This window comes from Sceloporus occidentalis, unplaced genomic scaffold, assembly GCF_023333645.1.
Source record: "Sceloporus occidentalis isolate IW3139 unplaced genomic scaffold, rSceOcc1.0.p SCAF_36, whole genome shotgun sequence".
Taxonomy (NCBI): domain Eukaryota; kingdom Metazoa; phylum Chordata; class Lepidosauria; order Squamata; family Phrynosomatidae; genus Sceloporus; species Sceloporus occidentalis.
In genome coordinates, this window is record NW_028317016.1 from 8,914,227 (window position 1) to 8,986,315 (window position 72,089).

Sequence of the window (72,089 nt, forward strand, 5' to 3'; positions counted from 1 at the left end):
CCTCTGCAATAAAGTCTCTAGTGAAGATGGACATATGGATCCTGCAAAGTCAGTCTCTGGAGTAAGGAACTTTGTTTTAAAATTTACTAGGTTTCCTGGTTAATACACTCACACAGATTATACTTTTTTCAAAGCACACAAAGCTTTCTTCTGACACATGTATTCCCACTAAAAGAAATGTAAACATGGCTGAAGAGCAATACTCCAAAATATATTAATTTGCCCCGGTTTTGGGAATACCTCATACATACTATATATTAATATATTCTGTATACCTTTCTAAATGTGCTGACACAGATAAATAGCCCATTGTGAAGATTCTCTATAGTGACTCACCCTATACTTTTGTAATTCTTTTTCAAGGCAAGAAGGGCTTTCTTTAGATACTAGTATATGATCATATCACATAATTTACTAAAAATACAGTATTCTGTTTCGTTTGTTTTTTTTTAAAAAAAAAAGCTTTTTTTCTGACTTTTGATTTTCTTTTTTACTCATCTGCAAAAGCTAAACAAAAAAAATGCTAAGCAGATTCTAATATTTGTCCTGAGTTTAGAAACACCAAATGTTTTTATGGTGTTTTGCAAGTTATAGGGCAATAAGTACAAGTAGCGTATTGCTATTTTAAAACCTTTTTTTTTTTTATCTGTTCATCCTGTGCCCATGTGCTATTTAGGACATCTTTCAAGCCGGCTAATTCAATTTACCCTGTTAAACCATATATTTTTGAAAACTAGACACCATCTGGCATGGCAATTGTTAACTGTATGTTTTTCTGTGACATGCCTGGCATGTCAGTTGTCGTCAAGGGATTAAAAACGAATCTCCGTATTTCACATTAAAAATGAATTTCCAAAAATATTTTTTTTTTCTGTTTTCAAACAGTTCAAGTTTTACATAATACAATATTTTTAGCCAGCTGCATATTTGTTCTGTTATTTTAGCACAATCTTGACTATCGCAATGCCTGTGGATATACAGTTTGATGTTTGAGCAGGAAAGTCATGCGAAGTATCACAACTATGTTCTTAATAAAATAGTTTTCATATATTATATTTTTTGTGAATCAACTGATGTTTTATATGCAATGTTGGCCACAGACAATGTAGCTTGTATTAGTATTTATACGGGTACCAGATTGTTATAAATGGATTATATAACACCCATTCAGGGTTTTTTTTAGTGGGGTGTAGGTATGTTTGCATTAATACCACAATAACAAGGTTTACAGTGATATATTGTGCAACAACTTTGTAGGCACTTATTTATTTTCCACTGCTGTACAAGTAATTGATTGATATGTACTTTATTTTCTATTACTGATGTATAAGATACCAAGGACAGTGATAAGGTGATGGCATTAACTATCTGATTGGGTATGCATCAGAGACCTAGTGGATATAAGCTTTGTGAACTGTGGGCAAAAGTGAATTTAACACCTGAAGAAGCTGGCAGAAGGCATCGTGCTCGTGAAGTCATCACACTTAGGACTGCCCATACAGTAAACCCACTTAATTGCACTGTGGCTTTCTAGGCTCTGGAAGTTTAGTAAAAAGTAAGTGGAATTAACAGTGGTCAGATCTAACATGCAAGTTTCTCTTTAAGGAGCTGGAAAACACATCCAATTTTTTAAGTGTTTTATGTTTTGGTTTTTTTTTTTTTAAGATCAAAAGGTGGTTTGATTACTTACAGCATTAAATATATTTCTTCAAATTGGTGTTACTACACAAAGGTGTTATTAAACAGTGCAACACTCCTATTATTCACCATTGTAAAATATCATGACTGCCTACAACGTTAGCCTCCATGTCTGCAGATAAAACGAGTCTTTCAAAAAAAAAAAGCTTCTTCAAAGCTAAACTGGCAATAGCACTTTCATCATTTTATTCAAGGCTCAAGAAATAGTATAAATATATCTTGTCCATTAACCATGTGTAAGTCATAATATGTGTCTGAGTGGCAGGTCCAGCATTACCCAATCACTTCCTGTCCTGATATTCTCCTTGTCCTAATACAACGTTTGCCTCAACATCAAAAATCAAGAAAAGTAGGGAGATAACTTAATGGAATAGAATTATGCAGCTCCTCCCATATACACATAAGGAGAATTTGAATACTTTTATAAAGGTTAGTTAAATCTGTAAACACATTACATATGATAGGGGAACAAATGATAAATGAATACGGGAACAAATGATAAATGAAGTCATCTCTTCTAAAAGTAGTAAAGCAGGAAAAGTGTCAAAGAGGAACAGTCTATGAAAAACTATAAAAACTGACACTCGACATGTATAAGCAAGCTCTAAAAACAGTTTTGCACATTCAGACTTTTTAATGCATACCTCCCAAGTTACACTTTTCCTTTTAAGTCCCCCGATCTGTCTTTTCTAAGCACTCAGAATGTTTGGTGGGTATCATTGTATCAGTTTTCTACAGCCCTAAAGGCACTCTAAGTGAGTACTCAAATAACAGATACCAATGGGATATATGGGAAATCCCTACTCTATAGCAACAAGTCTAGTCGCTGCCCTAAAAAAAAATAAAAAAATAAAAAAATAAAAACTTTGAAAAGAAAAACACAACAACCCACATTCTTAAATAAATTTAGAGTTAAAAGTTTATTCATTCAACATCTCACATTACAAATATTTAAAAATTATATGCATACTGGTATAAATAGTCATTTGCAAACTATTTAATAACATTAATATTTCACTAGCACTTCAACAAATGAACTCTTTAAAAAAGGAACTTGTGTTATATAACTTAAGAGTAGAACATACAAAAATATGAACTTAAATGTGAAAATGACTTTTAATAAAAAAATGAATTACCTTTATTTAAAATGCTATAATAAATACTACAACCTCCCCATACACAGTAAAAACTATGTGTAAATTCAGCCAAGTGGTACAATTAACTGACATACTTAAATAACTTGTTTTTTTTCCTTCTGATAAATGAGCAATACATTGGAAAAGAAGAGAACATCAGGGTTAGTAAAAACTAGACATCCACATGTTAATAGCTTCACTTCCAAAAAATATAACAAAAGGAATCTGATGTAAATTATAAAAACTAATTACGCTTTCGAATTTAAAGATATAAAAAATAAAACAGTTGAATACAATATTGTCCCAATTCTTACAATGTTATCAATCACAGTAGCTTTAACCCTTGTATATCTGGAGGCATGTGGTTCTCCATAAGACCCACGCTCTGCCAGGGCTCCAGAGGCTAAAAAGAAGGTAACAAAATAACACCAAATGACTAAAACCTCTTTAATTCCATTTCTTTAAAAAACAATCTCAGTTTTACATTAGTAGAAAGATTGATTTCTGATTATTTTTTTTTCTTTAGAAACACCAGCAAGAAAGGATTACTAGAACAGTAGAAAAAACGACATATTTTAATGCCTGCAATTAAAAACAATGAAGAAATACACTGCAAAGATCTTCCAAACGTCAGAAATAAGTATTGCACATAACTTGAAGTTCAACTCGCCACAATTCATTATCACATTCAAGTTTTAAATCACCTTTAAACAGAAGGCTTAATGCTTCAAAACCAAAAGGAAAAAAAAATACAAACAAAAACAAAAAAAAAGTGGGATTATCAAGTCTTTCCAAAAGCATTGTTTCTAAAATGCTAGTCATTCACTACAAACGTTTAAAGTTGCATTACGCAGAGGTCTGTGTATGGAGAAGTATATATATATATATATACTAGGCCAAAGCATTGGGCAGTGAGGGTTTTCATCACGTTAAAAACAATGAGTAATGCGGCTTCACTTCCACCCTGGGTATGCGATTATTTGAGCGGCTTTGCTGCTGAATATTAAGCTATGCTACTCACTGCCGCGGCGGCCCATTCAGCAGAAAGCGGGTTCAAGGAAATGAACAGGGAATTATTAGTATGAAGAGACTCGAGAAGTGTATGCTATATATCACATGCTTAACCCCAGCTTATTCACTGAAGAGGTTGGTTAACTAGTAGCATACATTATACTAGGAGCCATGAATCCATATACAGGGAAACTAAAAGGAAAGCAGGTTCATGGTATTTTATACTCTGTAAATTGAAGTGTTACCAAGTCTTCTGTAAACACGCTTTTCACACAATAACAACAAGTGTATATTAGTAGAATAACATTTTGTTTTTTTTGTTATATTAGTCATGCATACTAACATTACACGTCTTGAACCAGTTTTTCTGGTTTTATTTCTTGAATATTTCTTTTCAATTAAAACTGAATTCATTTTTTTTTTCTCTCAAAAACTGCAGACATATTTCTGCATTAAAACACCTAACATTAAATTTTTCATTAATATTTAAAATGGCTAAACATTCACCAAAAGAAAATCTGCAAATTTAGTATAATTATGTAAATTCTTTAGAAAAAATGAAACATACGAAGAAGCGGAATACATTTTTTTTTTAATTAGATCTCTAAACTACTTTTTTTTTGTTTTTGTTTTTCCAAGGGACTAAAAGACGAGATTAAATTATCACTTTCATGCGGTTTTTTTTTCTCTCAAGGTTAGATCTTGTACACTGTTAAATGAACTATACACCAAATGTTTGGTGTGGGCTAGGATGTCTGAAGCCGCGCGAGCTTTTGTGTCTCTGCAGATTCTGAATTAGCATTACCAGTGCACGACATCCATCATTCGAAATGTATGCAGAGCACTGAAATGTATAAAAAGCAGAATAAGAAAATAAAAATTTATTAAAATTATTTATCTTAAAAAATGAAGTTATATGAAGATCTCTCCGTAATAAAAGTACAAAAAGCTACTCTTTGCAATATGAAAAATTGAGGTATTGCATAAAGAGATATCCCGCCAGTGAAAAGTGGGCCTAAACGCTCACTGCTGGAAACATAAGATATATAAAATTAGTGCATAACAAGTGTACAATATGTGCATGACAAAAATAAGTTAGCTACAAAAAACACTGTACCGAAATTCAGCAGGTCATGTACAAAGGGAAATAAAAAAAAAAAAAAAATATTCGTCAAAAGCTAGCTTCCAAACAGTGTTTTATTTCTGGAGGGTTAACCTTTTCCCTGCTCCTTTGCTGCAGAGGTTCCTGCAGTACAACGTCAGCCATTGTGATCTATTGTCCTTTGGCAGTGAAAAGGTTAAATCACTGCCACTGTTTATCGGTAGGAATGGCACTCTAGCACACCCGCCAGCCTACAAGCTATTCCAAAGCATAAAAAGCTTAACACAAAACCACAAGTCTGGAGTTTTCATTGACTAGAATTATACAAGAGCACCCACTGCAGATTTTTTTGTTTCGTTTTGACATTGTGGTTTAGGGATTAGTTTTACGAGCAGCTCCCTTTTGTAAATTTCAGTATTTTTCAGCAAATGTCTCCATTTTGCACTGCTTTAAAAAAAAAAAAATAAAAAAAAAAAATCATAACCCGGCAAGAGTGATATAAACTAGCTTTGGGAAACATTCAGCACTGATGGATGATTTGTTTCATGAAAGGCAAATATCTCAAAATATATATTACTTTTGTACGTTGGTAAGGAATTAGGGCTGGAAAAGCAAGACTTTGCATATAGTAACCAGCAACGCTGAAGCAAGTCTTTGATTTCCACAAACCCATTGAGATGATGATACAGAAATGCCATTCGGCGCAACACGGAAGCTACATTCTCGGCTACAGGCAAAAGGCTTAGTCTCTATTCCCATCGCCGATTCTCCTTCTTCTTAGGCCGACATCAACTTCTGGTTAGAGCTGCTGAGAATCTATGTACACCTAAGGCCCTTTTAAGCTTCTTGTCATCGCCCTGTGCATAGTGTTTCAGTTACTATCCAATAGTATGAGCTATTCTGAAAACAAACGGTTTTCTGGAAAAATAATGCATTGCCGCAACTGAGCCCAACGTCACTACAACAACTAAAAAACAGGCACCCTATCACTCTAATAAGAACCTAGAATGCTTTCAACAACGGATAGATATTTACCGACAAAATCTCTAAATTCACATTGCGCAAGCATTCAATATTTGAACAGGATTATACGGAAGAGTCTGTGCTCGGCTTTTGCAGGTCAGGACAATTCTGCAGTGCTTTATGTGTGGACTGAAACACCGAAACGGTAAAGATTACCCACTATCTAAGCCGCTTCAGCGCCATAAGCATTTGCACACTTTTCAAGTCACATTCAAACTCTAGCACATACATTAAAAATATATATATATATATTCTGTACCAAGATAAGATGACACTTTAAATTTAAATGAGACAGCTAGATAATGGAGCTTATGTAAAAAAAAAAAAATATGGCAGCCACTGGAAATACTGCATTAAGGGCAGCACCCTTTGTGTGCAAAGCAGTTGTGGCCGTCTTGACCAACTACCTTACAGTACAAATGTTTTATTTTATCACACCAAGGAACACACTACTGCAGATCACACGGCATCCTCTATTGAGCCAACAGACAATGCAGGTGGGTAAAGTGACTATGCCAAGGAAAGACCTTCATTAGCCCCTTAAAACATCACTGGCTACTGTATATGTTTAATGTTGACTGCAATCCACTGTATCTTCTTGTAGGCAATAAAGGGGTTAAGCATACAAACAGGCCTCTTTCTTACAGTACAGACTCAAGACAGTGTACGCAAAATCATCTTACGCTCGAGGTATCTAAAGTTTTTCAGTGTCAAAATGGAGAGCAAAAGCTGGCACCTGATGAAGTGTTAAGTAAATCTGGTCTATACAGATATATATTAACCATAAAAAAAAATCTATACATTTGTTCTTTTGGAGAGCAAATCCTTGCCTTCTATCACTTATCCTATTTATTTTTGCTTTGGTAGGAGTTTGGGGTTGGAGCTTTGACTTGTTTTAGGATATTCACTTTAATTATTTTTTAAGATTATATAAAAAAATTTTCTTTTTATTTCTGAAAAAATAAATAAGTGCACTCCCCTCAGTAGTAACTTCACGCAGCATTTACATTCTCTTAAAAGCTTAAATGCAAATAGATTACTGTTAAAATACTCAAAAGCTCAAAGGAGATTTTAGCCAGTTCTGTAGATGTCAATTCAAGGATATAAAAAAATATAAATTTAAAAAAACATAGGTAAATATTGGAGGCATTTGCCATTTTATTTTATATTTTGAATTTCCTCCCAATAAGTACATTTGCGTTCTGCAATCTTTTTTTTTTTTTCGTCTTCTTTTTTTTGTTGTTTTTTTTTTTCAGGCAAATGCAAATTCTTCTAATTATGTATAAGAAAGAAAAAACAAAACACACAATAGAAACAATAATAAATAGAAAATTAAAAAAGGAACAAAATAAAAATAAAATCTCCCTAAGTAAAAAATAAGCTGTGTCAAACAGACCAATAGTGTTATTGTGGTTGCATGGTTACATTAACAGTATTATATTTATTTAATAATTTAATAAAAAAAATACTCATTTGCTTTCTCTAGGGCAATAAGATTTCTTATCTTCACCTCTCCTCTGAGTCAAAATAAAAATTTTAAAAAAATTATATATTAATTGTTGCAGTCTCCCTGCTCCCTTGGTTTTCAGTAAGGACAGCATGAAACTTGCATGCATCAGAGTGACATTATGAACAAAAAAGGCGTTCTAATACAGTTCTCAATGACACAAGACTCTACAAAATACCTATGTGTAGGTCATTCTTTCGTTATACTATTGTTAAAATACAGACTACGACAAAGGGACATGCGTTCCTAAGGATGGTAGAAGGGAGGGAGAACAGAAGAGTGCACTTATTTGGATGCTTGCAAGGCGAGCTAAGCAACGGAGCTGCTCAGTTCCAGCGGAATGAAATATGCCTTGGGCGATCTCCTCCCTCCTTCACCAGTGGCTTGTGGAACTCCCGGCCAGCGCGTGAATGGATAGCAGCCCAGCAATATTCACAGTAATACTGCAGACAGGTAACGTTAGCACAGAAGAACGGAGCAAATTTGCCACTGCAACGAGCCCCTTGACATTCGTCACACAGCTGGTCATCCAAGACATATGGCTTCACTTCCACCTGCAAGCACACATTGCGATAGAAAAGTTTGTGTTTATTTGTAACCGACCCTTCAGAGGAAAGAACAAAATGACAAATCCGCTAAGGTTTATCTATTTAACATACTAGACAGTGCAGCTTGTATTATTATTTGTCTAAGAGCAACAGCACATTCAAAAGGCACAACAAAAAGGAGTAACAGGTAGCAGGTTGAAATGCGTGTGTATATTAAGATTCAGTCCATATGATAATTCCTGCAGCATATAAAGCCAGCGGTTCCAAGGACCATAAATGGTGGCAATACAGAGTGTGTAAATGTATACATAATTCAGTATATATAGTAGGGCCCTGCAAATCTCAACCAAATATATAATATACATATACTTAAATATAAAAACACAAATATGTAAACACACAGTCACACATATACACGCTCATCCTTGGTGCGCTCACTTCTATCGATTAGTTTACGACGCGCCATGGGGCTGATCAATGGAGTGAGGCAGCAGCCTGCTAGAGTCGAAAAGTTAAAGACATATTGTCCTAAAACACAGTGAATAAAATTCTAATCTGCAGTAGCGATTCTATTTCAGAAGTTAAATATACAGGTTTATGGACTATAGAGTGTTCTGATGTTTGGCAATAGGTTTTCATCTCCGCAAATCAAGAGAAAAAATACGCCATTACATCACGAGGCAAAGTAGAATAATCCATTACAAATAAAAAGCCACACAGCGACTCACCCGTTTATCTATCTCTCCGTGCTGCAGCTGAACAAAGCGGGCACTGATAGCAGCTATGTAACTCTGTTGATTGGAAAATGCAACACGGCCGGCTCCTTTTGGGTATTTTAGCTCAGGATCCGTGTCTATGCCAGCGTAGCATACTCCTCCATACAGACGATCCATTATCATTGCTAATTCCACTGAAACACAAAGTCAAAATCAATATAGTTCTTAAACTAATATATATATATATATATATATATATATATAAATATATATTCTATTTCTATACAGACGCAGCAGTGTACAATGTGATACATTGCATGCCCGATGGGTGCATTATTTAGCAAACCATACACTTCGCTCTCTTGCCTAAAGAGCAGACCAGGTTAGTTTGCTAATTTTATTTGAAGGATTGCACATTCACTTGGATAAGGACATCGAACCAACTCACTTTTCGTTAGACTATGCATGGGGACTTGTATATGGTTTTACAATAAAAAGAATAATAATGTTCATCAATTCTTTACCAATCCTGGACAAAACAGTATACAAACTATCATGTATTACTAATAGAAATTGAATGTACACAAATTGCTTTTTACGTGAGAACTATACATCACGTAGAATTTACATTTCTAATCTCTTATGACCAGACAACGCAAAAAAGGATGTTACAACCTTGACTCAGGAAGTCTCATTGTTTTATGGCATTCATCAGATCCACCGACTTCATTAATTAATCATGGCGTTTTCTTAATATTTAATGAGGGTATTTTATTTCAAATTTTGAGATCAATGCATGGTGACATACTGCTCTCTTTGACTTCCTTTCCCTACATGCAATCATTTTTGAATGAGAAGAGGAACAGACAATCAATCTACCTAAGCTATTATACCAGCTGCATTCATTAACCAAGTTGATAATTTTCAACAAATCATTATTTTTTAACATTGTTATAGGTTTTTTCATCTTTCTATATTTACTCGCTCCCCCCCCCCACCCCACACATTTACTTATGTACTTAAAAGTATCACATAGGTTATGGTGGGTAAAAGTGATGGAAAACCCTTCCACTTAAAATTAAGGGGATAGTAGAAGTATTATTGTTTTTTCCCTCAGAAATCTCATGGCGCTGCCACAACCACAAGGGATTATGGGTAGGGGCATGCAAATAAGGTCAACAATTATCACCTTTTGCCCCTATATCCACTTAATACATTATAATAATATTATAAGTGGATATAGAGGCAAAAGGTGATTATTGCTGACCTTATTTTTGCTAGGTACTTAAAAGTAGACAGAGCAAACAGGTTAGTAGCATCTTAAGCTCTACGTACATTGTGAATGACACAAAGCAGTAAACATTCTAAATGCATCAGATCAACGGTCTGTAGCCATATAACCGACTGCCCCTGAAGAGTGCTCATAGCTTTTCACCTGCACATTATTTAAGGAGTGATAAAGAACATACCAGCTCGTAGTGGTCGTGGAACCCCTCCTACGAAAATAGTTTTGCGTGGGTCAAGAGGTTGCGAGCCATCCATCACAAAGTCGCTGTCACTGAGGTTCCAGGGACGGATCTGGACCTGTAAAACATGGTAAATTGTATGATTTGCCGACTAAAACTCTCTCCATAGGATAAATGTGTGTGTATACCGGGATAGAAGTCACAATTATTTATATTTTTAATTTTCCAGAGGTTTAACCCTCATCAGTTAAATCACCGCAGCCATACAACTAGTCCTGCATCACAGTGCATGCAAAACATTTTAATAAAATGTGACGATAGCTGGAAGAATGGAATCAGATTAAACAGGGTATGTGTTTTGACTCAAAAGGATTTTATGCCAGTGTATGTTTGCGCATATTTTAAAACCTGAAGGACGCATGTGCAGTGTGCAATTTCTTGATAAATTCATGTAGGAAACATGGAAACATTTCACAGAAATTAAAAAGGAATCTCAGATCCAAAACATTCCTATTTACAAACCCTCAACATGTTTGCCTCCATATGCATTAGTTATTTCTTCTCCTGAATAGCTTACAAGTGAAGCAGCAACACACCCTTTGTTAAAATAATTAAACGTGTTTTTTAAAATACTGAATGGCGTCAAGGAACTCGTGAGCCTCTTGGCATGGATTTATTTGTATGAAGAGGAGACAGTTCTACCTAGTACACGAGAACAGTTATCAGCCAGATACGTAGCGAGGCACCAAGAACGGTTTAAACTAGAATATACTCACAGGCTTGTCTTTAATAGTAGGGCTTGACACACACAAGTAGAGCTTGCCATCCTCTTCGATGCATGCGTCAATCAGAGCCTGAACGGAGCTTTCATCTTGGAAAAGCAAGAATGCATAACCTGGATTTGAAGAAACAGAAGGGCTTCAGAAATACTGCTTTTGGTCTCTGGTTTCATAATATACCAAGTCTGGCTTCATTGGCATTAACTCTGGACTCTGTTAGTTCTTACCTTTTGGGGGGAAATAAGATTTGCTTTCTGCTTTATGTGGCCAATCCACAATAAGAGGACCAAAGCGTCGGAAGCTAGCAGTGATTTCATCTGCAGGATTAAAAAGAAACACCATTTAATGGAACACGTTTACGGTGATACAGGTAATGCGGCGAGTAACACAAGGTACCAGTACAACTGTAGACTCCAACCCTCTTCTTCCCATGCCAGTTTATAGCCCTTTTCGTGTTTGACCACAGAAACACTCTGCAGAACCGATTGGCTATGTTGGTTCAGCCAGCTGCTAGGGGAGAATGCATTGGGAACGCTGCCTACCAATGTGGGTTACACGGTGAAATAGGCCTCACCTAAGAGATCATTAAGACGAATGCTGTTCGTTTCACTGGTGCTAGAAAAATAAATATAATACAAAATAAACCCTAGCTTGTCGTTACACAGGTCTCCCACAGACTATAACTGGAGGGATCAGTGTGGGTTCAGGACACCTACCTCTGCTTGGAAGCAAACAAACAAAAAACTTCCTAGCAGACCGTTTTTGCATTCATAGTTTGCTCACCTTAGCAAGAACTACACGCAATCCCAGACAGTTCCCAGCTATACCCATTAGTCTTGAGCAGCTGGCAGATAATGGGATTTGTAGTCCGACAACACTCCGAGAGCAAAGGCTGCCAAACCCATGACCCAGCCTTCACATCATTTCAGACTTTCCTTCATCATTTCATGCTGCATGCTTACACAACGAACATCAAAAAACACTTCAAGATTCCCATAATATTCCTTCTCTATATAGATTTAAAATGTATCCCGCCAGATATATATATATGTTGCAGCAGAAGCTACTTAATGCATACAGTTTGCATTTTTTTTTGTTCAGGGCAAAGAAGCAAAGATAACAAGCCAAAGGACTGATGGGATCTCCTGCCAACTTTCCATGCTTGTTACAAAAAAGGAAAAAGAATGTTTTAAGTTGCCCCCTTGAATATCGTTGCGCAACTTTGCAGACCTTATTTGCTGAACATGCCCCGATTTGACCGGCAGATGTGGACCAATAACTTATTAGGACACACAAGATTTTTTTTAATTTTTTTTTTTAGAACATATACTTGTTTTGCATGGCCATAAATCTACTTTACAAAAAAAAATCCCCTTTTGCATTCTTGGGTTTGTATGGTTAATCCTTTTCATAGCATAAAGTGCTTGCAGAGAACTGCAGGGATTTCCCAAATAATTAGGGCAAAAAAATTTACAACGAGCTTAAAGTGAGAGTTTGTGGATTTGCACAAGACCCTCTGGGTAGATGAATTCCAAATAAATACATGCTCTATCTATATGAGGATGCATGCTCTATCTATATGAGGATGCATGCTCTATCTATATGAGGATGCATGCTCTATCTATATGAGGATGCATGCTCTATCTATATGAGGATGCATGCTCTATCTATATGAGGATACATGCTCTATATGAGGATACATGCTCTATATGAGGATGCATGCTCTATATGAGGATACATGCTCGCTCTATATGAGGATGCATGCTCTATATGAGGATGCATGCTCTATATGAGGATACATGCTCTATATGAGGATACATGCTCGCTCTATATGAGGATACATGCTCTATATGAGGATACATGCTCTATATGAGGATACATGCTCTATCTATATGAGGATACATGCTCTATATGAGGATACATGCTCTATATGAGGATACATGCTCTATCTATATGAGGATGCATGCTCTATATGAGGATGCATGCTCTATATGAGGATGCATGCTCTATATGAGGATGCATGCTCTATATGAGGATACATGCTCGCTCTATATGAGGATACATGCTCGCTCTATATGAGGATACATGCTCTATATGAGGATACATGCTCTATCTATATGAGGATACATGCTCTATATGAGGATGCATGCTCTATATGAGGATGCATCTACGTGCCTGCAGCATGGGACACAACAGGCCAAAAATTGTTGTGCAAGTACATTATTTGTATGGACGAGATAGCATCAGCTTAGAAGCATATATATATATATATATTGGGAAATGCAAATTAATTTGCTTTTAATATTAAATCCAAAAAAAGTATTACATTTACTGAATGCCTGGTTGAGTAACAAGGTGAAGGGCTGTTTCAAACATCTTCATCTCATGGCTTCCTTGCCGCTGTGTTGGTTTTCTCCCCCAAGAGATGTGTGAATTCCATTAAAGGTAACAAATTGGATTTCGAAATCTCTGGATACATTACAGCCATTCCTAGCTACTGCGTCCAACCTGCTAATCAAGTCCTACAAGCGTAGTCTGTTGATTCAGACAAAGGCCGTTCTGACAATTACTTTCCCTGGGCCGTAGGTGGGGGTAATGTTAGTGATGCTTCACTATGGGGAAAAATGGAATCCGAAAAGAAGAAAGAAAAAAAAGCTCTTTGTGTAATGAACCTAACAACCAGGGAGTGTTTCAGCGCTGCGTCTTCACAACGCACACAGCCAGGATTAAAACATACGTACTGGAGAAAACTCTGGGACTTCAGGCAGCTGTATATTAGCCATTTGCATGTGTTGTAGCTCTCTTACCTTAGCCCTTTAAACTAGACAAACGCCACGAGCCCATATACTGCCCGTGCTAAACAACTGAATCGCTCAAACACTCTTACTAATGAAAGGCTACGGAGAAACGGACTTTGGTTCTTTACGGCAATTCCAGGATATCAACATGAAGCGTTTGCGGCGCTTGAATTTAATATTTCGTTAAAGAGGCAACCATTGATAATGATTACTACACAATATATTTGTTTGTCTTTCTGGGTTATATCATATTTGGAACATTTGAAAAAGAAATGCGAAGGTGGTGTGCAGATCGTTTATCAGAGATATTGCTGAAGCCCACAATATCACTTAGTACTTTCTTCGTAAGTTCTGGCTTTTTCCCAAGTTTTATTTATGTAAACACGCCATAAAACGTTGGTGCAAATGCAATCAGAAAAGTTGTTCAGTGGTAGAATTACACACCTTCATCAATGTCAGGGGGCAGACCTCCGACAAACACTTTGCGTGAATAGCGTTCAACTCGTTCCCCATTTGGATGAGGAAAGCAGTGAGGTGACCCCAAGCCACTGTGCAAAGTCTGGTCATTCCGACCGTCATCCAGGAAACCATCTTCCATTGGGAACAGCGATGACTGACCTATATATAAAAAAAAAAGACATATATATATATATATATATATATATTACTAAAACATACTCCATGCAGGTATTATGCACAATATGATATTTAGATGTACATTTTCATTATGCTTTGCACATGTTTGATGAATAGCCATGTTCCAGGTAAGGTCTCCAACATTACCTTCAGGATTATAAATGCTTTGAGAGCTAAAGATGTATTACACACGGTTTTCAGACTTACTGCTGCTGTGTATTTTTTGTGGTCAAAGTTTATTTTTAACCGTAAAAGGTTAGTTGCGTTAATATAGCTATATACCTATATGACTCCAGTCATTGGAGGGCTACCGGTTAGCTTACCTGCTGGAGACACCTGTTCTAATGTCATTGTACAGCACTACGGAATTTGATGGCGCTATATAAAACAATAAATAATAATAATGTCATGAGGAGTGCAAGCCTTCTATATATTCTTACATGTTGACTGTCAGGGGCGGTGGCTTTACAGGTTAGAAAATGACGGGAAAGAGAATCCGAAGGCCTGCTATATTGCAAAGGCCATATATTGCAGAATAGACAGAAGATGCCAATAGTCCAGCTTCTCCTGTATCTACAATGAGCGGAGATGGACAGTTCGGTGCCTTTTGTACGGCGAAGGTGTCATGTAAAGCAAGAGCCTGACCTGAGAATATTCCCAGGACCCTTTATCGTCTTCACTCCGTAAATGGATGGTTTAACGTCACAGTTCCTGTATTGATATTCCCCGAGTGGCCAAGACTACAGCTTTACATTCATAGTACTTCACTTTACAGAAGGAGCTAGTAGAGCCTGTGGAAATTAATTGCCCATTTGGTTTATTCCTAGCCTGAATAGGACCTGGAAGCGTACATTACTTGTGATTACCGGAGCAGCGTGCACCTAGACATGCCATGAGTTCCGAGTTAGACTAACGCGACAGGAAAAAAAATCAATCCTTTATCAAAAAGACGTTTAATCTTAATGTGAACGTAGCACCAAAGGAAGTGGGGGGGGGGGGGGGGAAGTCCCAAAACAGCAGAAACTCAAGCATTTTCACATGCTCGTCTCCGTTAAGGAGAATGCTCTCACTTGCTATATTTGTATGGTCATATTCCTGAGGTCTTGGGTTTAAATACATAGCCATTAAGAAAGACGTATATAAGCAGACCAGACTATAGAAATAAATACCGTACTGCGCTGCATATAAGCCCAAAACAATATAAAATTAACCTCAGCTGTTCAAATAAGGGCACTTTAATCTCGGGGGAAGAAACCATGAAGCACAGGAGACATAAACCTACACACATCTTTATACACCTGAAGCAAGTATGCCAAGGCGGACAGAGAATATTACAGAATAAATCTGTTCATTATACAACTTCACAGCCAAAGTAAAACTTCCTCTGTGAATGTAAAAGGCACCAAAGAATGTATCGTTGGGCAAGCAGTTCACAATGCAAACCAGAAGTTTGGAGAACAGTTGGCCAACTAACCAAATGTATGAAGCTTCACGGAGTAGCTAAAACAACAAGATCATCTTTAAAAAATGCTCCTATATTATCTGGATTATTCAGAAGCGCACTGGGGCGGGTATTTTCTAATTCACAGAGAAGTTGGTGAATTGAAAATGTTAGACGCCCCTGCAGACTGCCGTTTCTTGAACACCCCAGTCATTGGGAAAGGAAAAAGAAGAAAAATCCAGAATAAGCGCATTGACCTGCAATATTTAATGTATTTATTTAAAGAAGTGTTGAAGTCCAGACCTCACACATCTCTACGTTCACATGCTCCTGCTTAAAACCAGGCATTGCAATCAATCCTAGATCAAGGATATATAGGATACAAGATTTCCCGTTGCAGCCGCTCACTGTGCTGCTCGACTACCTCCCGGTCAAACTTTACAATTAAGTAGATTGATACCTATTTTATTTTATTTTAGTAACTAGTGTTAAAGAATGTAATTCATTGAATGTGTTATGTTATGCCTTATTCAGATTACCAGTAGCAGTATCTAGATCCCAACAACCTTGAAGTCCACCATTGGCAATGCTACCATATAAGTAGCTAAAAAAGGTCATTATTGAACTAAAGCGTATCAAAGCAATAATGTCAAAAGAGCATACATGGTTGTCAGAAATCATACACCATACACCATACCTCGAGGGTACGCATAATCAAAAATATGCATAGCATGCCATAGTTTCTATATAAAACATACATTTCTTTCTTTAGGGTCACCATGAACAATTGCATGCTGTTGATTCTGGTCACCTGTGATGTGGTGCCTCATTATAGACACTTTATACATTATAGATACACGATGGAAAGAAAACAAAGTATTACCTCGCCTTCGCCCATAAGTCCTTGCTGCATGTCAGGGAAAGAAAAGAGCCATTCAGACAATGTTAGGATCAGACAATCAAACAGCAGCATGTGTGCCAGGCACCGCTTATCTACACTGTGTGTACATTACCGCTCAGCAGCCGACACAAGCACCCATCATGCAGTGCAACCCTATACGGATATCACAGGTGTGTGTGTACATATATCACTCAAACAGAGAATATTAGTCAGGGCGCGCTAATAACGCACTCGCAGCTGAATTTATCACATGGAGATGCAGGGCGTTTGTCATACATGCTAACATACTAGTTCATTTAATACTAACTTTACTGCGGAGTGAATACACGTGGTCAGGAAAATATCCGGCAGGTCGCTGCTCGGGAGTACAATGCTTATGTTGGAATACAGGGTTTAGTCCTAGATTATGACCGCATCGACAGTCATTTGTTCTGAAGCGGACGGGCCCACGAGAAAGTATTCTTTCAATGCCATTATATTGCGCAGCGTTGAAGAATAGGTCACCGAGACATAAGAAGTGCGTTGCATCAGTAGGATATACAGAAACAAACGGGTCCCGCTTAGACAAGCATTTACTCTATAAAGGGTACTGAACACACGCTGTCATTATTACTATAAGGAAGCAAAGTAACAGAAGTCACACGTAGCAGACTTGAAGAAGCAATTACAAGCATAAGAACAGTACAGATGCGAGGGAAGTGAAATAAGAAATGATCACAAGACGCTTCAGTTCCTTTTCTCATGGGGGGAGGGGGTACCATTCATACACACAGTCATCCGCGCGCAGCAATTACTCACATTTGGATGAGGTTACTATCAAGCAAGCAGAAGGAATATACCGTATATATGTATTTAAAACCCCAGGGCATGTGTATACCAAGGGGAAAGCCTTCCGGTCTTAGGATCTGCGTGTTTATTTCGCCCCGTTATGTTAACCCCCGCTGTCACTTGGTGTCTGGTCCAGGCTGCGTTTGTAAAAGGTGGGGTGTGGAGAAGGAAGATAACGGAAGGACATTAAACTCATCAGATAACGCTGTTCCCGACACAGCTTGTGCCCCATTTCAGGCTTCGCAAGACAAACTTTTAAAGTAAATATTTCCACAGCAATTCCAATGGCCGGCAAACAAAAAGCAGAAGCTTTTAGTCGTTTTAACCGATTCATTTCGTCACACTAACGGCTGCAAGTGGAACGGTTCCCTTTTTCAGCCATTGAGCTGATTTTTTGAAAGGCTGCAAAGCCACCAAATTGACATATCTACGGTAAATCGGGTATAATCAAAGAAACGCCTAAATTAGAGCTTGTAGTCTGCGATTTTACATATCTTCTGTTGTTGTAATGAAGCATCTCCCACAATGATCGATACAAACATCGGTGAGTTTGGCCTCTCACAGCCGCTATGGCCTACATGAAAAGAAGCAATGGTGAGCCGGGAAGACGTCACCGCCCTCGGCAGCCCCGGTAATTAACGTGTATATGAAAGAACTCGGAGCTCTTCTTCAAAGCGTGAATAAAGTGTCTGATAATTCTTGCCACTCTTGAAGCCAATCAGTTGCAGAAAAGGCCCCGTAGAGATCACTGGGAGCGCTTCCCACGCATGCCAGAGCTGGAGCCGATTGGTGGAGTGTATGTCATGTGTGTGGAGGTGGCTTCACCTGGTTTCTGCACTTGCAAGGGGGATCCCACAAAAATGATAAGGAACCACACACTTATCATATGCAATAAAGTACGTATGATTGCCGGAGTGTGCCCTTAAAACACATAGCGTTATGATAATTAACCACTTTACAGTGTAGCAACCAAATCCAGACCGTAATTAAGAGGACACCGATATATCCCAGTATTTCCAAACACACAAAAATCAGGCTAACAATTCTAAACTATAAGCAAGGCTTTCATGGTTGTGTATTTTTAATTCTACCATCATTAAACAAAAAAAATGGTAGTTTTTAGATTTTCATTCCTCATTCCTGACCAACAGACAATCAAACCGATATCAATATCAAAGACATTGATAGGGAGGGGATGTCAACCATAATATACCAGTAAGACAAAGCACAACTTTGGAGCATACTGGCGAGTTATTATCAGCAGCAGACTCCTGAAAAAGACAGAACACAGCGGATATAGGATACCAGTGCAAGTGAAAGTGGTCTTTAATGTCACGGTACCATGTGCGCTATCATATTCATTCTCGCGGTTATCTATGAATTATACATCGCCAACAGGAGACTGGTAACTGTGTGCGAGGAAACATGTAACGCACATGGATAAAGTTACCGCTCGAAATAAGAGCAGCATTTCACTTGAAGCATACCATGATCGCTAAACAGTGGGCTTAGATGGGACTCGTTCACTTAGTACTCATCAATTACGCGGTCACATTGTTTTAGAAGACGGGGTTAACGCGCTCAGTGACGCTCTCCCAGGGATGACCCCAACTAAACACATTCATATTTGTGGAATTGAAGTAAACTGCTGGCTTTACACATCTGGCAAAAGTCTGCACCCCAAAAAAAGTAGTTTAAAATAATTACAAGGTGCTGGGAATTTAGAAAAGAGTCCCAGAAACCGAACTCTGCTTTTTTTTGGGCCAGCTATTCCGTTTTGGCAGCCATCTGAATGCTGTTTTTGTCCTCTGTCCTAGGACACCACTTGTCTGTGGCAATTAACATTCAGCACATAATGAACGGTTTTGTTGTTCTTTCCAATTTATGGCAAACGTTTGCAAACAGGCGCTCAGTGTAAACCTTTCGGGTCAGAGGCTGGGCAGGACACTACTGAGAAGTGAAAGAGGTGGAAAGGAATAAAAGACCTTCCTAGACAAGCATCCTCTAAAACCCCTTCCTCATAGAAGAAAAACGATTGTATATCGCATCCGCTCATCCACAGAACTGTGACTAAGACTGCCAGTTAACGGGGCTTCTCTGGGATATCGCTGGAAGCAAAGTTTGGTGACATTCACTCCCTGCCTTCCCACCCCAGGCTGACGGGTTAAATAATCAAACACAAAAGAAGGGCTTCCAACACCCAGACAGAATATTGTCTGCTTCTATTGACACGCTTGGGATTAAAGCTGTCGTAGAGTGAACACTGGCTGCACGAGGAATGAGAACATTCATATACACCACGGGGTATTTTATACCTTTAGGATCCAGGGAAACGTTATAGTAGTCACAAGTTTTATATTAAACAGGATTGGTAGCACTTAAGTACCGTAACATTTCCCCGGGTCCTGAAGGTATACAGTACCCCATCGGTGTTCCAAGAAAAGAAACAGGATTGGTGGCACATCTTTTCTTGGAATCATTTATTTACACACATAATGAGTGTAATGGTGACAGTACTCTCTAGATTGTAAACTAGTTTGGACAGGGTCCTCCTCACCTGTTTCGGTTAGCCAAATCGTTATGTTATATACTACTTATGTCCTGTCTAACTATTCTACAGCACCACAGAATATGATGGCCGTATATAATATATATACGATTGTTAACTGGGCTGGCCTGGGCATGATAGGAGTGTGATTGATAGATGGATATATATATATATATATATATATATATTTTATATATTTATTTTGTTATTGAATTTTTCTGTCCAATTTTGGTGTGTTACTTACCAATATATAATTGGTAACAGCAATCACACTCCTATCATGCCCAAGCAGCCAGTACATGCTGGAACCTGGGCATGATAGGAGTGTGATTACAGGCTCCCTATGCCATGCTACCCCACCACACACACTTACACATCTATGCTAGCACACACACACATTCACAAAACATTCATTCCCTTAATCACGCATACTTGCTCATACACCCTCTCCCATCCCCTTACCTGAACTGCAGATCTCTCACTTGCAGACATCTGCAGGGGCCCTGCTGCTTCCCTCTGTGTTGCTCGCATAGTGTGTGCAACCAACGCGCAGGTAACCAACCTGGCCCCTGCGGACGATTATTTTCGGCAGTTTTTTTATTTTATTTTGGCATTTTACCGATAATTCCCTTTTCGGACGATATATTTAGATGTGCATACCTAAATATAATCTTTGGTGAGATCAGCTGGCCAGCATACTGAAAATGGTCTGGCGCCCCCCCTCCCCCAAACATTTTAATTCACGATAGCAGCTGTAAAGTGCATATTAAAGTACTACATACTTCAATATGAACGTTATGTTGGTGAGGCTTTTTGGAGCAGTTTGTTGTGCCTTTAACAACAAATTTTAAAAAATGTTTCCAGTTTCAAAAGGGTAAAACAATGAAAGCTATAGTACGAATACACTACATGGTCAAAAGCATTGGGACACCTGACCGTTACACCAACAGGGCCTTTTTATGACATTGCATTCTAAATACATATTAATATGTATTTGCTCTTCCCTTTGCAGCTATAACAGCTTCCATTCTTCTGGGAAGGCTTTCCACAAGATTTTGGAGTGTTTCCGTGGGAATTTTTGCCTATTCATTCAGTAGAGCATTTGTGAGGTCATACAGTATAGCATTAATACTAATACTATAAGCTCACAAGCCACCCTGGCTATGAAGTCTAACAAAACCTAGCCAACAGACCATCTGAAGCCATTAATTCTGATACTACCTATACTATTACAGTTTACTCAACTTTTCCATTAATCCTTGGCCCAACATGTTTCTCGTCTGCTTACACGGAGCGGCAGACAGAAACCCTTATATAAACATGAGAATAAGGACAAAACCAAAGAGGGAAAAAAATGATATCTTTAATAGCAGGTTACAATACACTTTCAAGTATGTCTGTACATTCCATTTCTGACATCGCGTTTAACACTCGTTAATGGCACCGTTCCACCTAGGGCGCCACGTAAAATATCACTAGACAAATGCTGCATAATGCAGAGAGAAGGGAAATACCGTAAATAAAAATGTCATTTAATTTGTTCTCCACAATGTGTCCCATAAAAACAACATAATGGAACATACGGGGCAGGACTCCATTGCTAAGCACACTGGATGAGTGCAGAAGATTGGTTTCAGAGCAGATTTTAGAGTTCCCGTAACAAAAAAACAGTAATGGTTACAGAAGTGAGATCACTTAGCATGTGTATAAGAGGGAAATAGGATTATTGAAGTATAAATAAATACCAAAAAAACAAGTAAGTGAAAATCATTCCTCACTAACAAGAATAATCACAATAAAGGGAAAAGGGCTAACTTTTTAGTGTCCAAGTGTCTTCACTAAAAATGGAAAGATTCAATGTGCTCATTGTTTAAAATCTGCTTTTAACAGCAGAAAATACTGCGTTGAGCAATGCTTCGGCAACCAGCACACATGCTGCGGGTGACCATGACCCGTATAACCCAGGGTGAGCCTCATGAAGTAGGAAAATATATAGTTATTGGTCAATAAAAAGGGTATTAATATATTTACATAATTAATAATAACAGCCTTGTTTGCTTTTGTTCTTCCGGTTTGAGCCCACACTACTAATGTTTCCATAGGTTTCTGATACTAATTGGATGCCCCCTGGTCCAACCTGCATTTAAGAAATTAAAGTCTGGCCTAACAGTCCAGCATATCTGACAGCTTGAGATATGATACGGGGCACAGTTCACAAAAATGAGCTCTAAGTATAATGAGGGAGCTCCTCTACCCCAATCTAATCAACAAATGGATGCGATATGAAGAGCAAAAAAAAAAAAAAATAATAATCCATTCCCTGGCATAAAAATCATCTGAAAAGGGCGCAGGAAAAAAAAAAAAAGAAAGAAATCTTATAGTATATGCAAAGGAAAGGTCGACAATAAACCGTATTAAACATCTTTTACAGCTAGTATTTTATGTTTATTTTAATTTGTACTGGGGATTAATTTAAGCTGGCACCGTTAAACCAACCAAGAATGCAACAAAGTATTACAAAGATCACAATAAAAGTTTTTTTTTTGGTTTTTTTTTTAATACATATGGATTAACATTTTTGGTACGTATTAGAATATTTGAAAGAGTTGACTGTACTGTTAAGAGTCGATTATCTTTCTGTAAGAATTGGGATTTACAGTTCTGATTAGTGCGCACTAATCAAAAACACAGAGTCCTCCTCATTCTCCTACAAAATTAATTGCACAATCATAATCCCCAATGAGTATCCATGGTGCAGCATCATAGCCTGCAACAAAAATAAGCTTCCTTAACCCCTTAGCTAAGAATGAGGTACCAGGTAAGTCATGAAAACATGTCCGTAGAGGACCAACATCGTAGCTGGTATGTCATGGGTTTAAAAAGGATCCCGCGCGCCACGTTGCAGTCTTTATTGCTGCCAACTGCTCCATAAGCAGTTTGTGTTCAGTAGATCTACAACACTTTTTCATAAAAAAATAAATTAAAAAAAAAATATATATATACACACACACACACACACACAGTATATATTTTTTGTTTTCATTTTAGCCTGACCCTCAATGGTTAATTATTTGTGTGTGATCTTATTGTATAGGGCAGAGTTAATGTGTTGAGGGTCAGACAGTGATGAATTAAACAGGGTTAGGTAGGTTATTAATACAATTTAAAAAAAATAAAAATAAATGCAATATAAAAAAAGATATAGGAATATAGGGTGGTCTTTAAAAAAGTTTAAGGTAGAAATGACCCAGCAGGCTTCCTGCATGTCATGGTTTGTTCACAGGACACTATTTTCACCTGAACATTTGTATGTGTAAAGGCTGCAGTAAGGGTATCTAACGGCTTCAAAGAGAGAATTGCACAATTAATTTGTAGTACTCGTATTGGAGGTTGGGATAGCCAATCTTATTTTGAAAAGGTGCAGAGAAGCCACGGAACAAATACATTTTTGCCGTTTCTGCCTTGGGCTAATAAAATAAATATACGCTGACACAGGGATTTGGGCTGGTTTCCACCACAAGTGAGATCTTCTACTTTAATTACCTTAACTCAGTGCCGCGCTAATAAGGAGACATTATATGTAAGGCTTTACCTGTAAAAACAGACTTTACACAGGACTTTTCCTTAAAAGGTTACAATACTTCAAGGAAAAAATATATGTGCTGCGTTCTGCGTTTCAAATCGGATAGAAGGAAGACTGGATCAGTGTCACGTAACAAGAAGTACAAGGAGGAGTACAAGAACAGTGCGGTTATGTAGAAAGGTAACAAACACTTAATATCCGGAGTCTCTGGCATTATGAATTCTAGCTTTAGAACAACAGATGTATAAATCCGTATATGTACATTTCTTTGTGTAAGTAAGTAGGAGCTGCGGTCAGAACAAGCTGGAATATCCTATATAACTATATTGTGATGGGAGTAGCTATGGGAAACAATGTTACCATGACATTACGACCAACCGGCAGCTTTAGAAAATGAAGAATACGCTTTATTTACACAATTTATAACCACCGTTGCTTTTGTTTCTACACACATTGTGGCACATCTACCGTATCAGGAGGCTCTGTATGGGGGGGGGGGGGGGGTTTGGCATATGATGGCTGAAAGGACCCTTTAAACTTTATGATATTTCCCCTTGTAATGGCATGGGGGGTTTCTGCAGAATACCCCATAAAAATTTGCCCCTTTGCCCACCCAAATCTATTTTCCATCCAGAGTTTGCATGACAGTCTCAACGCGCAGCTTGCAAACCAGAACCTGCCCAGATATTAATGCTGTGCGGCTCGATGAACGGCAATTATTTTCTTGTTGTAGTTGGGACGTATTTAGGAGACAAATGGTTGAAAGAAGTGTCCTGCACGACATTTGCAGTACTGTGTCAAATATAGAATGGGAAATCATAAATACATAAAAAAAATATAAAAAAAAATTGCCAATCTTGATATTAAGAAATGGCAAACTAATTAAAGTTTTGTTAAATAGCTGTTAATATATAGGCATGAGAGATTTACAATTTATTTTCTAAACACTGAATTTTACATTTAATATTCCAAAATAACAGCGTCTATCAAGTGATACAACTCATCAGAACATCTGTCCAATGATTGATTTAGTGCGTTATGAGAAACCAGCCAGGATCCAAGGTTGTTTTGTTTTCCCATGTTGTCATAAATACAAAAAAGATATGAGAAAGACATTAAGATTCAAAAGCGAATAGAGAATACGTAGTCTGACCAGCTTTTCTGCTATCTACGGCCGACCGTCGTGCCGTCAGAAGTTGAAAAGTTCATGCTAGCAAATCCAGGGTGACCTCTGCCCATAAGATCAGAATTGAGAGAGAAATATGATGAGCGAGGAGGAAAAAAACACACAACGAAGCCGAGAGTCATGATGTATTCTGTGAGATGGCAGAAGTTTTTTTTTTTTACAGGAGCGTATTTGCAAGAACTGATCCGCCTGGTGCTTCTCTTAACAAATGTTATATGTATGATCAGGCCGCAACCTGAAACGATACTGGATTTACACATCCTCACAGGTTCAAGTGTCCTAAGCCCTGAGGCTTCAACTCAAATGTTTGTGGGGAGGGTCGTAGGAAGGAAAATACATACGCGATTATATCTAAGACATAACATAAGACCGGGAGCGTAAAAACAGAAGCCAGCTTTATTTGATTCAATGTCAAGCTTCGCCCATAGGCGAGTACATTTATTATTCATATTTTTTCTTTAAAGCATATGAAAGTACAACGTGCTTTTTCTATGCATTGCTTGTTTAGGGGATCACGTGGGACATTGGAGCGGCCTGTTAGGGTTAGATGCAGTTTATGTAGATAAAAGAAAGGACACATGAACTTTACCGCTAGCCTACACCTTAAAGTTTGAAACGGCTTTCAAATGTCAGGATATAAAGCCCACTACTGTGGTCCCGCTGGTCAGGAATGAAGACCAAATAGCATTCTATAGAAGTTACAAATAAAAGTTTCACAAATTTATAGAATAGGAAAAGGATACAAAATAACGCCCAAGTGTTTTCATGTCCCAGGAGGAGCAACAATCGGTAAACGAAAGCTGCACCACTTCCCTCAAGACGCCGCATTCAAACAAGGAGATTTGCAGCAAAAGCCAACAGTCTCTTTGCGTCACAAGTGTCAGGGAGGAGCGTAACGGCACATCTACCGTATCAGGAGGCCTGTATAACACCGGCTCTGTATGAAGGGCGGCCATTACTCAACGTACCATTTAGCGGAACATGGGGAGTTTGTCAGAACACACATAATAGCCAACATGCTAGTCAAAGTCCCACTGAGAATCTGTGGCGCTATTCGAAACTGTGGTTCACAAGATACGTCCAACACAAAGAACCGGAGTAAATCAGCCAAAAACGATGACTCAAAAAAGTGTGCAAAGCAGGCATATAGGGGGATGACCGCTTACGCAAACACTTTGCTTCTTACACGCTGAAGATATCACCATCCGCTTAGAAAAGGTCTCCTTAGTTACCCAGCTTTCCAAAATGAATACTGCTGTCGGAATTTAGCTTCCTTACAAATCTTCCAGGCTTTAATAGTGGCTTCCTATAAGTTCTAGAATTTGTCCAAGTCCCACCCAACAAAGCCCACCATTTTCCAAGAGGCCTATCACCAAACACATCAACTCTCCTCTACCTCTATCCACTTCGGCTGCTCACCCTATGCGTAACCTACACACAAAGCCTATTCTCTTCTCAGGATATCACACAATCCTATCCTATATGCAGATCTTTAACCGCGGTCACACACGTCCCACCTGATCAGAGCAACTCATACAAACTGTACCACTGGCACTGTGCCTCACCCAGTGAATAGGAACTACAGAGGGATTTATTGACAAACTATTTTTAGATTGTGTATATACACTTTAGTTTCAGTTTGACTATATGTTTAAAGACGAACTGCTTGTACTGTTTATTATGCATTTTCTAAATCACCTACAGGACCCATCTGAATATACCTCATGATCCCTATAGGACCCTATACATGAGAGCCATAAACAAAGTCAAAGAAAGAAAAAACAAAAGCAGTTCAGACAATTATTCTAGTGCTTCAAATGTGTTATCCAAGAACTTTTTTTAATACAACAATGCTATTGATCAAGAACCTTGGGTAAAACAATACTGGATTCATTCATTCACACACACACTTTACATTAAGCTGCGTCGGCATCAAACTACGGCATGTAATCTGCTGATAACATCTTCCTGAGCCAATTGAACACAAAAGCATACCACTGTAAAGCGAGGAAGGAACGATAGCATATATGTATATATATATATATATATATATATATATATATATATATATATATATATATATATATATATATATATATATATATATATATATATATATATATAAATATTAGACCCTGCTGCCGATAGCAGGTATAGATCAACACACAAACCCAGATCAATTGAAATTCACTTGTGATCTCAGCAATGAAGGTATATATCAAATAAACAGAATCAGACATACAAATCCTATATTTGCAGTTATACAATAATAATATATGAAACATAGCATCGCAAGTATAGATCAAATAAATACATAGAAACAGCATTGCAGGTATTAATCAACTGAATAAGACATATTAACCCTGTATTTGCAGGTATACATAAATAATGTATGGAAACATAGCATAGCAGATATGGATCTACAGAATAACACAAAAACCCAGCTTGGCAGGTAAAGATCAATTGGAATTCACATAAAAACACGGCATTAAAAGGTATATTTAAAACCCTTTAAAACAGACATAGATCACAGGTTGCACCCCAAAGCCAGCCCTGGCGTCCACACTGCCAACATAGAACCTGACCAGCACCCAAATTACACACACACATAAGATTTGCCATCTTTGTCCCCAAATAGCCCAGCACAAGTCAACTTTGTCCCCAAACAGTCCGGCCTGTGCCATCTTTGTCCCATATACACCCTGCCTGTGCCATCTTTGTCCCCAAGGCTCAAACCTCCTGCTAGTGCCATCTTTGCCCTTCCACAATTATACATCTATGATACACACAAACACTTTTACAGTCACTCACTACTTCACACTTTAATTCAGACAACTCATCCACACTAACTCATGCTCTCCCTCATTCAGACAATTCATCCACACATTAACTCATGCTCTCCCTCATTCAGACAACTCATCCACATATTAACTCATGCTCTCCCTCATTCACTCAATGCATGCACACATTAATTCACTCTTTACTTATATCGCTCTCTAACCCCTCTCCCTCCCTTATCACTCCCTAACCCCTCTCCCTCCTTTATAACTCCCTAACCCCTCTTTTTTTTTTTTTTTTGATGCGGAGGAGAGAGAGGGGCGCCTAGCAACCGCTCGGCACCCCTCTCTCTCCTCCGCATCAAAAAAATAAATAAAAAAAGACGGCGTTTGAAAGCCGCTCACTGGCGCCCCTTTCAAATGGCTCCTATGGCAGGAGCCATACCCTAGATACGCCTCTGGTACTATGTTCTGATGCTTAGAATGACTGGCCAGAGGAACTAAGGAAAATTTCCATTACAGACAGTGGAAGGCATGGTAAAAGAAATGTTTCAAAATACATTGAGACTGAATACCAAAATGTAAAGTGTCAGAGCACTCTGCAATGTCTTAAACTACCGTCAACTCCCATTTCAGCCGAAGCAGAAAAAGCCGTACCAGTAACATCTTGTTTTCACCCCTTCTAAAAATACAGACAGCAAAACAATGGATAGTGAATGAGGACTAGGACAGAGGCATGAATGAGGAGGGACGAGAATTCGGGCAGGAACGCAGAAGCTTTAGTGCCAAGGGAGACGGCTTAGGCCAACACCCATAAAATATAGGACTTTCTGCAGCAGGCAATTTTGTCCACACCCCAAGCAAATGTTTTTCATAAAAATATTTTGAATTATTTTATATTATCTCAAGTTTATTAAAGTGATAGGAAGAATTTTTGAGAGAAAAGCAAAACTGATTAAATATATATATTTTTTTTTTTTACATTGACATGCATTCTGTAATTGGGAAGAGGCCACAGAAATTGGACTTGGCCTCGTGGGTGAAAACTTTATAAGATCAGCAATTTGACTAATAAGAGATGGAGAGGGAAAAAAAACGATGGTCAGAACAATTCATATTTACCTTTGAGTGAATCATTCTCTGCTCTCATTATGTCAATCAGAGAACTTTCCAGTGAATGCATATCAAACGTCCGTGTGCGGTCCTGCAAAGCAAAAGACAGAGGAAACAAGAGTGCATATTTAGAAGCAGTGATTTATGTAATAGAGAACCAATGACATATGCACGCTGAAGTGTTATATAAGAAATGCATTAAACCCAGTTGAAAAGTAACTGAATCTCAGGTCTTATTCATTTTGGCACTTACAGAATACTTGGAAAAAAGTAAAATAAAAATAAAAATTATATATATATATAAAAAACAACAAAAAAAAAAAATACGTAAAATGGAATATCAGGACCCAGGCAAGTTTTCCATGTGGGATAGATGCTGTCTATGAGTTTATTCAGGTTTTTAAAGTGCCTAGTTTTATTTAACAGACTATAGTTATTACACCGTTCACAGGTCAGCTCTCTCCGTATAACCAGCTAATTGTTAAATATGTGTATCGCTGAACATACAGAACGAAAATATGCTTTTGATTTGTAAGGCACACATGATGTATATCATGGCGCCCATTTTCCTAGCATAACACTGCCTGTGTGCAAATATGGAAAGTGCTCCCCAACGTTTACTGGCCACAAGAAAAACTTACTAGCCATTTATTCATCTAAGAAAGCTTTCGTACCCGGACACACTGTCCCCCATGGCTACCCCTAATATCCATCGTGTGGATCGTGGTCAAGTTGGTCAAAGGAGATGCGCAACCATTGCAGGTCCCATGTGGCGTAACGGGTGATGCGGTATCAGCACACACACATCCCTTGCAACTTTCCACAGCACAAGCATTATTTGATTAGACAACATCGAAGTGGCAAACCCTACACAACAGAAATATATAAAGGACTTTATGGGAAAACACCACTTTAAGAAAAGTTGAGTCTTCGGAGCCGCTCCAAGGCATGGTTAATATGGCTGTCAGCACCGTAGTTCAACACCACGGTGACTCTGTCCATAGCTATGATACTTCATCGCTTGGACCAGACCTGGGCAAAGCACGGCCCGCGGGCCACATCCGGCCCGCTGAATAGCTCGGACCGGCCCGCAAAGAGTGTCCTGGTGACTCACCAATGAGTCCGGTGTCCCCCCCCGCCCCGGTCACTTACCTTAAACTCCTGTGTTGGAAGCGTTTGTCTCGGGTGCCGGCGCTTTACGCTGGGCGCCGGCATATGACGTCAGACGCCGGCGATCAGCAGTGAAGCGCCGGCACCCGAGACAAACGCCTCACGCTTCCAACACAGGAGTTTAAGGTAAGTGACCGGGGCGGGGGGGGAGATACTGAGAAGGGGGGGTTAGGGAGTTAGAGGGGAGATACTGAGAAGGGGGGTTAGGGAGGGAGGTCTTACTGTGTGTGTGTGTCTTACTGTGTTTGTGTGTGTGTGTCTTACTGTGTGTGTGTGTATCTTACTGTGTCTGTGTGTGTCTCACTGTGTCTGTGTGTGTCTTACTGTGTCTGTGTGTGTCTCACTGTGTCTGTGTGTGTCTCACTGTGTCTGTGTGTGTCTCACTGTGTCTGTGTGTGTCTCACTGTGTCTGTGTGTGTCTCACTGTGTCTGTGTGTGTCTCACTGTGTCTGTGTGTGTCTCACTGTGTCTGTGTGTGTCTTACTGTGTCTGTGTGTGTCTCACTGTGTCTGTGTGTGTCTCACTGTGTCTGTGTGTATCTCACTGTGTCTGTGTGTGTCTCACTGTGTCTGTGTGTGTCTCACTGTGTCTGTGTGTGTCTTACTGTGTCTGTGTGTGTCTCACTGTGTCTGTGTGTATCTTACTGTGTCTGTGTGTGTCTTACTGTGTCTGTGTGTGTCTCACTGTGTCTGTGTGTGTCTTACTGTGTCTGTGTGTGTCTTACTGTGTCTGTGTGTGTCTTACTGCGTGTGTCTTACTGTGTTCATAGCTTATTCAGTTATTGTAATAAATATTTTAGCCCGTTTTTTAGCTCAAAATATTTTTTCCTTTTTTTTCTCCTCTAAAATCTAGGTGCGTCTTATCAGCAGGTGCGTCTTATAGAGCGAAAAATACGGTATGCACTCCGAAGCCTTGTTCATTTTGTTCACTTCTGTGCTGTGCTAATAGTTATTCAGGCCTTACTTATTCAAGCACCTCTACCAATGACGTAGGCTTGAATAACTTTATTAACCCCTTGATGACAATTGCCGGTCCGGGCACGTCACCGAAAATCGTGACGATTATGACAATTGACGTGCCAGGACCGGCACGTCTTTAAACGGGTGAAAAAATCGATCCGTGATCGATTTTTTCACTCAAACGGTGTTGCTCTAATGCCTCGACATCGAGGCATTGAGCAACACCAAAAAAAACATTCCTGGCCCCCCCCGATCGCTCCTAGGAGCAAATAAAAAAACATGTTTGAAAGACTGCACGTCTTTCAAACATGGCGGCGCCCGCCGCCGAAAAACGGGTTTAGGAAGCGATCGCGAGTCGCTTCCTTTGCTTAGCTGGTGTTGCTAAGATGCCTCAGTATCGAGGCATCTTTTCAACACCTGTTTAGCAAAGGAAGCGACCCGCGATTGCTTCCTAAATGCTTAACTTACCTTCCCGGTACCGGCGTCTTCAAAACACACGCGGTGTTTCAAGATGGCGGCGCCCATCAAGCCGGGGGCGGAGCCTGCTGTCATCATCGGGGGGGGGGTGTTGCTGGATGTCATGGACATCCAGTGAATAACACCCCTAGTGGTCAGATCACTCATAAGAGTGATCATGATTTGCTAAATCAAAGGCAATGTTTTCTAAACATTGCCTTTGATCAGTATTGGATCTGCCTCCCTCCTTCACTTGCTTCTAGTGAGGGAGAGAGACAGATCAGTGTGTTTTCAGGTATTCTCAATAATATATATATATATTGATCCAAAGGCTCTTATAAGAGCCACCCATTTAATATTAACCCCTTCATTGCCATTGATCACTGCATAAACAGTGATCTTGCATACTGGCAATTGTTTTTGGGGTTCTTTTTTTTTACATTTTTTTTTACTTTTTTTTTTTTGTACTTTTTTTTTAGGGTTTTTTTTATTTTTTTTATTAGAGCCATTAACCCTTTCCTTCCCCACTATTTTTGCTGCAATTGTTGCCATGCAGCGGTATACGGCTGAGGAGGCATGTTCCAAATTTGGCCCTTTTGCCCCCAAACAATCTGACAAACCCATGCATGTGGGGTATCAATGTACTCAGGAGATGTTGCTGAACACATATCGGGGTGTTGTGTGACAGCAACAGCATACCAGGAGCTGTAATTTTACACCTGAAGTACAAAGTATGTTTAAAAAACAGCAAAAACAATTACTATCACAAACTTTGACAAGGGTTGGTGGTAGGATTAGTGCATGGAAAGGGTTAAACTATCAGCATCTAAAATACCCTGGGGTGTCTAGTTTTCAAAAATATATGGTTTGGTGGGGTAAATTTAATTTGCTGGCTTCAAAGATGCCCCAAATACCACATGGAGACAGAATTACCAGATTCAGAGAAAAATGGTTTTGAAATAGCAAACTTGTACTTATTGCCCCATAACGTGTAGAAGAAAGCAAAAAAACATAAAAACATTGGGTATTTCTAAACTCGGGACAAATAGTAGAATCTATTTAGCAGGTTTTTTCAGTAGTTTTTTATGATGAATAAAAGATTTTTCAAATAAAAGTGAGAAAATTTTTTTTTTTCAATTTTTCGTCATATTTTATTATTTTTATTATAGAAAATTACATCATATATAAAAAATTATGGTGTCTGAAGAAAGCCCTTCTTGTCCTGAAAAAAACAATATATAACTTGTGTGGGTTTAGTAAATGGGTTAAGAGAAAATTACAGCTAAACACAAACACCGCAGAAACGATAAAACAGCCATTGTCACGAAGGGTACAAAAAATAGAATCAGCCTTTGTCACGAAGGGGTTAAACAGCACATAAGTTAACAAAATGGACAAGGCTTCGGAGTTTGTAGTTTGTAGAGGTCTGGCCCTCTAAAACCATTCCAATTTCTCATGTGGCCCCATGGGAAAATTAATTGCCCACCCCTGGCTTGGACTGTACAAGCTCAACCAATTCTCACTAATCTGGGCTGTATTTTTACGTACCGGAGGAATGTGAAACGACACACATTGTGGTGTTAGCTCTTAATGTGAAACGGTAACCTTTAAAAGTGTTGATTTTATGTCTGGGCCATTTACCGAGTGCATTGAAATACCTGTAGGAGATCTCCGGAAACGATTTAAAAAAATTTTTTTTTTAAAAGCACATTTTAAAGAAGATGATTATGAAATATTATGCAATAGTTAGGTGTTGTACATCGGTCATTAATGGTGCTCATTAATAGTAATAGTAGCACTTTCCACCTTCCTTTCAGGAAAAATAAAATAAAAAAAAAAAGGCTGGAGAGTTTTCTGCAGATTATATATAAATTAATATAACCTCTTGAATTATGGTCTCCAGCAAGCGGTCCTACCCTAGCACAGATGAGTAGGGATGGGCAAAAACAGACAAAACCGGAGATAAATAGCATGCCCTGCCTCCTTACTGGAACGCAGAGTCCAAACAGGCTTAAAACAAGAAGTAAAAGTAAAAAACAAAAAGGACAAAATAGGAAACAAAATGTTGGGTGCAAAGAAATCAATGCTTTGTGCAGTGTTCCTGTGCCGATCTACCCCGGGATACGTACTGAACAACCAGTTCCTCTTGCAGTCTCCCACAGGAGGATTATATGTATTCATGGTGCCCTCCATTCACATGAGACACCTTGGGGGTCTAACGTGCACCGGGGGCTACCACAGCAAAGACACATTGATCCAAAAAGACACGTGAGAAGGTTGGGGGGACGTCAATGGCTGTTCCACCTGCGCAACATCCACATTCAGTACTGAATGCAAGATGATTACTTCACACGGTTGTAATTTATCATCATTTGGTGCTACATGAAATGAAAAAAGCGTCACAATCTGTTTAAAGCATTTTCTCTTTATCTACAGACAATAAACTTAGTATGATAACAAGGGGAAATGCTGGTGTTTTAGGATGCGTTTTTTTAAAAGACAAAATGATTTAGATGTTTTAAGGCCCTTTAAAATGGTCCAGTATAGGGCCAGGTGACTGCTTGGGCACGACTGACTCCAGCTATTTTTGCCGTTACACATATAACACAAGAGGCCATACAAGACATACACATACGTGGAAGCGGTCTGGGTTTCCTCCCGAGTCTCTATGTTTTTGCTCTTATCTCAGGGTGAAGGGACAAAATCCCAGGGTCACACAGTCCGGAGCGGACGCAATCATACCCTACAGCAGGGGTGCTCAAACTGCGGCCCTCCAGCTGCTGCAGGACTACATCTCCCATACTCCTCAGCCAGCCCCTTAGCTGAAGGAGCATTATGGGAGATGTAGTCCTGCAGCAGCTGGAGGGCCGCAGTTTGAGCATCCCTGCCCTACAGTGATCTGAAGACGTCTAAGATTCCTAATTCGTGCTTTTGGTGCTAGAATGTCATAGTTGATATACCTGCTTGAATGCAGGTTATTCAATTCACTTTATCTTTACATAATGACAAATCAAGGTGTCCACAAGAACCAGTGTTAGAGCCATTTGGTCAACACATTGGATGGGTCGCTACATAGACTATGCATGATGGGGCATTAAACGCTTAATATTACAAGCGGCTCAAAATCGGTGCTCCTCCAGGGTATGCCGTTTAATAGAAACGCATTTACAATTACGAGAGTTAACGTGCCAAGGCCCTTAAAACCAACCAGAAAACCCACTTGGCATTGATCTATATATTGCGCTACATGAACTGCTCATAAATAAAAGTCTGCCAAATGATATTTTAAAAACAAAAAAAAAACAAAACACGGAGGAACAGCCAGGTGCGCAAGACAATCCATCACCACTCACGTAATTAATATGTAATGACAATCGCTAAACTAGTTCTCTGCTCCTTGCTGCAATATAATATAATATAATATTATATATATATATATATATATATATAATAACCCAGCGGGGGAAATGACAATTTCTGTACAAAAGGCCAATCACAAAAGGAATCGGGGGATTTGCGTTTTTATCTCATTCTGGTTGAACAAAATCTATAAAATCAAACCACTTTGGTCCATCATCCATTTTCATTTGTAATGGGAATAAAGGGCATCTTCTCCTCCCGCTCTATTGTGATCCTTAATTATAGTTTCTCTTATCGTCTTTGTAACCCTCGTTACCAGCAGACTAAACTTGCTTCTCGTAGAAACACATGTGAAGGGAAGCCACTTGCATAGCCAGCATTTATAGAAACATTACATATTGGTTTATTCCTTGTGATAGCATAACGGACAACGCAAATATTCTTAAATTCATGTACAGTCTACCTTTCCAGTACTACTGCCACTGGACAGTTATCCCACATATCCACTACTCTTCGTAGCTTTTAAAGTTTTTAAAGTCCAGTTCACACCCTTTTTATTGATACCATGGCCTTAAACACTTAATCCCGTCTCTACGTTATTTATGTCCATCTGAATTCAGCAAAATATTCACTGCGCTGCCTACTCACCTTCAAATTATCCAAAACGATAACCCCCAGGTCCCTTTCGTCTGAGGTAGATGTCAGCAAACCACCATTAAGTATTTTATGCTTGTCAACATAAAAAACGAGGTCCAAAACATTGGTCCATTGCGCCAGTTTCCTTAAGTCATTTGTCTTATGATTGATTTCCCCACTGGGATCAATCTTGCTACACATCCTTATCACTGATATATATATATATATAGATATATATATATATATATATATATATATATGTTTAGCAGAACAAGCCTTAAGACGGGAAGAGAACCATTTGGCCCATCTAGCCTGCCTTTTTTGTTCATGCCGTAAAGACTTGAGCATTAGTAGCCTTTCCTTTCTCACTGTCCTCACCAGGACATGAGCTTAATGAATGAAGCCGGTGAGTCAGGAAAGGTGGCTTGTATGGAAGCCAAATGCATTTATCTGGCTACAGGGTTCTGGGATGAAATCTGCTCAGTTTGGTTCCATGCATAGGCATAAGAACAGACCGTCAACACTAAGGTTTACGCCGTGTAGTTGACGATCTATAGGACATGCAGGAAAGTTTTGTTGTCTGCTCCCCAGTAATTCCCTGATGGGAGGCTTTGATTTGACAAAAGACCATCAGGAAACTGAGCCTCCGCCATTATAACCTACCACCATAATACCGCGTCTCCCATATTTATAATACCACACAATTGATGGCACATATCCACCGGTGTGCCAGTAATTAAATAGTAGTGATACAATACAGCAGGGGTCCCACTGGGAAAAAGCCATTGTGAAGAATACGCTATTGAGTTGCAGCTCTGGTAGAAACTGGGGATAGGTGCCTTTTCATGGAGACAGGGAAGCCTGGAAATGCCATGGGCAACAGAGGCTAGTACATGCCAGTGAGTCTAATTGGGTCCTGGTTTGTGGACTATGCAAAATCCCAATAAGTCACCTACTGGGTTTTTGTTTTTTTTAATTAGGTGGTAATTATATATATATATATATATATATATATATATATATATATATATACACACACACACACACACACGCACACGCACACACAGCTCTTCCTGACTTATAAATAAGAAGCTATTTGGTCGGGCTCTTAAAATTCTCAAAAGATTTCTTCCGTCTGTTCACTTAAACACTGTTCTCTGGCTACATACAATGAATAGGAGAAAGATCCTTTGTCACCAAAGCGTCAGACACAGAAAAAATAAAAACATGAAGATCCTTCTTCCATATTTAATTGTCATTCTGCTAGCACAATACAGCGAGTGTATTGTAAATACCGGTCCCGAAACGGTTCGGGTGGCAGTGTCTACAGTCCCGTACCTGTGAAACCCAAACCAAGCAATCAGGTTGTTTCAAACCATAATGCTTTCACGAGGGAGATGCATCGACACAGGCCTTAAAGAGACGGGCAAAATACATAACTTGCCTGCTTTAACTCATTCTGGGGCAGAGCATGCGATGTTGCTTTGGAAGATCTGCGACCAAATACTAATTTGAGAAGACCCACAGGCATACGGTTCTAATGATGGACGCCGCAAGGATTTTGCCATTCATTAGCACACAGGATAACGGACAACGGTGCACGCTTTTTCGTGTTGGTCTCTCCTTGCGCTGCCATTTTATGCATCCTCAGACGGCTGCGGCTCGTGCGCTCCTTCACAGGGACAGTGCGTCCATCGCTTACATTATTTACATTTTACATGTTAAAGTATGCCTGAAGTTTTTAAAAACCTACCTCAATATCACGCCCTCAAGCGTGCACTAAAAGCAGATAAATATCTAATTAAATCCTGCTAAAAGCTGCATACGTGTGTTCTCATTACAGGACATAATGTTAAAAAAATGCTTTTAAATCCAATACCGCAAAAAAATATATATAATAATAATAATAATAATAATATAGCACCTAAAGGTATTAGTATGGTAGTGTGCACAAAGCTAGCTTTCCAGGAGGCAGTGGGCTAAGCTGCAGTCCCAGTATGCAATATATGAGCTGCAATACAGAATCACCATCAAGATCTACACCCTGCATTTAATCTTTTGCATTTACCTGCTGCTAGAAAAAAAACCAAAAAACAGCCATGCGATGGATAATGTATGTAGAATGTGTACAATGTACAATAACCAATTGAATTTAAACGTCCTGTTCACAATACACAGAAGCAAAGAGGAATGGACCATTCGACCCAAAATGTCTGTGCTGCAGTGATCAGGATTAGCGAGAAAGCTCCAACCTAGAAGCTCTAATGTCTTCCGCCATCAATACTGCAGAAACAAGGAGGATGCAGACGAGAAAGAACTCGAGCAAAAAAAAAAAAGGTTTAATGGGCTACAACGATCATCTGTTACTGGATTAAAATACCAGGGTAATAATCACAATGACAAAGAAAAATACTTTCATTAAAAAAAAAAAAAAAAAAAAAAAAAAAAAAAAGATAAAAACCATGCATAATGCAGAATTACATGGAGTATTTATTTCAAAGCGTCAATCTGGAAGCATCCTCTCTGTCACTTCCAGATTGCATTTTCATATATGCCTTTAATAAAATATATATATATATATATATATATATATATATATATATATCCACCATACATATAACATAATGCAAGGTCAGATTGTTAATCATTTATAGCAATATGAATGAAACAAAATCACCTTCTTTTGCAACATGAATATATTCAAATTAAGCAGATCGATATCTATTAACCTGGTCAACTAAATGTAACATCTGCTGCTGATTCACTTCGCTCCATTTTTGATGGCATGCAAAGGCAGCCGACGTCTAGTTTACACCAAACACTGAACTAAATATAGTCATCACTAGACTGAAAAAATGCCGCGCTGCAGACATCGCTGTATAGAGAAAGCTCCATCGGTATCTACGGAGGAAGGTAACCCCCCGGCTACTACGGCAACCGCAGGCTCATTGGAGCTTCACACAATTAGCCTTCTGTCACCGGCCTAAGCAACCCAAAGCGGAGGAGATCCCGGCACCGCAAACTTAACCCTTCTCACATATAACCATTCACAGCGAAAAGGTTTCCTTTTACCAACATTAAATGTAAGCTCCGTCCGAAACAACCAGTTCCATCTGATTGCAGAGGCCGCGCAGGCTTTATATTTACCGCATATACATCGCTATTAAATTAAATATATCAACATGGGACTTGCTTTCCATCTGCCAGCCCAAAGACACCACGGGACCATTCGATGAACCCAAACGGCCCGTGTGTTCGCGTATGTGTGCGTGTGAACAAAAAGCAGATGCCCCATTGCTCCCTGAAAACGCCGTAGGGTGTGAAAGCCTGTAAGACCAGATAAGGTGCAAACCTCAAATGGTGGGGGCCAGCGTAGTGTTTCTAATGGAAACACTACACAAAAGGAACAGGACTTTAGTCTAAATTGATCTTAAAAAAAAAAATAGAAAAAAAATGTATTGTTGATTTGGGAATCGTTTCCAAAATTGGAAGAGATGCCATTACATGAAGCACAGATCGGTCCTCCAAAATACGATCAAGGACAGGGCAAATTTGTTTGTGTTATTATAATGCGGCTGTTCAGTAACCTGGAAACCAAAGATGACCGACACAAAATATACGTTAAGAAAACCCTGGTGTACAAAGAGTCATTCGAGTGAAATAACGGTGAAAGTGGTGCAATCACCATAGCAACTAATGAAATATTTCTGCATGGTACAACAAAAAAATACGGGGAAAAAATGGAAGAAAAAAAAAAATTATTCTTATCTATTCTTCAAATGGTATTGTGAGGCTCTGCTAGCAGCTGATATGCCCAGACGGAATCGCTGCCAACCGTGCAACTGCTGAGCAATGAACAAGTAGTGCTTTGCTGCAATATTTCAAGGTCAAGCATTACGCAACCATTGATATTAGCAAAGACAACGAGAGAGAGAGAGAGAGAGAGAGAGAGAGAGAGAGAGAGAGGAGAGAGAGGTGTCACTCCACACAGCATCACACATTGAAAATGCGCCAAGCCTCGCATACCAGCAAAAATTAACCAGTCTGCTGCCAGTCTGGAGCCGCACTATATATACACATGGTATAGACACATACAAAACACACCGGACAGACTGGCTACTTGGATTTGGATTTGATCTGACGTACATTGGGAGGGGGGGGGTGCACATTACATATATATAAAAAACCTAAAAGCATGTTTTACTGTAATAGCTCATCACTGCGGACTTTGTTTTTCCTGCCTCTGTGGTTCCTATGGGAGGAAATGCTAAAAATGCTAAATGAATACAAACAATCTCCAAAACCTGTATTCGTTTGAAATATGTCAAGCATGCGCAGAGTATTTTAATAGAGACACCCGACAGCTTAATACCGCTAAACATATATTAAAAATACTCAAGCTTGTTTACGCAGTTCCTGGGGGGAAAAAAATACTGTTTACGTCAAACGTTTCACATACTATTGTTAACATAACTGTTAAAAATCTTGCTGATACAGACAAACGCACGAACACACACACAGGTATTCTCACCGCAAAAGGAAATATGTTGTCTGCTCGGTTCAAGCTGTCATCTATCCAGGATTTGGGTGCAAAGGCAGAGTTGGGCCTAGCATACTTCTGCAACTGGATGTGGTTGTTTCCAAAATTCTTCTTTAAGGGCGAGATGGAATTCAGTGGGGTTATACCTCCATTTAGTCCTCTGCGGTGGTCTCTCCCTTGGGATCCGCCCCAGCCTCCATATCCACTTCCACCAGGGCTCCAGGATGAAGATGGTGTAGGCGATGGGCTTTGGTAGCTGCTCCATGGTGAAGGTGGCTTATTAAGATTATTAGCCAGGTGCGGGAGTTGGTTAAAAGCAGCATTTCGGTGGGTGAATGGCGGTGGGTGTGGACTGGCAGGAGACCTCCTTTGCTGTTGGTGCTGGTTATGGTGATGCTGGAAATGAGGATGATGGGGGTGATGTTGAGACATGGGTCCAATTTGCGGGGAAAAGCTACCTCCAAACCCAGGGCTCACGTGATGAGGGAAATTCTGGAACAGCAGAGCACCATTATTTGTTGAAGCAGCGGGGACACCACCCTGGTGAAAGAAACTTGCATCTTCATTAATAATTGTGGAAGAGGAAGGGGCAATAGCAGCTGACCAGTTGCTGAAACCAGTTAGAGGGGATGCGGAGGATGTTAGGGTCTGATTTGAGGACCCCAACCCTGACGCGTCTTGATAATCAAATCCTGTCAACACAGGGGATTCTAGTCTTATTTTCTCCTTGCCATTTTCTGAGGAGCTGTCTGCCTGGTTTTCCTCGGATTTCACTTTCTCGGGGTCAGGTAGTATTCCCGTTTCCTGGCTTTGGCTAGGGGAAAGCTGCTGTTTTTCTAAGGACTCTTGCTGTTCCTGTTGTTGTTGTTGCTGGGATTTGGATTTCTCTGATCCCAGGATCTCATCCTGAATGTTATGGGCAGCCGGAGCAGGAAAGAGCCAAGCTGACCCAGCGTTACTGCCGTTGGCAGCTGTGTTATTTATGAAAGCAGCAGGGCTCGTGGTTGCATTTTGATGATGGTGAGGAGGCTGCAGATGTGGATGAAAGCGGACTGGAAAAGCCGACTTATTCCCAGTATTATTTTGCACCAGCACTCCAAACCCGTAATCCCCCATTACAATTTCTCAGAACCAAAATACAATTTTCGTGCTGAGGCCAAATTGTGCTTTATGAATATACGCTTCCCAAAATCTAAATTTTTTTTTTTTTTTTGCCTCCTTTGGCGAGGAAGGTTGGAAATAACGGGTGGAATACACCAAAATATTCTTTGGTTTAGTGTAAAAAAAAATAAAAAGAAAGAAAATTAGGCTATATCTTAGCCTGCCTTGTGCCTCACCCCAAGCTTCAATCCATTAGGTGCACAAAGATCAATGGGGATTTTGGGGTCATTGAGAGCCTCTTTTGCCTTCAGACTTCTTTCCTACTAATAGGGACGATACCAAATACAAGGAGCTTCAAAGAGATCTTCTCTTTCTGGATGCAGCTTGCTGTGTGTCCTCCGCCTCTCAACACTCTGGCTCGCCCATCATTTCAAAGGAAAGAGAGAGACAGAGAGATGAAAATAAGATGACGTCTCAATTTTTATTTTTTTTTAACATGGCACCAAATCCTTATACACCCCACATACACACCAAATACATGACTGTTACGTACATACGAATTTATTCTAGGAGACCAATCAACAGCTCAGCACAGAATTAGCATACGTCATCTCGACAGCTCAAGTACAGAAAAAAAAAAAAAAAAAAAGGACACCGAGAAAAAAAAATTACCTCATGAAGCCAGCATTTCAGTGACACCAGCTGTTTTTCTCTAGCTATACTGAGCCGGTGCGGCGTTCTCGCGCTCCCTGTGGTGTGTATATATATATATATAATTATATATGTTTATATATAGAGATATACAGAGGTGCGTGGAGGATTTCCGTGTCTGAGTGTCTCCCGTCCCGCAGACTCAGTGACATTACAGCATATGGTTTGGCATGTTTGTGCGGTAGTCGCTCTGATTCCCCCGCCCCGGTCTGTCAGAGATGGAAGGTGCAGCTAGTATAATTAAAACCTGTGGGTGTACGTGAGGAGGAGAGGATCCCTGTGTCAGTGCCCGGGAGCAGGGGGGGGGGTGTCTTGTTGCTTGGATCCCTGTATATGTATGTATCTCCTCTGGATGTGCCCGTCTTCGCCGCTCCTCCCCGTCCTTCTTGTCAGCACCGAGCACAGAGTGAAATGACAACCAGCTGGAGCAAGAGACGCTTCCGGTTCGCGTAGTCAGGAGGAGGGCGCAAAGCACCGCCCATACCTCAGACCGCGCCTAATTTGGTTGCGTCAGAACACATAACCCAATAGAATGACAGTGGAGGGCCAATGGAATGTGTCGTCGCAAGGACAGTTTGCCAATAATAGAGTAGATGAAAGCAAAAAAAAGCCGCGCCCTAGAAGGTCAAGATAAGAGGAAAATAAGAGACTCCCTGAACTCCACCTAAGAAGGTCGTGAAGGGAGAGAAACCCGTACAGCCTATTAGGCTTGTAGACACGGGTCCTGACAGCCCCACCCCTTAAGGTCTAGGAAACAGAGCAACGTCACGCCTAAGGAGGTCATTATAGCAGGGGGAGGTGGTGATGGCGTCTGCTGGTTGTCGCAGTTAATGCATATTTAAGATTTAGTTTGTCCTGATGGCTAAACGGAAATCTAAAAGTATATATTTGTTATATGCGGGTTCAAATTGTATCTGCATGTATATCAAAATATTACCTGAATTTATGGTTACTCATACTTTTCAGGGAACAGCTCTGCCTGAGGTGGCAGTTCACCTCCAGCACACCAAGCCTGCATGGTATAAATTAAATGTAGGCCAACACAAGGGTGTAAGGTAGCGTTTATCTGTCTCAACCGCCATTTTGTTTCTAAAATGTGATCTGTGCATCTGTAAGTTCCACTTCATGGCCTTTTGGTTAAGGTTCAAGTGAGTAAATGTAAGATAGGGAAAGCTTGGTCCTCTGACCTTGGCTGGGAAAGCATGAAGCCTCAAGGTCAGAGGTCCCCAGACCTTGGTCCAGTCCTGGATGCAGAGCACTATTAGTTGTTTTTGTGAGGGTTACACATGTCACGTTCTTGATGTACTTGCTGGTAAGCACTTGTGGTACCTTGGACCCCTCCATGAACTTGCATGAACGCTTTCATGGGGAGCGTGTTTGTTTTTTGAGTGATATTTTTTGATTACTGGATGATGACTTACACCAAAAATGCCATGATGGAGCTGGGCTCTCTATAAAGATCCTGGCATTTCTGGTGAGGTGGGAGTTAGGTAGCTCATCTTAGTGCCCCTGCAGCGTGATTTCTGCGGCCCTAACCCTTGTGGGGAACGGCCAAAAAGATCTGGCTCTCTTGCAGGCCTCTTTGGTCGGGAAGAAAGGTGCCGCATATCCATTCAGGGAGTGCAACTCTGGAAGAAACAAAGGAGGGGGACCTAGTGTCCACCATGGCCTTCTGGCACGACTGCCACTCTTTCACTTTTGTATCGAAGCCCTCAGGTCAGTGACTCCGCTGTGAAAAAACAAAAAAGTTATGTATTTTTTTTGATAAGGGAGCCGTGGTAGCCTTTGTGGCCTGCTCCCTCCCTCCGATGGCTCTAGCGGCCCTTTTCCTTTAGGCCTTTGAGTCCAGGAGGGAAAGAAGCGGTTGCATGTCCCTTCAGGGCGAAGATTTGGGGGATCTGGTGCCTACCAAGGCCTTTAAATATACACAGTTTTGGCACTTTTTTTTACCTACTACTCTCTCCCCCCCCCCATAGTGGAGGAATGACCTCGGGGTTAAAAAAAAAAGTGTTCCATAGATGCAAGCATTCAAGAAGTAGGGTGAACCATTGTCACATACCTCCCCCTCAGAAAAAACAAGCTAATAGTAGGACACAAATCCCCTGTACTTTTTTCAACCCCACGTGTCCCTGTTTTCTAGGAGCTCTGGGAATGTTTGGTGGATATGAGTGTATTATTGTGTTCTGCAGCCCTAAATGTCACAATAATGTGTATAAAAGAGCAGAAAAGTGTTTATAAATTAAATTGTTCAAATAAAATGTATAATTCAAAATGCCTTAGTTGCATAAGTACCTATGACAAAGTCACTACATTTGTGCTTTGTTTGCACAGGCTTTGCTGAGATTCCTGGAAAATAAACTCTGTTCTGTAGGGAATTTTTTTAGGAACTCATACAGAGAATGCCATTGAAGAAACATGGAGTTTAATGTGTTGTGTTAAGAATGCTTTGTGGTTACATACTACGCTTGGGACCGGCAGGGACGATCGACAGTTCACATTTTGGGCTTTTTTGTTATGATTTTTCGCCACATATTCAGCCTTTTCTTTTTCGGCACTATACATCAGCAGGGTAAATTTTGATGTCTTCCACCTTTATCTATTGTCGTGATGGCATTCTGATGTCTCATTGTATTAATACTTACCTGGAGCAACCACTGTAGGAGCTTTTTGTTTATTTGTTTTTCGTTTCCATTTTTTAAAGTTTTCCTTTTTGAGCTCCGTTGTTCATGTATACCCGACTGTCTTTGCCTCCTTCTACGGATTTACTCCTGCGCGACTCTCTGCGCACTGTCGCTGTGCTGGTCTGCCGGGTGGCGCCTTCCCTTTTTACTACACGTTCGGAGATTCATGTCACATCATCTGACCCGTCGTTTACATGATAGCAGGATGTCGTTCTCAACCATTTTCTGTTTTGGACTGCTTATGTATACTTTTTGTATCTGAGCCATGTCAGTTACGCTACTCACCTGCATATCATCGTTGTGTATGCTTGTTGTTCATGATCTCTGTATTTTTTACACTGCTCAATAAACGGAGAATAAAAAAAAAAGAATGCTTTGTGGTTTTCCAGGAACTGCCTGGTCCTGGGTAGGGAGCAGATTACTGTCGGAGACTGTCACAGGTTGAATCTCAGCTTGCGTAAAGACTACTCCATCATTGACAGTCTCGGAGAGGAAGACTAACCTCCATACCACCTCTTAGCTGATCCCCTCCACCCCAGGTGGTGTTCCTGCCATAATACCACCGCACCCATGGAACCTTTTCCTTTTTTACTACTTTGTCTGTTGCTTGTTTAGAATATATTATAGGATAATGTGTAAATACTTGTTGGCTGCATACTGCAACACAGTAGAGTATCTACAAATGAGTGTTTATGATGTGAAAGATGTTGATTGTACAAATGATATGCCTGTATATACACGGTGAAGCTGCTGATGTTTGTGTTCTGTGCTGTGTTGCAGCATGTCGTGTATGCCTAGAACTTATAAGTAGGCGCAATTGAACCTGTGACAATCGCACAAGAAGTCACTGTAAAGAAGTGGTAGAGGCTGGTAGTGGTGTTAATACAGTGAGGGAATTTAAACATTCATGGGATGGGTATAAATCTATCATGAATCTAACACAAGACCAAGGACTGATTAAGATCCGAGTCTCTACATCAGGAAAACTTGGCAGACAAGATGCACCGTATTGCTCTTATCTAGTGGCAAATTATTCCTTTCTCTGCCCCCTATCCTTGTAACCAATGTTCCCTCTAATTTTTCTTGGGTGGTGTGCGCAGAAAATTTCTGTTGTGCAAAATTTTTCCCAGAGCCAAAATTTTGTGCGCACAATATGCTTCTCCAGTCCATATAAAGCGAAGTTGGTGGAGCTGAAAAAAAACCCCTTTTGACTCCATGGTCACTGCAAAAGTTAATTATGAGCGAATCGCGAGCGGGGGCTCCGGGCTGCATAAAGGATATGTGTGTGTGTATATATATATATGTGTGTGTGTGTGTGTGTGTGTATGTGTATATATATATATATATATATATATATATTGTGTGACAGTGAACAGGGCATTGTGGTGGATAACATGTACATTTCCCACAAAATACTGCAGTGCAATGTATTCGATAACCCCAGGGAGAATGTTTTGTTACCAGCAAAGTAATGGTAATGTTGTAGTTATGTTTGGGTCCCTGGGGTGGAGCATTTGGAGAGAAGGGAGGGCCAGTGCTCCACTCCACAGTTTACTTGCAGCAGGTGATGCAGCCAGTCCAGGAGTTCTGGTTCAGAGATTTACTCACCTGTTACCAATGAGCAGCAGGGGGCTGCTACAAAAAGGAGCCCTGTAAGTTAGTCAGGTGAGAAACATACAAGCAGTGAGTGAGACTGCATTTTCTCCTAAACAAATCTGCTGAACGGTTCCTAAACGAAAAAGGTCTGTGCTAAATGTTTTTTTGTTGGTAGCGGGTAAGCCGTCCAACGATAGTTAGTTTTTTGTTTGTCAGTAAGTGCTCAGAGAGCAAGGCTTTTCTTTTTGTTTGTTTTATTTATGTTTGTTTACAGACCTTTTAATAAAAAGGACTACAATTCTAAAAATAATTCAGCCTTATGTGGTATTTCAAACCTTAAGACTGTGTGGTTACATGATCCCAGCTCACAATATATATAATTTTATTTTTTTTTATTGGGAAAAACTGCATAGCTTCTGTCGTTAGGCAACCATTGACAGGGGTACAGCATAACACCTATCACTATATACTGAGGCAGACATTGACGGTGTTGCAGCATAACTGTTATTATATACTGAGGCAAACATTGATGGTGGGGCAGCATAACACCTATCACTATATACTGAGGCACAGCACAACACCTATCACTATACATTGAGCCAGACATTGCCAATAATGTAGCATAACCCCTATCACAATATACTAAGCCAAACATTGATGTGGTGTAGGCCTACTGCTTAAGTGTCTGGCTTAGTATATAGGGATGTACCGAAATGAAAATTCTGGACCGAAAATTCAGCATTCACTGGACCGAAACTGAAAATGACCCCCCATTTTAAAAAAACAAACAAAAATAACCCACTTTATTAAAAATAACACACCAAAATTGGACAAAAAAACCAACAACAATATTATATATATATATATATATATATATATATATATATATATATAATTGCTAACAGCAATCACACTCCTATCATGCCCAGGCAGCCAGTACATGCTGGAACCTGAGCATCATATTAATGTGATTACAGCCTCCCTATGCCATGCTATCCCCCCCCCACTTACACATCCATGCTATCACACACACACACACACATACTCATTCACAAACATTGAGCATAAACTACAGTATAACACCCATCACTCTCACACACTTACTAATCCACTCTCACTTAATGTTTTCTTACCTTTCCTCTGTTAGTTACTTTTCCTCCTCCTCTTCATTCTTCCTCTTGCCTCTTCTTTTTCTGTGTCCCGTCCTTCCGGTGCAGTAAAGACGGTGGGCGTGGCTTTAGTGCTGTGCGCCGGGATCTGACTTCAAATCCCGACGCACAGCATCAGTTGCCGCGCGCATCACAAGGGAGCAGGATCGGAGGTCTGCATTAACAGACCTCCCGTTCCCTTGATTGATTTTAAGCCTGTTGGGGTGAGATTTTTGATCTCCCCAACCGAGCTTGCTCCTCCAGCGGCGGACATTACTGTCCGTCTCTGGAGGAATGCCAGCATCACCCTGGACGGCACCCTGGATGGACTGCCCGCCCCCCCAGCTCCCTGTTAGGTACTGTGCGCACAGTTTTACGACGTGTGCGCTCCCTCGAAAAGTTATGTGCGCGCGCACAAGCGCACAGCTTAGAGGGAACACTGCTTGTAACCTAAATCAAAAGTGCCCCTTTTTGGACATCTGTAATGTTAGTAGGTAGGTTGTCAATGAGATACATGTCTAGTATGATCCAAAAAACTAGGGCCTGGAGTTTCTACAAAAAAATAATCTCTCACAGTTCTTATACCCCTTTGTAACAGAGGATGTTTTATGCCTATCTCACAACCATGGTCCTTGGTTGTGATGGAGGACAGAATGTTGTTTAATATGAGGTTCACTGCTCCTGCAATGAACCTCATAATAATCCTGATCAGAGGGTAATTGGACTGTCCAATGCAAACCCGGTCTCCTCTCTGTTAGAAGTAACCAGGATCTTAGCTGACGGACATAGGCTCTGTACTTGAGTTTAATTACATGTAACACTGTTTAAATTCCCGAACGGAAATGTAGAAGAGGTCTAGACAGTGTACTAGAGACCCTGTAAGAACCGGCTGGGCTATCTGATGTCAGCCTCTGCCGCTGATGATGGTAAAAATAATAGATAAATGAATATAGGACCCCTGTTAAAAATGGTGTTAAACTGTGCACGCAGGAAACGGAGAGACTTCTCTTCATAGTGCTTCTAGGCCATAGTGTTTATTCAACCCTGGAGGCTCATAGTTCAACAACCTTGCATTACACGGAGGCTGAATAACTGAAATCCTTGAGCTGAAAACAATGAATTTTCTAGTTTACATGCCTGTGTTCAGAGCTGGGATATCCACAAACTGTGGCCTATTTGTAGCCCTCAAGAACATGGTTGCGGTCCTCTGCATTACATGCTACATAAGGAAGACTTTTTGTGGTGGTGGTGGTAGTGATGGGTAATTTCTTTTAAACTTGCTGGACATATTTAAAACATATCTTGTCCCAGTCTATGCTTGATTGACCACATGTACCACTTTTGCCTATGTAGTTTCCTTTCTAGCTATTATGTTTTCAATGCTTACATATTGAATGCTTTGGAAAGGTATACTCTATAGTTTGCAACCAAATAAGCTATTTTATTTCTCGGCTCAACTTGGTACAAAGGGAACAAAAGCTCTTGATCGTCTAAAAGTTCATTCTCTCATTATCAATATGACTGGCATCTATTTGTCATTGAAATATAAGAATGTGTCTCTTTGTGTTTGCAAAGTCTACTGTGAAAAGGTTATTCCTAAGTATAGAGATAACAAATGTCATTGTGAACAAGCCAAATAGACTTGACAACCATAGTGTTTCGATTTGTTAATTTAATATACTGATCATTGATGCGTTGTGGAACCATTTCAAATATTATGGCACTTATTTATAAAGATAATGCAAATGGCAGAGACTAGATCAATCTAGAACGACTAGGTTAGTTTTAATAGCTTGCCCTTTGCCAAGTCCCCAATCAGGCCATCTTAAATTATTGCCCGCTTGAGCCATTACAGACGAGAAATCTTCATCAGCATCTCATACTGATCCCACCCATGTTGTTAAATCCACACCAGTAATGCAAGACACATTTCTTTTAGATGGGAGAACCAACAACTGCAGACAGTTTATCAGAGAAATGCAGTTTGCAGTTATTTCTTTAAGCACCGTGGCATACTACATTCTTAATAATCAACCTATTAGACTAGTTCAGTTGTTAGCCAACTATGCTTACTAGCTTGCCATATGTAATGCCCCCTCGCTGAGATTTCGGTTCACTTGCACCATTATGCATTACTGTACTCTGAGCTACTGACTTTAGGTGGTAAATGCCCAGGCATTCTCTGCCATTATGCATCACGCCAATTGTATTGTGGCCCTTTGTAATGGCAAAGCTTATACGCTATGGAAGCTTAGTGTCTATAGCTCTCTATCATAAACAAATAGGGAGAGGATTGCGCCATAGCAATAGCTGAAACCATGTCAGGTCATAATGTAATTTCTATGATGCAGCTGAATAGCATCATAATGCATTGATATACAGTTATTTCTTGGCGGTATAGATAATGTTTAGCTATCATACCTACAGGAGACTCTCTCCATGTCATCTGTCCTACACAAAATCAGCAGGGGATCCAATAATTTTTTCCTTCACTGTTTTCCTTCATTATTGATTTTATTTAAATAAGTGACAATGTTAATATTGTGTTTGTTTTATTAACAATGAAACTGTTTTGAGAAGCTCATGCCATGAAGATCCACCATGCATGGTATTAGTGCATGGATTATAGGCAAGGAGCACTGCGGTCTTAGCGAGTAGAGGCCTGATTTGATACACAGACTTTATATAAACATAAGTAAGCTTGCTAGATTTTTCTAGGCTTGCCATTTAAATATTTGTAAACCATATACTATTGTACGGAATACAGTGAAATTCATGTTCCACTAGATCTGTCGTACTACTTCATCCGCTTCACTGCATCTTCAGCTGAGGCCAATGTCTGGACTGTCAACTGGGTACCCATTTAATGGTGAGCTTTGGGCAAATTTGTTAATTTCAAAATATATTTTAAGTATTTTTTGTTGTAATTCACTTTTTAGTTTTTTTTTCTGCAGTAGTACATAGACAATAATCGTATAACCATACATAAAATATTATACGCAAGACACAAAAATACAATGCTCTTGAAAACGGTGAAAAGCTTTTAATTTTAAATATGTTTTACATATTCATACTAACAATCTTTATCCTTATTTCCAATATACTATGCAACTGTGTTACTAAGATGCACATTGGTAAGCTTCCCTGTTTAGTCTGGAATCTGAGTCCAATTATTTTTTATGAGATAATTCACCCATCTATGCCTTAGCCTAATACCCAGTGGGTTACATTTACTATAGAGCGATTTGGGAAAGAGTTCATCATTTCAACTCCCTAATATCACTGTGCACTAAGAATGGCAAATTATAGCGATCTTCTGCAGGAAGGGTGGTGATGGCCCGGTGTAATGCATAGCTAAATCACTGGGTCAACTTAGACATTCTTGCAAGAAACTGGAGTTGGGCCGATGATTACTGTTTAGTGAATATACCTCGATGGACCCCAAAGTGAATATTTTTGCATGTATTTTATATACAGTAGGATTGAACTACTATTAAGTAGTTGTATGAATCTTGCCATGCATTGGAGAGTAATTTTATGTATTAGTTGGTGTGCACCCTTGAGTGCAGCAGAGGTTAACAGATGTGACTAGTGTGACACGTAGTTAAATATCAGGCTGTATCCAAAATCCTCGAGCTGGGTGCACTGCAGATAAACAGAAACCAAAATAAATATTTGATGAAAGCACTCGCCATTCAGAGGGACATCCCTTCCTGGAGACGCCAGCTCATTGGTGGAGACCATCTGTGCCACCTGCTCTGAGCCTATTTTTGGTCTCCATGAGGTCAGCAGAGAGATCAGTTTATTATGTGGTTGGGGGAGGGGCAGGGAGAACATGTGTATATATATATGATGGGTTTATTTTCCATAAACAGTCCTGTGAGCTGTCAGCCCTGGCGTGTGTTAAGTCTGCTTTATAAAAAAAAACAACAAACATAGCCGAATGCACATGTCCAGTGCAACAAATCTGGCGAAATTATCCTCATACGGAGCCGGAGTGGCACCAAGTTAAAATTAGAGGGATACTGATACCCACTAAGGGTACTAAAACCATTTTTTGTTTTTTTTAAGTAAATGACATACTGACTTCAGTCTCACTAGATATAAGAAACATTTTAATCTATATTTCACTGTGCTTTCATAGTCACAAAGTAATTGTAAAATGTAGAATAGAATTGTTAAAGAAGACATGGGCAGAAACATTACATGAACAGGAGCATGTGATCTCTCGCTCTCGCTCTCTCGCTCTCTCTCTCTTATAGATATACACAAATTAAACTATTGGTGGTATTTGGAGATAGATAGATATATGCAATGAAAAGAGAAAGGATAACAGAATAGTAGATAGATGGGTACCGTAGATAGATAGAGTTGGTACATGATTCAGTGGCTGACTGGGAGCAGGGAAACATAAGTAGACTTGGTTGGTTGCAGCTTTCACATTTCCCATTCCTTTAAAAATTGATGAGGAGATCAGCAATAAATCTACCTTTTGGGTGCACATTGTTATCTACACTGAACAATGTTAATTTAGTATTCAAATGCAAGCAGGCATTCCGTACAAATAATGGGGGTTGGGTATAAAATGTGACTGTTTTCTACAGTTTGAAAAGTCACCTTATCGCCATAGCAACCGATGGAATGTTCTTGCTGACTGTGCCATTCCACTGGCTGCCATGGTGACAAGACCACTTATAAAACTGTATACCAGATCCTCATTTTATACATAATCTCCAATGTTTTTTGCAAAAATTGTGCATGATTAAATCTATTGTTTGTTAGAGAAAACTGTAGTAACTAGTGGCTGTGGGTGATAAGTTGCCACATTGAGTTAAGTATTCTAACTTGTCAATGCACCTATCCCTGGTTTTACTGAAAAGATTAAACAATTATTTAGTATAAACCTATAATGGTGTTTTACATATTTATACGCACAAAAAATACAGAAATGGAAGCACACCCTAAAAAACGCATGAATTCACATTCCGAGGTCCTGCTTATATGACCAACATGTACACGCAACAGAGCAAGAAATCGGAGGTTTTCTGTGTTAACATGTTGGTCGTTTCACCACCCTGTAATCTGAATTGATATGCTTTTTAGGAGGCACTTCCCTTTCTGCATTTTTTTGTGTGTATGAGGCTATGACTAAACCTTAAGCACCCCACCTATCACAGAGGTGGCTTATTAATGGTGTCCAAAGGCTTAAAAAGAAGTGCAGTCCCAATCAATCAGCTCCTTGGACAGCCAGGGTAAATTAGATATGATTCAAAATTGGGGTGCTTTGACGTAGTGACGTGCTGAGCAAAATATGACCATAGAGTGTGATGGAATCCCCGATATTTATGCCTCAAATGGGTACTTTTTCAAGAGATTTGCTTGCTTTGTTGTGTGTACATATTAAATGGAAGTCAGCTTCTTAAGGAAATTCTTCTGCGTCTGTTGCCCTCCCACAACAGTGTTTTGTTTTGGGAAATTTCTTATCTTTTGAGGATAGCTATGTCAAGCGATACGTGATTTTAGAAAGGTTCTCTCCTCTGCGCCCGTTTTCTGCTTTATTCTGGTATATAGATCTTTGAACAATGCCAGAATTAATTAGGTACTGCACTTATCATGTTACAATGGTGTATAGCACTATTAAGAACAAATGTGTAATAATAATAATAGAAATTGTGCAACTAAATGCATATACCCATTCATTCCATCTCACGGACCTAGATCTTGTTGACAAAGGAAAGGTCATTGTTTTCAATGACTGAATTACTAGTTGCTCGTTTTCCTCCTATTGTTATTTCTAAGGTATTCTTCCCAACTGCTGCTTTCGAAAACAGAGGATTTTCTTTTTCCTTTTTACCCTCTGCAATTTTGTACTTGCTGTGTAATTATTTTATCCAGTTAACAGTTTTGTTGCGTCTGATATTAACCTTCTCCTTACTAAGTGATCGAGTATGCTACAGTAGTGTTAAACTGTCAGATTTCAGTTGTAGCATTGAAAGCTTTCTTGTCATTATCTAGTAGGTCAGGGAGAAGAGTAATTAAGAGTATGTTACAAGCTCATGGTTGGCAAACTGGGTTTCTTGTCAAGATTCCAATTACCCAATGTATCATTTTTTTGTTGTCTTATTGAGTATGTAGTAACAATCTTTTTATGTTCTGGAGTTGGTACCTCACCTCTCAGGGACAACTTTGCCCTGAAGTGCTGTTGTATGTTAGGGGAATCCAACTGGTGGAGTAACCACCACTGTAACTGGAGTTTAGGGAGTGTTGTATTTATGAAGGTCACACGCCAGTTGCTCCCTCACACACACAGACAAGCCTCGGAGGACCTCTTACTGCACTGCAGGTCTCCTTCCTTCAGAGCACCAGTATATGACACCATACAGCGCTACGGAATTTGATGGTGCTTTATAAAACAATAAATAATAATAATATCCCAGAACTCCACATTAGTTAATATGCATACTATAGAGATCTGGACAGTATAACTGGGCTGGTTTTAGAAGAGATCGTTTGTCTCCCCAACAAGGCTCTTCCATCACTAGATCTGCTGCCCTAGGCATCTTAGGTGTGACTACATCACTGGGTGGGGGATGCAGCAGTTCTATGAATCTGTGACACATAACTCACATTCTTCCTCACAGGCCACTTTTGTATGACATCATAACCTCCCAAAGATTAGATGGAAAGGAGGTAAGAAAAATAAAAAAAAATGTGCCAGAAAAGCCATAGATTTATGTTCCTAATACCAGTTCTTAAATTAGTATTGTGGGAATACTGGTTGTCTAATGACAAAAGTCATAATTTCAGATGTATTTTCCCTAACGTACCTTTTCCTGAGTTATTACAATCATATAACGGCTTGCATTTATTGGATAAGGTCTAGTTTTGAACATATTTTATATAAAACAAAAAGACAAATGGTACATTTGACTAAATCTGTATATTTAGAGAGAAAGATCAGACAAGTGATCTGGGTGCTGGATATAAATATGCCGTTGTTTTTTGAATAACTAAACCACATCTTTAACGCAAAAAAATATCATTAGGTGCCATCATATGATATGTATCATAACAAAATGTAATCTAATCATTTAGCACTAGATGAATCACAGTTACAAGATGCGACCTAATGACATATTCATTTTAGAAACATACTTAACGATATTCTTAATGTCATTATATTACTTATTTCATTCTTTTCCCTAGTCTAAAATAACACACAGCTTTAGGCATCACCCCCAGCAACTGCCATTTGCATAAATATAGACAGAGGTTTTAAAATAGCGACATCTATTCTGTACGGACTAGGGAGATAATAATAAATGTGACAGTTTTGCTTCCCAGACAAAAACACACACACGTGATATGCCCCTAAATCATATCATGATTAATGGTATTTCCTGCAACTAATGTTATATGTAATTTATATTGTAAAATATTATATATTATGATTAACAACAGCAACTTTTAATCTGATTCTGCAACCTTACAAAATCTTGCTGCAATTGTCCCTTGCTCTCGTGATTTTAGGGGTACTGGAGGTCATACAAATTAGTTTTCGGGCATAAATGTGCTAATACGACCAGTTTGTTTTTAATGTGCACGCATACACTTGTACAAAAATAGGGCTAATTATATTTAGAATTTGGGTTGCAATGTATAAATAATAAACATACAATGTACCCCCGGATTCTTGGCATCCATCGACAATGATGTGCATTACGAAGAAAAAAAGTTTGTAGGAAAGCATTGCAGTTAGGGCGTTTTTTACAGCTTTACAGTTTTTATAAATCTGCCTGATTGCCCAATTTACATGCAATAGTGAAGACTGGAGTGGTTAGGATTCCGTCACTGAATTCTGAATTTTCTTTCCAGTTTCTTGTTGGTTTGCGCAAGTTTATAGGCAAACTGTGGGAGGTATCCTTTGGCACCAATGACATTCAATAAGCCTTGTCAAGGACACTGAGGCCTTTGTACAGACGCTTTGCTTTTGCCTGGAGGTAAGTCTGGTAAAATAAGTGTTAGTGAATAAACACCTGCAGTTGCCCATGTTAAAAGGCTATTTATCAACCTAAAATTGTGTCAGGTAAAGACTCTCGTAAAGATAAACGGTCCTTCAAGGGCCGATATGCTTTAAGAGGCAAATACACTTTAATGTCCCCCACACTATGTCTGTAAAAAAAACCCAAAATCTGGCTTCTTCACTTGTACCAGTTTATTTAGGTTTCATTTAGGGAGATTTGATCTTGCCCTGGGAGGGGCCCTGTTAGGTTCAACAGCCTGCGTGTTGTATTACAAGCCTATTAATAATTAACAAATCCAAACAGGCAAGTGCATTTCGATGGCCCCTCCACCCCCCCATCGGCTTGTCTGTGGAATAAAAAGGTTGTAGCCGTCTCAGAGCAAACATGCTTTCCAGTTTCTCTTCCCCCATGTTAGGAAATAGACTGATTACTGGTGTGCACACTGCTAGATCACAGACCTAAGAAAGCAGGTTTGTTAAGAGCAGCTGGGGCCCAGAGCCAGAAATCCCATTAAAATAAGCCCTGCTATTTCCAGCCCTACGCAGAGCTTTGCAACATGATTATATTCAGTCAGCATACTCAATGAGAATTTTTTTGTGTGCTGTATGATCTGGAATAATAACTTTGCCTTCTTTCTTTTCAACGCATCCTTGTTAATGTGATAAAATGATTTGTGATGGACTTAATTGGCTCTGAAGATTATCCTTTACACATTACTGAAAGCTGTTTTCCAGAACCTATCATATAAGTATTGCAATGGAACATGGCCCCTAGCTCAATACCACACAGGTTATGATGTCATCAGTTACATTACATGTCCGAATGTCAAACAGTGCTTCAACCTTGAAAGTCTGAAGGGATTAACAGCATATGATTCCATGCACCTACATCCCTCCACTATAACGTCTAGATTTCTATTTGCAACTCTGTATGTATTGTATCTGTCTGTAATGATGCAGGCACCCCATATGTGGAAGCCGAGAGCAGGTCAAGGCTATAGGCATTGCTTGTACTCATCTTTCGGAGCCGGATTCTGCGTTTCTGGTGAGATAATGAAGTGAGGTGAGGATCCATACAGCTTTCCCTTTGACAAGATGCCCTGCCTTTTGTTTCTTTGATGGAATCCTGTAAAATTACATAATCCTTTAAACACTGATATAATTACAGGCGCTGCATCTGTGTATTTTAGCTCTGGCTGTCTGTGATTCACAGGGTCCTTCATGTTTATAAGTTCTTTCAAACTGAGACGTTGTCTCATCAGTTATCTCAAACTGAAAAAAGTGGAGCTCATGGGACCTTTATGGTATATAAATGACTAGAGTGGTATGGAGCCTGTAATCCCATAAGGCATGGAAGGGGTGGCAAGGGGGCTGTTGCCACTTGGGCTTCTCAGAATTTTGGGCCACCGCAGCCCCAAGTTTTGCTTTGTGATTCTAAATATTCACCAGGCTGTCTAGGGTAAATTTAGGTAACATTTATGCTCTGACTCAATCCTTTGTTTTTTTTTTTTTTTTTTTTTTTACCATTTATACTAGCTGTGTATAATTTATACACATGTAAAACTAAATAAATGATTTTTTTATTTTAAATATGCAAATGTCTTACATACATATAAGTATGGTTTAAAAGAAGCCCTACTTGCCACCTACAAAAAATATGATTTGTGTGGATTCATTAAATGAGAGAGAGGGAAATAACTGGAAGACATGCCAAAACCACTAAGCACTGGTGTTTAAAGGGTTAAAGTACTCGCAGAGTATGTACAGGATGCATTCTTCTATAGTGGCGGTGTCAGGGACATAAACTATTGTTATGCATAATTATGTAAGGATACAATTTAATTTCATGATCTATTAATCCATAATGGATTTTGGGCAATCTAAATTTTACTTTTGTTACTAAAATTCAACTATGGTGTTTAGATTTACAATTCAATCCTTATTCCAAAATCACTGTGCTTGGGTTTGACATTTTTGTGTAATTTTTATTTGTATACTAGAAAAGGAAAATAGGTGATTTTACGAATGTTTGTTGATGTACAAAAAAAAGGAAATTATGCAAACTTGATCACAAGGAATGATTTCCAAAAGAGAGCATTGTTTGAAATAAATTGTCCAGAAGAGCTTGTTCAGTTAGACAATAAATGTTTACCATCTCAGCTTCCCATATTGAGAAGAACTTTGTTAATTGTGGTGAAGGGACAACTGTCTCTGATTCCAGGTGCTTTACTTCTGTGAAAAGACGCTCAGAGATCACCTGACGTGGAGAACTTGAAACACAACATATTGGCATAGAGGTTCCTGTGTTTAATGCCGTGCAGCCATGGTCTACTTTACCACTGTGCAGCCATTGTGTCTCAGCTTCACGCTTATTGCCTTGGCAACTAGCTTTCCTAGCAAAGAGTTTTCTTTCATATAGTGTAGAAATCTGCTTATTTTAAAGAGGCAGTGCCTGATTAAAAGGTCTCACTTGGTTTTGAGGTAGGGTGACGCAATTTCTCTTTTAACTGGGTATTTTAATGGATGTGTTGCATGGCTTCATTTCAATACTCGGTGTACATAATTGATTTTTTATATAGTTTGTAAAGTTGGGTTTACTGGCATTGGGTAGCTTGGCACAAACACTTGCTATAAACATTTTTTTTTAACATTTACAGGTTAAAGCATACCTCTCACATGTACCCTTTTTTAAAGAGAAAGTTCCTATCTGAGACCCTTTGTCACGCTGGTGTCCATTTTTGCTATGTGCACAGAATGTTTAATGTGATTAAAATCAAAGCACTATCCTTCTGAACGTTAGCATGGGTCTAGCTGGTGTGTGTCCTTTCTACTGAATGTAAATGGTATGGCTGTGTGGAGTCACATGTTCTTTAATTAATGGCAGAATAGAACAGAACCTGCAGAATTCTTATATGAAATGCTACTCTCGGGAAAATTATTCACAGATGTTTCATCATTGAAAGCTACTTAGTAGCCAATGCTAGGTTCAGCCAAATATGGTCTTATTCAGTTGGCTGAACTCTCTTGTAAATTAGCAGCATCAGACTCCTAGTTGTATATCTGAATCCTGCATTGAGAGCTACTAATGAGACCTAATGAGTTTTTGAATAAATGTAAATTATAAAGTAGCCCACGGCTGTTGAGGATTGTGGTACCCGCAACAGCTGGATGGGTGCATGATACCCAGCCCTGGTATGACGATACCTGGGAACGTCCCAAGTAAGCTTGCCCACACATTTCTCTAACTCCATCCAGGAACTGTGAGAGGGTAGAGCCAAGATGTGTTCAGTCTAGCTGCGCAAATAGGCATGATTATTTGCAAGTTGGCGAGGGAGGATGGTCCCTGGGCACCTCCCCTCCAGGTATTAAAGGAAAAGCCAAACTCTACTCCTGCCAACCAAATATTTAAGGAATACCCATGAGGTCTAGAGTTCAGCTGTGATATCTTGAGTCTTTGGGGCACATCAAAAGAATTCTTATATGCCCAATTATGTTTATTGCTATTATATGTGAGGGTAAAACATACAAGAAATGTTTGCAAAATATATATTTTATGTGGTTAAGACAAAGGCCAATGATTTAAGTAACAGAAAATCAACTACTGTGGAAATAGGTAGGTCAACTGAGCTCTGGAAGCAGTAAACTGATCAGCATTCCGAAAGCTTCATTTTGAAATTGATGAGCAACCAGATAGCCAAGTTGTTGTTTTTCTGCCATGTCCCTGGACTGGGGCCTGTGGAAAAGCTGCTTAATTATAGATTAAAGGCCCCATTTAACATCAACATCTCTGCAATGCAACCAGACAATAGTCTTTCTTAAGAAACCTACACTCAGCAGAGCCCTCCCTTCTCCAGACCAACAGAGTCACTAATTTCGATGACTCATCTTTTCACTGCATTATCGTTTTTATAGAGCAAAAGCATGTTTGGCTAAAGAAGACACAAAGGCTGTAAAATGTTTAAGTCTGAATGTGATGCTTTTCTCTGTGGTGCCTTCACATAAGGTTTAGTTATTATTATTATGTGGTTTTTTTTGTTATTAATTAATAGGAAATGCACTTCAGTGCAAAATAGTTTCCAACCAGAAAACATTTTAGACTAGATCACCTTACCCATTGAACAAGACCGCTTTTTCCTTCATGAATCTCAGTAGAAGTCACAGTAGGTAACAAGGACTTGACTGAGCTACAGAACATTTTTCAAAATCTGGGCAACTGGGAGGCTTTGTCTCTCATGTTGTATATTAACATAATTTTTATGGTCTGTTAGAAACTGTTAAAGAAGATGTATCTGGAGTACCCTTTTTATTAAATTTGATTCTTGCAACTTATAGCGCCTGCTAGAATCCTGTATAACTTGGGGACTTATGCAAAACATTGCATATGTCTTGGGGTGTGTTTAGCACTTTCCAAACATTATTTTAAGGAGAGAAAAGAATATAGAATATATATTTTTATTAATGTTAAAAGGGTATCGTGAATATGTTAATAATGTCCTTACATTTTTCTAAATGGCTCTGACCATGGGCCATTTATTATCCATTTGGTGGTGGATAGCTGATGCACAGTATAAGCTTGGTAAAAGAAAACCTGATCAATACTGCATTTAAGGCAGTTTGAACATGGACCTACACACTACACACTAGAATGAGATTTGAAGAGTATTAGCATTCTCCAACGTAAATCAAGTTTTTAAACTCTACTTTCTGTATAGTGTTTTTAGTCTACTTTTTGTATATTTGTGCAAGAATTCGGCGCATACCCAGCGAATACCATTTAAAAATATATATATATAATATGGATTCCGTCACAATATATGGCCATTTTGTGCCAGTCCTATGTCATGGCTTTTTTGTTTACCAAAGAGCTAAATCAGTGGGCCGCATTTACACTTATGTTTCATTTCATTTTTAGGACATGTTTTCTGCATAGCCATAAACAATGTTCCCAAATTCTAGCCTGGAACATAAAGTATCTGTTTTTTGTTTTTTTGGCATTACATCTTGTGAAGTGTTATATATATGGCAGTAGGTTGGCACCGTCAGTGGTCTTTCATAGATGACATTTTGCTTATCATTGATGGTTTGTGTATGTGCAATAAGATAGACTTTGGAGATGAGCCCTAGTGTTCAAGAAATACATGTGCATTTGTTCTTAATTTGGTTGAAATTAGTTGGTTTTAATGCTTTATAATGTATTTGTCGCCAGATGGTATACAAATGATTTTTTTTTTGAAAAATGCAACTTTAGTATGGTTTCATTGCAGGTATCTTCTTATTAAAATAATTATGGAGCCTCTCCAAATGGGATTTGCATTATAATGTGGCATGGGATGTCAGAAAATCCTTGCTCAGAAATTTTCCTAATTTTAAGACCTCCTAGCCATTGACTTCTGCATGTGGCCTTCCCTACATTCTTACCCAAGCAGTCCCTTACCTTCTGATTCATTCCCCTCAACCTCCTGATAGGTAAACTTGCAAGATGAAGGCCCTTATCCTTTTGTGCCATGCATTTTGTGTGTTCATGTTATTGTTAATGTATAAGGTATATTGTACATTTTAATGTTATTGTTCATTTTGCATTCTAATAGCTCAACATAATTGGTTGATGCTCTATTAATAAAATGTAAAAGTAAATAATGAATAAAAAAAAGATCACTACTAAATGTCTTTTTATGCCAGCCCTTGCAATGTAACCCATTTCTGTTTGGATGAGTCAACCACGGCAGCTACCCATCTAAAGATTTTTCCCCAGACATGGCAAGAAGAAGTTCTCGATGACATTATTATACATTAAAATAGACCAATCTTGTCAGGTCACCTGCAAGAAGGGATGAACTGGCTCTGCATAATGCATAGATCAGTGAGGAGACTTTCAGGATATCTACCTACATTATGTATGGATTACACGGGACCATCTTATAAATTATTGCTAAAGAATTGCATTGATTTTTGGCTCTTTGCCGTACATAATAAAGTCTCCTGGAAACCCTACTATAGTGATTATACTGTTAGATCGGAAAAATAACTCTTTGACCCAAAGCGGTTCTACAACAGATTGAAGTTTACATTCGGTTTTGATTCAAGAACAGGAAGCATGGTCTCCTGAAGTTATCTTGACTACTGCACTAGGATAAGAAGGTTTACTTTTCTTTACATTTTCACAGTAATTTAGATAAATGGGGAAGTTATTCTCCTGTCTGATTCATTCAACACCAGAGGGCTGTAGTAGTAATGAGCGATGGGAAATATACTCCATCAAACACAAGTAATTAGTAGTTATGGCGATACCATTTGTTACAAATCAGCCAATACAGTCACCTACTCATTCATCAAAAAGCCAGTAAGAAAGGATGGGGTCATGGAACCATCTCGATATTGGAGTTACTACACATGGCGAGCAGAAAAAAGTAAAAGCAATCTTGTGGAGTGTACGCCCTACAGAATTTTTGCTTTTCAAGACTAGAGATTATCAAACATACTTGCCCTTTTAGAGACAAGATGGGGTAGAGGCCAAATAATGTTAGTTTAGATGTAAGGGTGTTTTATGTTACTGAGAGGGTGACAGATTAAGGGAACAACCTCCCATCGGAATTGGTAGAGACTAATGTAATACGGGAATTTAAACATGCATGGGATAAGCATGAAGCTATCCCGCATCTAAGACAAGACGAATGACTGATTAAAGTCTACGTTACATCAGGAACATGGATCATCAGGATCCATAAGTCTTAACCACTGTTTTGTTTAAAGGAGACTGTGCCCTTCATGGCGAAATTATAAGGAATCCTTTAAGGTAACAAAACTCAGAATCTGGAGTTTCAGCATATACTATTCTTCAGATTAACCCTGAAAAGGACTCTTACTCTATATGGTTATTATACAAACCCTCCCCCACATATACTGTGTACATACCACATGACCATCACATGCATATAAACACATTATTAGCTTTTGCTAATATTCCCCTTTAATCACCCCTAACAATGTCTCTTTCAGTCAGTTTTTGCTGTGGGGAAGTGTTTGCAGAGAACTGGCAACATTTAAATAGCTCGCCCAATGGGAAGTACTTACTTGGGAAAGCCTCAAATTTTAGATAACATTTTTCATTACAGTGGATGGAAAATGTGAGGCAACTCTGCTCACATTAGGTTGCCAACAAACCCACGCATACATTTGGCCTCTCCTGGGCCTCTTCAGTGAAGCGCAGTTGGTGTCCTTCTAGGCACCGCAAACAAGAAGGTCCACGTCTGGACTCACCTTTTTTATCTTATGGAGTGTCCTAAAAGATTAACATATAGAGGAGGTTTGGATAACAATGTGTGAGTAAAGCTCAGCCAAGAATGGACAATGTTTAAATAGTTTGCTCTACAGTGAGTCCTGCTCAAAAAATAAATGTTGGCAATCTCAAATGACTGGCACACAAAGGTTTCGGGCTAACCCCCTTTGTCAATGTGCAAAGCCATGAGAGAGGAGACGGCCATGGACTTTGTCTTTCTATTAGATCATTTATGTAATATGACTTTACTGCTCCTTTATTTTTGTCTGCTCATCCACTCCCCACAGACTTCCCACAACCATTAAAGTGTACGTGTCGTAAAAAAAAATGGTAAGGTGGCATTTTGGGTCAAGACATTTTCTCTATTAATTGTTCTATCCAACAGAAACACATTTGTACGTGGTAAAGCATAGTAGACAAAAAGGGATTGTGTTTTTATCTATATCCAAACAAAATAAAATCTGTAGATTTGATCTGTATTTTGTTAAATTCTTGTGTTCAGATCAGAGATTGCATTATGCATTAATGACTCCAGAAATAAAACATCAGAAATATATTATCCTCTATACCAAGGTTACTGGATTCACTAGATAAATCACATTGTATACTTTTTTTGTATCAAACACAGGCATCCACGCTTTTTTGAATGATGGGTTCACTTTATTACACAGAGCGTTTTTTAAAATGAATTCTGCAGGCTTATAAATAACCGATTCCCTTGAAAATGTATTTGTCAAACATTGTTTTGACTGTATTATGGAAATCCCAGGGCCAATTGTATTCTCATTCTGTCCATGTGCATAAAATTGAGTTCTGGAATGCCGTCTCTGTTCTCTGCTTGCTATATGCAGCGTCATGGATTTTGTGCACTGCAGGCTTAGAAAGGTGATCCCGCCTAACCCTCTAGTATCTGTTTAAGCATTTGGCTTGAATTATTAATGCCAAATGCACTGGTCACTGGTACTCCATCGGCATCAAGATAAATTTCACTCTCACACGTGCGAAATAAAAGTGTCCTTGAATTAGAAAAAGGAAATACGGTCACCCTGCACATTACCCTGGCCTAGGGCTATAACTGTATCAGAGCAAATTGCACAATAAGGGAATAATTATTGATTTGGTGATTCTGAACATCACCCCAAACATTTAAGGGTACAGATTTACTGAACGTAAAGAAGTATTTGCTTGAAATGACTTTGTATGCAAGCTAGAGTATGAAGCTAGATATCCCTTCAGCTGAGGATCATTGTGAAAAATGAATATTGCATTAAAATCTTTGCTGCTCTGCAGGTTGGATTTATTTTAAGCTTCTTGTATTAAAGCAGCCACCTGCTTACCTTAATAAAAGCTCTGCAGGTGCAGCCCCCCAAAGCATTTAGCACCAAACAAGGATTTGGGGGGGAATTTGACTTTATTAATGCTATTTATTTAATTCATGCACATAAAAGTTGTCTGAAGTGAAACTGTTAGACTTACTTATGGTCTACCTTGCAGTAGACCTGCTTATCTATGGTAATATGTTGATCTGAGCCATAGCGGCTACCGTTTTGCAGAATTAATAAGCCAAAAATACTTCTGGTTAGCAGTTCTGCAGTGATTTGTGACCCATTTGCCGCACCTTGTATCAGCTCTTTTCGTTATCTCCCAGTCTTCAAATCCTGAGCTTTAAAACCCCTTCTGCCCCCATAAAAGTGATTCTGCTGGTTCACTGCTGTATTCATGTGTTCTATTATTATGTTCGCACGATCTTGCCTGTGTTTTTCAATCAAGATAAAAAAAATATTTATGGAGGTCACAGTGATAAACATTGTTTACCAAAATCGACGTTGTGACATGAAGAATTCCATGACATCACACTGGGCCGTGCTTATACAGAAATATGCCAGTGTCAAATGTAAGCATTACAGCCTTTTTCTTGTATTTCTATGTAACTATCCAAATGGAATTTAAATGGCAATTTTTATTTCCTCCCCCAATGTGCTTAGGATACATCTTTAAATATCTAGTGCCATCTGCCAATGGCTAACAAATGGCCCCATCGTGGCTTATCAGATGTGAATACTCTCTTTAGTGGCAGAGATTTGGTTTCTGTGTGATTCAGAATTTCATTTAATGGACACATTGTATTGTTTTAGATATTATTCTCGATGCCACAATCTCTCTTCATGCACCGTACTTTAAAGAGGTTTTTCTTTTCCATGTTGACATCCATCATTCAAGATTTTCTTCCATTTGCTGCAGACGGTATTTTTGGTTTTGCAATCTGTGACATTTATCAGTAGATTAAATGGTAAAGACTGTGTCCTATTTTAGAACACACAGTAATCCACTACATGTTCTTTGGCCGTCAGTTAGTCATTGTATGTTATGAAACTCGCAGACAAGGCAAAAGTTTAATAATAATAATGTCTGGTCAAAGTGCCTTTAAATTGTACTGTTCAAGTCGCATAACATATGATGTGTTTGTGTTTTAACTGTATGAGTTCAAGAAGGAACCTTCCCTCATCCCACCCTTCTGCACAAAAAGGGTTAAAAGCTGTGTGCTTTCATCTGCGGCTAAAGAAAAGCTGACAGCCTTGGCCAATGACATATTTCCATACACTAGGTCACCTGATTAGCCTGTTTTGGAAGGGAAAAATGATGAAGCATTACTTTTGCAGTATAAATAGCTACAGCGTTCCATCAGGGAATATACTGACACAGTGAGCTATCAGCAAAAGGGAAATGCATTTCACATTTGATTCATGCAGCCTGCAGCAATTAACCTTTTATTGCCTGTATATCTTGGGCATTATCTTTTATTAAAAATCAATAATACAAAAAATGACCCACAGGGTAATATTCAAGTCAGCAAATGTAACTGCATAGATTCCGCTTAAATTTATTTTACAGTTTTTTAATTGGGGAAGTGCTTTATGGGGAGATTTGCACAAGATATCCCATTATGGGTGTTCATTGTAATGGCCCTAAAGTAGTTTTGACAGATGACCTAAAATTCATCCTTAAGGCTGCACAGGGAACCCTAGAAAGAAAATACAAAGGATCCACCTGACAGAATTTCTCCATAGTATACCAGATCAACAAACGTGACCAGTGGATGTTTTGGAATTGTGAGTCAAAATTCAAACTAATGACCCTAAATCAGATCAATTGCCCCTCAGAACAACTATAGCAGATTGGATGGAGCCAGAGAATGGCTACGAGAATGTTTTAAATGTTGGCCAAAACCAAGGAGGTTCTGGGTAAAAACTGGGTTCCTAATGAGGATTTTTGTTCACAGTAAGTGAAAGTTCTTTGTTAGCACATCTCATAATAATAATTATTGTATCTTATTAGTTATTGTATCTTATACATAGGTAACTATAAGTTGTAAAGGGTCCAGAGTAACAGTAGTGAAGATGTCCATCTCTAACATAAGCAATGGATTAAAGTATACAAACGAAAATATTAACTCTACAAAAAGAGGGGTTTTTTTCCCCATAGCCCCCAACCCTCTATCCTCTGATATGAGTCTCAGTGATCACTGGCCCACATGGACAGCTGTGTATGCAGCTTATATGTAAGTACCACTTAATGGTGGAAGATGCACCAAGTAACCAGTTGAAGAGCTTCCATTCCAATAAAAGTCATCTTGCAGGTTTTAATAATGTTCTACAGGATCCATGGAGGGAATGTACAAAGTAGAGCTTAATCTCAGTATCCCAGTATTTTTGGTACCCATGTACAAACCTTTTAGGTACTTTACAAATCATAAACTAATACAAAAACTGTGGCCGATTGTCAGGCCCATCAACCCAAATGAACTCCAAGGAAGCAAAGTGGCCTGTGCAAGAATAGTGATTAAGGAAGTGGAGTATGGTGTGATCATTAGAACCGGGTGAAAAAATAGTGTAAAATAGCATTTTCCACTTTGTTCAAACAAATCCCAATGTTAATATAGGGTTATTAATAACTACTACGATGTATCATGGTTATTTCTCTTTTGTCATGAAAGCTTATATAGATTATTCTTAAAAAATTAAGACGATTTACCATCCTAAATTGGCATCCTTCTGGAAGCATGCAAGAACACAATGACATAAGAGGAGCATTGACTTAAGCCACTTCTGCCTTCTGGTTCAGCTCTGGCTCACAATTCTCCCCTTCTTTGAAGCTTGGCTGGACCCCTTTTGTTCCTATTCTGAAAAAATAAAATAAAAAAACAAGGAGGAAATGTGATTCTACTGTGTACAGTATTTATCCTTTCAGTTGTACTAGCATGTAATCTGAATTTTTTTCAGTTTTACATACACCTTTCAATAAGTCGGATAAGCCAGAAACAAATACATTTACTACATTTTGCAGCATTGGGCCAAGAATGGAATCACTGTAATCACTGCTGACAAAGGAACATGTTAATCATAATTTAATATTGCATCATGAGATAAACTCTACACTTTAAAGGAGTATGACTTAATTGACTCTCTAGGCAAACCTTCTTCCTATCAGTATCTGAGACCCTGCCGTTTGTACCTATGTTGGGACCTGGAGGGGCTTATTGCTAGTGAACTAGTATTGAGGTCGCAATTTGGATATATCTAAAAAAAAAAAAAAAAAAAAGATGTTAAACGACCAGTCTAGTCATTTTGCATGAACTCCAATACATTTTACCACATGCAAATCGGAGCATGTGTTGTTGTTGGAGTGAGAAAATTAGTATGTAAACATTTGTACATGCTTAGTAGCACTCTCATTGAAGTAACTGGGGCATCAGCCAATCTTGTGTATGCTAGCAAAACACAATTGCATGCCGCACGTGATAGCACGCATGTAATTGGCTGCTGCAAAAGCCATCAAGTAGAAAAATATTTTTCCTAGTGAGCTAGAGAATATGTAATATAGTACAATATACATTTTTTTTACCTCTCATAAATGTGCCATTTAATAAAAGGAATACCCTTAAAGGATATTACCGTATTTGCTCGATTATAAGACGACCCTGATTATAAGACGACCCCCCAAAATCTGAATATTAATATAGGAAAAAAAGAAAAAGTCTGATTATAAGACGACCCTATAGGAAAAAAAAGTTTTACTAGTAAATATTAATTCATGTAAACTATTTTTTCATATTTAATAAAAGCTATGATTGAGAAAAATATTTTTTTGTTTCATGTCCTTTAATTTGCCAACCTGCCCCCAGTTATGCACATCTGTCCCCAGAAATGCCTTATACCCCTATATGCCACTCTGCCTCCCTGATATGTTTTTTACCCTCCTATATGCCTCTCTGCCCATGATATGCCTTTTAACCCCCTATATGCCACTCTGGGGGGTTAAAAGGCATATCATGGGACAGAGTGGCATATAGGGGTATAAGGCATTTCTAGAGGCAGAGTGGCATATAGGAGGACACTTACACACCCAGACACTAATTTACCCACTTACATACCAAGACACTTACATACCCACTGTGACACACATACCCAGACACTAATATACCCACTCAGACACACTTCCAAACCAAGACACGCACTCAAGCAACTAAAGCACTTAACTCACCGCGATGGCTCAGCAGGCGCTTAGTACTGCGGCTCCCACGGCATTACGGCATGACCCCGCTAGGCCCCGCCTCCTCACAAAATTAAAGCAATAAATCTACCGGATCCGCCTTTGACTTTGGGACGGCACAGTGCCGCCCGGGTCCCACGGGGTCTTGCTTCTGGAGTGCCGTGCGAAGATCAATGATTTCCCTCAACCGGCTTGGCTCCCCGGCAGTGGGCGGGCTATCGCGACGCAGAGGAGGCGTCCCCCATGCTGAGAGCACGCTATGCAGGGAAAGGTACGCTGCTGTCCGCGCTTTCACTGCGCTCGCTGATAGACGCCCGGTAGCAGCTAAGGTTACCAGACCGGAGGATCCAGATTCCCTGCAGCGCTGCAGGGAATCTGGATCGTAGTCTCATAGTCAGACCTCTGTTTGAGGTCTGATTAGAAGACGACCCCGATTACAAGACGAGGGGTATTTTTCAGAGCATTTGCTCTGAAAAAAACCTCGTCTTATAATCAAGCAAATACGGTACTTTGGTAGGGATATACATCTGTGACTGGTGCGCTATTCCTTTTATTGCCAATTACCTTGTCCTTGTGTGATCCCCTGCGATATTCCCACACCTACAATAATGTTCGTTTGCCCACAAGGCCGCCTTTATAATGTTGATGGGGTACTGAGGAAGATTTTGCTTGAATGTTCCATTGGGTTCTCTGGTGATTAGACTCCTCTTGAAATTTTGTACCATAATCCCGCTTCATAAATAACTCCCTCACTGTTAATCTTGGTCACTTGACTAATTTCATGTTTTCATTCATTGTTTTCATTGTTTTCATTCATTTCATGTTTTCATTGTATAGGATAAGAACGTTTGTAAATAGGAAGCATATTGGGTTTAAGTATTATAATAAGTTAAGTATTTTTACTATTTTAACTACATGTTACTACTCATAATGCCGCTCCTGTACGATTGGATTGTTTACCGGAAAAATAACAATATTTCCTCAGAATACCAACCAGATTTTGATTTAAGGTCTACAAAAATGCAGGCAAACATCCAACTTGTTTCCTTCCCTTTTCAACTTCTTCTGAATTATGGTTACTGTTTTTGGCTACACGGCCTGTAATCTAGTCCTTTGTTATAGTTCTTCCAGAAGGACTGATTGAGAAGGTGACCTTGGTAAATGTAGGACTTATAGCAATATGGACATTCTAGTTAATGGCTCAGTGAATGGTCCCCTGTCCACTGGTAAAGTCAATGGCACAAGGTCTGAACAAATAACCACGTTCTGCCTTTCTATATGGTAAAATTAACCACTAGCTATGTTTTTAATGGATACCTAAAACCATATTTAAAAATAGTTAACATTGACTAATATATGTGTGTGTATACATATATATAAAGAGGTGTTTACCTTGATAATTTTAATGGACTTGTTAACAAAATTCATGTGAACACACCAAGAAAACCTTGTTAACACAAAAGGAGTAAATGTGACCAGTTTAAAAAATATGCACACACTGGTGCACCAACAATAAGTAGAAAAATAAATGATATATTATTATATATAGCTCCTGCTTTCACATATTCACCCTCCTTTCATTGCATAATGAGCATACACTTTTTTAATTCTCTCTCTACTAGGAACAGGATAGTAATACTTGATATTGAAGGCTTGATTAATTACTGATAGTTTGTGTGTGTATATATCTTACAATTGTGTGGAATATATCCAAGTGTCCTAAATACTACACAATATTTATCTTATTCTCTATGTTGTATTGTAAGTTCACTGTTCCCTTTTGTTGAATATATCTAAAAAATGAATTCATCGGCATGTGTTTTATTATAAAACTATTAGTGATGGATTTTGTTTTTGTTTTTTCTCAACCCCCCATTTTAATAGCTATAAGATACAGAGAGCAAGTCTGTTCTGTAATTCTTTCAGCTAAAACAAACCAGGGAGGCAGGTAGGGAGCTTGCTATTAGTTTTTCTTTGAACTTATAGCCATTATTTCTGTATTGTTGTCTTAGAATCTTTGATAAGTTGTCCGGTGTAGTTTTGATACTCGCAGTGTTAAAATTATAACAATTTCACATATTTTATATAAATCTGGTATTCTGAGAATTTGTATTGTATTATATTTCGAATGTAAGGAACAGGAAAAGAAAGAATAAGAATATATATATTTTATATACCAAATTCCTTCAGATAAAACTTTAATCCTTAAAACTTCTAGCCTGATTACTAGTAACAATTTGTTCTTCTGAGAATTAAATCTACCATTATTGGAAATATATCAAGTATCTTGTTTTATACAAATCAAAACCAAGTTAAGATATCTGCTCACTTGGGAAATTGTCAGGGCTGGAACCTCTTCGAAGCCCCCTCTTCTACTTCTTATAATAAGGAGGAAAGGGGTACTTGAGATAGAAGACATGACTACCTGCATCTGGGGAAGGAGCTTATCCCCAAATAGCTATGAAAATGCCCACAACAAGAGTGCGTGGCTAACTGTTCGCGGGGAAAGGGGCCTAGCCTCAGTTAGACTAGGCTTAGGAAGTGGACCGGGAATAGGTTTACCTGCTTGGAGAAACTATCCTTCAGCCCAGGCAAGCATCTTGTGTCTATATTTTAATGTTTAAACATTATTACATGGGTTGATTTAATGTTCAGAGCTGTAAAATGTAGGATTTTGCAAGATTATAGATCCACGTTTAAAACCCCTCAGTGTACGTGGCCTTTGGCTACAATAAAAGGCTGTGGAGAGGAGAAGAAAGAAGTCGAGTAATTATGAAAGCACTGCATAATATTCTGGGATATGAAATGTAATATAAATATTGCTGAGGAGCAGGTCAGCAGGTGATTGGAAATGAAAGCATCATATCTGAATATATATTTAGTGTTCAGGTCACATTCCCCTGCCCATAATGCTGTAGTTATTGATAGCTCTCTTTGTGCCTGACTTTCATGGTTGCTATGGTAATCTGACCTACATCTAGTTGTCTTATTTCAAGTCATTGTAACACCATTATGGCTCGTATTTTATTTCTTTCAAACTGATATTTTTAAAGCGTTTCATAACTGTAGTTGTTTATATAATATTGGTGTTAATTTTCTATATTTAGAATTATTTTAGACGTTTTCTGCTCTTTCGGATCATGAACGGCTCACTAATTTCTATGTACAATTAAAGGGAACAAAAAATATACATTAATATTTTGTGTGAAGAAGGAATTTATTATTAGTTGATGTAGTTTGGCCTACCTTAATTTCAAGAGCTGTAAGGCTAGCAGTTTACACGGTCAATAAATCTAAGCCATTCTTGCCAATTTCTTAACTTTGCAGAAATAGACCAACGCAGCTAACATCTCATGTTAAAGGGATATGCCAGAGGCCCCGTTCAGCCCTACCAATAAAGATTTCACATGAAAGTACTTCTAAGTATTGCCAAAAATAAAAGAGAAATAAACAATTACATTTAGGAGAAGCTGCAGCTCTACACCTCCCCCACCATTAACTCCATGTGTACACACTGGCAAGCAGGAGATGTGTTTGGCCAATTACATCTCTTACAAGCCGAGGCTCTGGTGGGTAAATTCTAAATCCTTCTATAAATTTGTAATGGAGGAATACGTATTATTTTGAAAGAGACACTCATCACATGTGTTAAGATATATATGATCTCGGGCATTTTCTGGTTGGTTGTTAAAAATACCTCAGTTGGCACAGGATGATAAATCTAACTATATATTGATCACATATACTGTATATATGGAAGCAGTTCTGAAGACCATAGAATCAATACCAGCATCCAACAATTAAATGGCATTAAAGATAGCACAGTTTGTGACTAAACGTTAAATGTCCTCAGTGAAGAGCAGGAGAGGAAGGCCTTTGGCATTGCCTGTGGGCCTATTCGTCAATTCAGGGTTTTTGGAAAGACATTGCATGGGAACACATAAAATATTCAAGTTGCCACTTGTCCCACAGGCTGTTTTATTTGGCATCCACCTTCATAATCTTGGGTAAGTATCCCAAATGGTTAGATGTTTCTGCTCCACCCTTGTCGTTATTCATAACTAAACTACATTATTTATTTAAAA

The 72,089-nt window shown here is 39.0% G+C and overlaps 1 protein-coding gene across 2 annotated transcripts; it reads right to left on the minus strand.

The window, feature by feature from the left end:
* Window positions 1–7,803: 7,803 nt before the first annotated feature.
* On the minus strand, window positions 7,804–41,034 carry LOC149297917 (cytoplasmic polyadenylation element-binding protein 4-like). 2 transcript variants are annotated; one of them, XM_089488050.1, is made up of 9 exons: window positions 39,910–41,034; window positions 28,807–28,888; window positions 16,745–16,768; window positions 14,229–14,402; window positions 11,214–11,303; window positions 10,984–11,102; window positions 10,211–10,325; window positions 8,754–8,935; window positions 7,804–8,031 (listed from the first exon to the last, which is right to left on the minus strand). In XM_089488050.1, exons 1-9 carry the CDS (start codon window positions 41,032–41,034, stop codon window positions 7,804–7,806), a joined length of 2,139 nt encoding a protein of 712 aa, XP_089344176.1. The 2 variants fall into 2 exon arrangements, with proteins under 2 accessions (XP_089344176.1, XP_089344177.1); XM_089488051.1 differs by lacking the exon at window positions 16,745–16,768.
* Between the last annotated feature and the right edge of the window lie 31,055 nt (window positions 41,035–72,089).

Bases quoted from the DNA above. Each gene is read 5' to 3' on its own strand.
- LOC149297917 (XM_089488050.1), bottom strand. From the start codon at position 41,034: ATGGGGGATTACGGGTTTGGAGTGCTGGTGCAAAATAATACTGGGAAT. The intron at 14,403-16,744 runs GTAATACTTTGT...TTTTATATATAG, and splicing joins GACTTATGGGCGAAGGCGAG to GTCAGTCATCGCTGTTCCCA. The intron at 11,304-14,228 runs GTGTGTAATTCT...TTAATCCTGCAG, and splicing joins GCCCCCTGACATTGATGAAG to ATGAAATCACTGCTAGCTTC.